The sequence below is a fragment of the Coenobita brevimanus genome, chromosome 60 (assembly GCF_032717465.1).
Source record: "Coenobita brevimanus isolate Jiangsu-jjx chromosome 60, ASM3271746v2, whole genome shotgun sequence".
Classification (NCBI taxonomy): Eukaryota; Metazoa; Arthropoda; class Malacostraca; order Decapoda; family Coenobitidae; genus Coenobita; species Coenobita brevimanus.
Genome location: NC_137013.1, coordinates 2,496,022 through 2,568,110, shown reverse-complemented (window position 1 = coordinate 2,568,110; position 72,089 = coordinate 2,496,022). Strand labels below are relative to the sequence as shown.

At 43.2% G+C, this 72,089-nt stretch overlaps 2 protein-coding genes across 2 annotated transcripts in view; both read right to left on the bottom strand.

The window, feature by feature from the left end:
* The window catches only part of LOC145403094 (pro-resilin-like), an 8,032-nt gene extending 7,584 nt beyond the window's left edge, over positions 1-448 (bottom strand). Inside the window, exon 1 of the mRNA XM_080274925.1 lies at positions 437-448. Coding sequence (XP_080131051.1) covers positions 437-448 — 12 coding nt within the window. The remainder of the gene's footprint in view (positions 1-436) is intronic.
* Positions 449-33,803: 33,355 nt separating this feature from the next.
* On the bottom strand, positions 33,804-60,917 carry LOC145403092 (uncharacterized). Its single transcript, XM_080274924.1, has 3 exons — positions 60,864-60,917; positions 35,549-35,626; positions 33,804-34,253 (listed from the first exon to the last, which is right to left on the bottom strand). Exons 1-3 carry the CDS (start codon positions 60,915-60,917, stop codon positions 33,804-33,806), a joined length of 582 nt encoding a protein of 193 aa, XP_080131050.1.
* Positions 60,918-72,089: the final 11,172 nt, after the last annotated feature.

The following is a 72,089-nucleotide window of genomic DNA, read 5'->3' as shown; positions in this document are numbered from 1 at the left end:
CCAGACAGTAATGGGGATACGTTCATTGAAAATATATAAATCTTACATTCGCAACCAACTGGTGAGTTTGTTTGCCTTAGGAAATATTTCAGCGTGGAAGAGTTCAGTGAATCGAGTTTTAAAAGCTAATCATATCTTACGCAAAGTGGACAACTATGCTAAACGATGCCCTAAACCATGAACCTCAGAGGGACCTTCACTAGTAACAGAACGTTGAACGAGGTTTGTTTAATAAAAGTAACTCTAGGATTCTTTCATGTTTTATATCCTACTTTTATCTCCTAGCATCATTAATTACTGTACTAAACCCTTTCTTCTAAACATGATTTTTTATTTAATCTATATTGTGCCAATTACCATTAATCCTCTACTGAGGATTCTGTACCTAAGTTATTTTGCCTCAGTGTATCTTCAGGAACAGTGTTTGTGTGCTCACCTTAGCGTTCATTGTTGGGTGTGTGGTGTGTGAGATGTGAGTGTCTGTGGCCCGGCCTGGCCTCGTATATATACCCAGGCCGACCCCTCCGCCACCAGAGGCACGGGAAACAACTTATTATGTCAGCGGGATATAGAAAAACCTGAACCTCACACCCCCTTACCACACACTCCCACCCCCTGAACCTTACCACCTCCCCTGTCGATCACTTCCCCTTCCCCTGCACCTCATACCCCTTCCCCCTCCTCTCATCCACGCTTCAGTTGCTCGTCTCTCTACTTTCCTTTCAACAGGTTCAAGGGCGGCTCTGTTTTCTTCTGGTCTTTGGCGTTTCTGCTTTGCCTGATGTGGGTTAATTAGACACGAAGTCCATTTAAGGATGGAATGATGCTTGAATCTCTCTCTCTCTCTCTCTCTCTCTCTCTCTCTCTCTCTCTGTTTTTACAGTACGGTGAACAGAAATAAACACAGGGCTCAGGTGTGGGTATGTGGGAAACTCAAACATTGTATGATATTAATTATTTGTGAATATAGACTAGAAACATGAATGCAACACCCACGCCCACCAACTCCTTAGTAGAGCAATGGTTTCCAACCTGTGGGACGCGCCCCCCTAGGAGGGCACGAAGGGCTGCCTGGGGAAGCGAAGGCTTGATAAAGAGGGTAATTATATTTAAAAACTATGAATTATGATGGAATTCAGTAATTTCTAAATATGGAAAAAATATTTCAGATATGAATAAGAAATCTAGTTATCTGAATATATAAACAATTTCAAAGATTTAAGAATCTATGATATTTATTGACATGTGCCAACTATGCCAGTAAAATACCGTATTTGAGGAAGGGGGGCGCAGGGAACGTGTCATTCAGTGAGGGGGGGGGGAGAATTGGAAAAGGTTGGAAACCACTGCTTTAGAGCGTCGTTGCCTTGTTACCTTCACCTCAGCTGACTACTCTCAAAATCGAATAACCTCATTCTTGCCTAACCTTCAGCACTGCCTCCACCTTCGGTTCAAATCACATCAGAAGTGTTTTCAGCAGGTCATCATTTGGGTGATCTCAGCTCGTCTGCCATATTTGATGCGCAGTGGATAAAAAATGAGTATTTTATTTACACACTGACACACGTGTCGAACTTTGACCTTGCCGCGTGACCCTGATCTTAGACTGATTGTTTTCAAAACTGAATCCCTTCGTTCTTATCTAAGCCTTAGCCCTTCCACCAGTTTTGGTCCAAATCAGATCAAAATTGAGTTGACCTTGACTTTACCTTTCCCAGTTATATTGACTTTTGACTGATTGTTCTCAAAATCAGATCCATTTATTCTTGCGTTAGCCTCACTCCTTCCACATAATTTGCTCTCGTCGATAAAAGACGGCTTTATGCCACACCCACATTGGCCACATCCATTTCTATCATGACTGTTTGATGGAGCGGGATCCCTCCACTTCCTGTGAGGTTTGTTTTATCCCTCTAGCTGTTCTGCACGTGCTGGTGTAGTGTCCCAGGCCAGGGGATTTGCGTCGTCGGTACCCCTCCACGGACCAGACAAGTGATGGTTTGTACCGTCTTCCCTCGGTGTTTGGAGAGGATGCCAGCTTTATGGGAAGGGAAACCCTCTCTTTTGTAGAGGGAACTGGACTCCTTTGTAAGATTTAGTGTTTTATTTTATAGTTATATTTATGTATAATTTACTTTCTTTCACTTTCTGTCAAGTTTGATCTACTGACCATCGGTGTTTGTGGCTTACGACCCTGGTAGGCGCGTCCCCTGCAGTATTTTCAATCAATCAACCACAAAGTTCGGCATTGTGGTTATACGGATTGCCGGGTTTAGATTTCACTGAATCAGTTTTTCGAAATGTCATATAGGGAAGGCATTGTGTTTTGAAGTATAGATTCACCAGCAAGTTCATTTCCAGTATAGTATCTTTGAAGAACCTAACCTAACCTAACCTAACCTAACCTTACTTAACCTTACCTAACCTAACCTTACCTAGCCTCACCTCACCTCACCTCACTCACCTCACCTTACCTTACCTTACCTTACCTTACGTAACCTAACCTAACCTAACCTTACCTAACCTTACCTCACCTCACCTCACCTCACCTAACTTTACCTTACCTAACCTTACCTCACCTCACCTCACCTCACCTCACCTAACTTTACCTTACCTAACCTAACCTAACCTAAACACACTCATCTCCGAACCTACTATGCCGAAAATGCGCTTCCGGATGACTCTATACTTCAAAACACAATGCCTCGACTATATAACATTTCGAAAAATTGAATCCTGAACTCCAAACCTGCAATCCGTAAAATCACAATGCCACACAAAGTTTGGTTTGAATCGGATAAAACCTAATTAAGTAGACCCTACCCTCTCACCCTGATCTTCGGCCTATCAGTCTAAAAGAAAACAAAAATAGGTTTGCTCCTTGACTGACTCTGGACTGTTCCACTAAGTCTGGTTAAAGTCGGATTAAAAACTGAGTTATTTTGTACACGCACACGAGCATGACCTGACCAAAATATGTATAACTTCTACTCTCGCTTCACGACGCGGGCTTAACAACCTGACAAAATATACAACTAAGAAATAATTAATGTAACTAGTTATTGCTTACATTAAGAGGTAAACTGTAATTATTAGACCTACAGCAGTAACACCACCGACTGAGTTAATGATTCGTACTCGTCTGCTCGAATCTCCGAAACAATGAGGTTCGAAACTGAGAGGGACGCAGACAAATCAGTGTTCAGCATACGTTCGCGTTGTGACAAGTTCCCGGGATTCACTGAACATCGTGGTTGACGTTACGTGTTATTAAAATCACAGCACATTCGGTAAGCCTGTTAATTATCTGCATCCGAATATTGATTACTAATAGGCGGTTATAAAGTCAGCCGCTGTAACAGTTAATACAGCCGCTTTGTTTACTTGTGTTTCCAGTGGGTGAGTTGGACTTCTCAGGAGTAAGAGCAAATCTATTCCATCGAGTATCGTTAGTTTAGTAAAATTCACGCGTTTTTACATTTTCATATAATTTCTCAGGCTATGTATATATATATGAGGGAAAATGTTGCATGATTCTCATAGATTATACTACTATTTTCCATATTTATTAGTCATGGCAACAAGCACAGCAAAAGGGTCAGAGAGAGAGAGAGGACACAACGAAACCTACATACAGCAAGCGCAGATTATAAAAGCTGCATCTTCAAAGTAATTTCTGTAACACTAGCATAGTTAGTCCTAAAACTGTTTTCTGTAACGCTTCTAGATCCTAAGAAACGTTTATTCATGTAATCTTACGAGGTTTTGATGAGATTGATTAGAACGTTTAACTATTTTCTCTAATAATGATTTCCAAGAACTTTCAAATAACAAATGTACGAGTAATCAGGCGGCGTTTATACCAAGTTGTGATTTATTACCCTCTCTGAAAGCATGAACTCGCTAAACTTAGCATTGTAAGGCACAGTATCTTGGCGAGAGAGGGTGTTGTATATTATGTTGTTTGCGTGTGTTGTGGGGGGGTGGGTGGAAATCAGTCTGTGTCTATTATATCACTCAGAGTTTATCGGATTTTAACCAAACTTGGTGGAAGGGTTAAGGTTCAGCCCGGGGGAACCCTGCTTTCTTTTTATAACAGTTGTTTAAAAATCAAATTCACAGGGCCAGGGCAAACACTGACCTAGCAATATCAACTTAATTTTTTTTTTCTCGATTTAGACTAAATAAAGCAAGTACAATGTATAGTACTATTATTGGAGAGTGGAAAACAAAATACTGGTATGTTTTCTGTCACAAAAAGACTGAAAGGGTGAGTGTGGAGAACTGGAACTCTCTCTCTTTGTACTGGCTTAAGGATATAGTGATTCTGTCTCCCAGCTATTGTGCTGCAAACCAAGCCATTTCATTCCTCTGACGAAAGAGGAAGGGTGAGGGTGTAGCACTCTTGAGGCTCTCTTATTTGCCTTGCTTTTGATCCCTTGCATGTCTTGTTCTCGATTCTTCATACTGGCCTTGCTCCTGATCTCCTCACCCCGTGTCAATATAGGGAACTCTGGTACGACGATCAGATTGGTATTAATCCCAGTTGGCCTCCCTGGCAGACATGGCCATCATCTCAGTGTCCACGGGGTATGTTATGATGCAGAAGTCAATCCTTTGGACGCCTGGTGGTTTCAGTGGCCAAGGCGCTCCAACCGTATTTGGCTCAGAAGAGTTTCGAACCAAAGATGTTCTCTTGTTTGGTAATCAAATAATGCCTCTCAGTGACGAAAGGCTGCTCACTCATGCCTTAAATGTCTGGCCTAAGCTGTCTAACCCCGGACCCATACATATTTTTTTTTTTCCCAAGAGATCACTTGCTTGGTCACGGTACAGTAGGTTGCAGATTTACAAAGTATCAATGGTAAAGTTAGGGAAAAATCGAATTTGTGGCCTCACTTAGGGAAACGGTGCATTGAACAAAGTTGCAGATGTTTGGGACAAATAATACTAAGGCTAGGCTCAGATTCACACACTTATAACTAATGTCCTCTCGTAACTTACATTTGTTTTTGCAGGAAAGACAAAGATAAAGTAGAGTTTTCCCATGTCCTGTACGAGTATTTTCTCCAAGACAAAGATTAGTTACAGGAGGGAAATTGGTCTTTTTTATTTTTTTCAAGAAAGACTAGGGAGGAAAGATTGAGAAACTCCCATGTCTTTTTAATGTGAATAAAAATCTTAAGTTACAAGAGGGAGTTGGTCGTGTCCTTATTTGTTTTTCGGCCCAAGCATTGTTAGTAGCATCGCCAGACACTGTATTAAAAGCACCAGCCTCGTTGAAAACAGGAATAAAAACAACCCATATGCCACTCTGGTCAGATGCCTTCACAACACCATGTTTAGTAGTTTGTGATTGGTTTTTGTGCAACAGGAAAATCATCTTTTAAAGTAAACCACGTGCTTGTGTGTAAATTAACTGCATCATCACCAGATTTCTTCTGGCCTACATTTTTTTTTTGCCTCCCGAAACACTCAAGTCATGGTTTCATCCTTTCTTCTCTCACGTCTCGGTCAGCAGCATCTTATCGTGCTAGTTTCGAATGATGTATATCTGCTGGTACTATTATCTGGTGTTTGATCTACTCTTTAATTAGCAAAGCTGTTCAGGCCATAACTTTCTACTAATCATCACTCGTGCGTGTGATCAGCAGGAGTCAATACTGCCAACGTAGCCTCGTGCACACCATCGCCACCAACATTGCCATCAACAGCTTACCAACACAGGCTTTGCGGAAAACCCATATATGGAGGCTGGGGTTTGCCAGTATTGCCACCAACAGTCTTATCGCATATGGAATATTCACATTTTTGGAGCTGAAAATGTTGCCGTCATACCAAACACTTGGGTCTACGTATTCACAGCATTGGGTCGTTTTCTCATTTGCGCGGGATATTTCGTAGCACTTCTTCGTGATTTGTATATTTTGCCGGACATTTTAACATCTGTGTGCAAGGGCTGGATTCAACCTGTGTCGAGGACATGATATCAACGATTTAGGCAAAATAAATATATCTATCTATCTATCTATCGCCAGACGCCATAATCCCGTAAGGGGTGGCCATTTGAATTTGAGTTATTTGTTTTACGAGGATGGGCACTAACCCTCCACCAACCCACTTGCTGACACGTAGGGAGCACGGATGGTTTGGTTATATGGTTACCACCCAGCGATGTAAATGGTTTCTTGGCTTACAGGAAACCATTTGGCTTGTCACTCAATGTAAAGCCACCTGTAAAGGAAAGAAAATCATTAAGAAGCACTACGGGAAAAGAGATACGAAGTCTCCTGTGCCAGCAAGAATATAGCCCACTCTTGTTCTACCCTTCAACCCAATGACGTATTTTATCATTTATTCTTGCAAAGCTGTGGACGATTATATTCAGCTTTAGGGAGAGGGCGTTCGAACTGAAAAAGAAGAGGTCTGTCCTAACGTCGACTGATAGCAAGAATAAACGTAATCAAAACATCACCGGACTGAAAGGGTTAACAGGGTGTCCACAGAATGTTCTAGGCAAGCGGGGCGGCATCCTTACTTAATCTAGGCCTCATTCTGCATATTCAAGTGGCAGTTAATTGTACTACAGTATACTCTGAAAAGTTACCAAATGCTCTTGCTGTGGAATAAGATGGTAAGCAATACATTGCCACATACAACTCTGCTGACAAGAATTTATCTCTGCTTTCTGTTGTATAAATCGTCATCATCATCATCATCATCATCATCATCGTCATCATCATCGTCATCATCATCATCATCATCATCAGCAGCAGCAGCATCTTCGTCATCAGCATCAGCATCTTCATCTTCATCTTCATCTTTATCGTCATCATCATCGTCATCATCATCCTGACCTCTTTACCCACTGGAGCCCTAGCAATGAAGAAACCTATTTGAAACTGAAACTAACACAGAACAGCCTACATTACATATTCAGTCGAAATCATTTGATGAGGTATGCGTGGAGAATGACAAACTTTGGCACCCCATTTTAATTTGGAGAATGAAGACTGATTAATTCCTCAAGTGCATGTAAATATTATCTGATAGGACAATGTAAAAATAAATACTTGAAGATGCTTTTTGTCTGGGAGATGAAGCCAAGATTTCGAGGTCTTTGATGATGGTAATGTGCCTCGTTTTACTTGGCAGGTTTCGGTATTTATAGTTTTGTGTGTGTGTGTGTGTGTGTGTGTGTGTGTGTGTGTGTGTGTGTGTGTGTGTGTGTGTGTGTGTGTGTGTGTGTGTGTGTGTGTGTGTTCTGAATCACGTCTCATCTCATTTTAGGTTTAAAGGGAGGAAAAGGAGGAGGAGAAGGAGGGGAAAGGAGGAGGAGGAGGAGGAGGAAGAGGAAGAGGAGGTGGATGAGGACAATGAATACGACGACGACGACGACGATGATGATGAAGCATACCTAGGGAACTACTCAGTACGTGACCTATAGATAGTGTTGCTATTGCCAAACTCGAGAGAAGAACGAATAGGAAAACAGCAACAGAATAATGCCAACTATGAAGGTCAGAGGGACGCCCAATCAAAGGTTATAGGTATACGTGGTAGTGACATAATTTTCACGGACTGTAATCAACGCAAGAGGAAGAAATCGGCATGCGAGAGGAAGAAATCGGCATGCAAGAGGAAGAAATCGGCATGAACTTCCTAATGACGTGACTGCCATCTTTTCATCGACTGCCAGATTAAGGATGAAGGAGAGACTGCTGAACAGGCCCGTATTTTGAGACGCTCTGGAGATTTCAAACCACCTCTTCCTCAGCGATTCATTTGGCACATCATGCCTTGATGAGTGGTAGGTGGTGGCGACCATCATCCACTCACTTGATGTAATACTGCCTGTTTCTCCCTTCGCCTGTATCATTTTTTTTCCGTGCCTGCCCTCCTCTCGTCCTATTTCTCCCATCTTTCCTGTCACTTTTTATTACTGTTCATTCCTTTTCAGGTGGCCTTACACTGAGTGGCAGTCCTAGCGGTTTCCTGTAAGCCAGGTTTTTATTTACATCGATGGGTGGTAACCGTATAACCAACCGTGATATTCCCTAACTGTCAACAAGTGGATTGGCGGAGGGTTAGTGCCCCTCACCATAAAACAATCTCAAAGTCAAACGGCCGCCCCCTACGGGATTATGACGTCTGGCTATAGAGTGACAGATAGACGTCTTGATTATCTTCTGGTATGTTACTAAAACAGTCAATATTAAAATGATATAAATAGCATACAGTACAACAGAATGTTAATGTTTAATATGTAAAACGAATCACTAAAACAGATGCGCTACGAAGATTTCTATGCCACTTTTAAAAATATGGTCATGTGTCAGAAATTTTCTTAAAAAAAGAAAAAAAAAATCTCCGCACGTACAGTCGCGGACAATACGATCTCCACACCTTTTAGCCAAGCAATCTCAGAACTCGGACATAATGTCCTGGAAGTTTGCTGTGCCTTTTAGATCGTCTCACTGGATTACAAAAGGCATCACTTACTCCCTCTTTATACATCTTAAGTGATGTTGATGTGCATATACTGGAAAGATGAGAAGTACCCTGAGATGAATCGACCACGTGCAGAGAATGATGAATGAGAAATTGATTGGGCAGTACCGTATATGTAAATGAGGAACCCCCCAAAAAAAAATTTCTCTCAGCCCCTCATAGTTTCCACCACTAATTCTGAAGCAAATTGATGTTCCTTTCGGAGTTCGGGTCACCTCAGCCCTCCCTCCCTTGCTCCCAGGAAGCCCCCTTAAGGCCACTCTACTGAGGAAAAAAAAAAAAAGCCCTGGAGCAGCTACTTGGAGTACGGAGACCATGGAAGAGGTGGGGAAATGGGATGAGAGGTGTATGAATGAGGATGGTGAGAGTCGGAGGGAGTGTAGTCTGATGGAGACGAACAAGGTGATATGGAGGCTATTTGTTTATGGTCACCACGTGCAGGATTAAAGTTACCGGTTTTGGACCGATAAATACTGAAACTCAATGGATCATTATTACTAACATGACTAAAATTAGTTTTTATCCTAATTTTTTGGTAAGTAGCTGACTGCAATCGACATGGGAAGTACAACCTTAGTAATAGTAGTAGTAACAGTAGTAGCAGTAGTAATAGTAGTAGTAGTTGTTGTTGTTGCTGTTGTTGTTGTTGTTGACTATCAAGATGCACAGGAAAACTTGATGACAGGGGTTGATAATGACTTCGACAGCCATTTAGCGGCGGTACCTGGAAATGAGGAATTCAAGGATAAGTGTGTGTGTGTGTGTGTGTGTGTGTGTGTGTGTGTGTGTGTGTGTGTGTGTGTGTGTGTGTGTGTGTGTGTGTGTGTGTGTTCTTACCTAATTGTTCTTACCTAATTGTATCTTTACAGGAATGAGTCAAGCTCGTACTGTCCCGTGTCTTAAACCATATTTATCGTACATATCCTTAAATTTGTGAATTGTTTTGGCACACACTATTTCATTTGGTAGTGCATTCCATTGATCAATTGCTCTGTTTGGAAAACTGAATTTCCTTACGTCTTTATCACCTCTCTTCTTATGCAGTTTTTTGCAGTGTCCTCATGCTGATGCTTCTCCATGTGTTAAGTAATCATTTATGTCTATTTTCTCCTTTCCTGATATGCACTTATATAGCATTATCATGTCACCTCTTTTCCTTTGCTCCTGTAGTGTTGGTAGATTCAGTTTATTTAGTCTTTCTTCGTGTGTGTGTGTGTGTGTGTGTGTGTGTGTGTGTGTGTGTGTGTGCGTGTGTGTGTGTGTGTGTGTGTGTGTGTGTGTGTGTGTGTGTGTGCGTGTGTGCGCGCGCGCGCGCGCAGAAACTAGCTAATCATCCTGTTGGTGGAGCTTGGCGGAGAGGTAGGTGGTCAGATGGGTGGAATAGGTTGGTTGGTGGGTGGGTGGGCAGGATGGATGGGCGGGAATGTGGCTCGTTGGATGGGCAGGGTGGTTGAGTGGGTGGGTGGGTGTTTGGGTGGCTGGATATGATGTGAGGCTTCCTGTATGACAAAGCAGGAGACGGTCTTATGTTGCTAGAAGTGGTCAAAACATAGGAGGATAAAACATTGCATTGTTTTGTTGCCCAGGTTCATCTGAATTTAAACCCAGCGAACCGTATGCTGTAACTGCCCTCTTCTGCGGTTCACCCTCCTCCTTTCAAAGAATAAGAGGCCTTTATAAAACTGTACAGCAATGTCATCTAGCTACATCAGAGCCATCATGAAAGGCTGTCACTCACTATAGTCGTGGCGTCCAGTTTCGTGTATGAGACGCATGTGTTTCGTGTATAATATGTTCGTGTATAATATGTTCGTGTACTGTATAATAATGTGGTTCGTGTATACTATGATACAAAATCGGACGCACTTTTGAATGGTAGCTTGCCAGGGTACGATAATGAAAACCTCAGAGTCGTGCGCCGCGAGTATAGAGCCATTATATACATACACAGTGCAAAAATACCTAGTTGACTGTGTGTACCTGCGTAGTTCTGGAAAAGCTGTAAATAGGACACAGGGACGAGGGACAGCACTAGGCAGTTAGTTGTACTGGAATAGCCTGCAAGCCAAAGCGTGTCATTTTTAAGTGCTTCACTGGTAAATATTTATCGGTTTCCCCTTAGATACTGCAGAGGAGGGTGCGGCTATTATTGGTGTCGTTTGTCTTATTATTTCAACTTATAAATATACACAAATTTATCTTCGGTGCTTTAATGAAAATGTTTGATTATGAAAGCGAGTTCTGGTTTGTTGTAAAGTCAATTTTCCGTCGCTGATTGAGAGTTTAGGTTCATGTGCAACTACAGAATAGCAGACAAATGAGAGGAGACTGGAAAACAGGTTAAGACCCTAAATTCGTCTTCATTTCAACCTTCGTCAATCAAGGGTCTGTTTTTATTCATACCAGAATATACTAATACTAAAGATGTTGGCAAAGGGAGATTAGCTATTTGAGGGAATGTCAGGTTAGTGGGGATCCCCAGGTCATAGTTCAGGCGCAGGAAGCACGTGGGGACGTCCGTCAGGTGTCTGTGAGGGGGGAGGTGGTAGATAGGAATGTAGTCCAGGTGACGGAAATTAACTCAGCTCCAGTACCAAACAGACGTTCGACCAGTGAGAAGTATAACGAGTTAATAAATATAATATACGGAGGCCAAGATAGATATATTCCTTCAAAACCGTTTAGAACTAACAATTCAGAACCAAGATGGTTAAACAACAGATTAAAATCTCTCATAGGCCAAAGGAAAGGAATATATAGAAAAATAAAACGTGGAGAGGAACACTTACGTAACCGGTACACAATTTTAAATAGAGAAGTAAAGAGGGAGATAAGAAAAGCAAAGAGAAGTTATGAAATTAAGGTTGCAAGTGAATCAAAAGTAAACCCCAAGGGTTTTTATCAAATGTACCGAACGAAAAATAAAGATAGGATAGGACCACTCAGAACAGAATCAGGTGACATTACCAGTGAAGATAAAGAAATGTGCTCCATCCTAAATAATTATTTCATATCAGTATTCACCAAGGAAAATCTAAGCCTGGTCCTCAAGCAGCAAATATTTACCATGAGAATACGGAAAATATTCTTAGTAAAATAACCATTAATAAGGAGGACGTATTGAAAGAAATTAACAAGTTAAAACCTCAAAAATCGCCAGGTCCGGACGATATATATGCAAAAATTATAAAAGAAACCAAAGAAGAATTATGTCAGCCACTTTTAACGTTATTTAATGACTCTTTAAGTTCAGGAGAAGTTCCAGAGGCGTGGAAAACCGCAAACGTAGTGCCCATCTTTAAAAAGGGTGATAAATCAGCTGCGTCGAATTATCGTCCGATAAGTCTAACGTCAATAGTAGGAAAAATGTTAGAGTCAATTTTGGCAAATAAGATTAGAGAACACTTAGAAAGATTTAATCTTATAAACGAAAGTCAGCACGGATTCAGGCAAGGACGATCCTGCCTCACAAATTTGTTGTCATTCTACTCGGAGGTCTATGAGGCAGTAGATAGCGATAAAGCTTACGATGTTATTTATCTGGACTTTAGTAAAGCTTTTGATAGAGTCCCACACGAAAGGTTAGTTAGAAAGGTTCGAGCACACGGTATAGACGGCGATATCTTAAAATGGATAGAATCCTGGCTGAAAGGACGAAAGCAGAGAGTATTAATAAATGGAACTAAGTCGGACTGGGGATTAGTAACTAGCGGTGTACCACAGGGTTCAGTACTCGGTCCCTTATTATTTATCATATATATAAATGATCTAGACTTAGGAGTCAATAGCAGCATCAGCAAATTTGCCGACGATACAAAAATAGGGCGTATCATTAACTCGACTGACGATTGCCATTACTTACAAAAAGACCTCGATACATTGTCCAAATGGTCTAAAACTTGGCAAATGGAATTTAACGTTGAAAAATGTAAAGTACTTAACGTAGGCAAGACCATTGGAGATACTAAATACAGCTTAGATAACAAAGAAATTAGCAAATCGGAATGCGAGAGAGATCTAGGAGTTATGATTAGTAACGACCTTAAACCTAGGCAACAGTGCATTAATGCGAGAAATAAAGCAAATAGGGTCCTAGGATTTATTTCGAGAAGCGTGAGCAATAGATCATCTAAAGTAATACTGAAACTTTATCTAGCATTAGTAAGGCCACATTTAGACTACGCAGTACAATTTTGGTGTCCTTACTATAGAATGGATATTAATTCGTTAGAAAATGTACAGAGAAGAATGACTAAAATGATACATGACGTCCGGAACCTGTCATATGAAGACAGACTGAAAAGACTAAGTCTGCATTCGCTAGAGAGGCGTAGAGTAAGGGGAGACTTAATTGAGGTTTTTAAGTGGATGAATGGTATAAATAAGGGAGATATTAGCAAGGTACTTAAAGTGAGCATACAGGATAGAACTAGAAATAATGGTTTCAAACTAGAAAAATTCCGTTTCAGAAAGGAAATCGGTAGAAATTGGTTTGGTAATAGAGTAGTAGACGAATGGAATAAGCTACCTAGTAAAGTAGTTGCTGCCTCTTCCATTGAGAGTTTCAAGCATAGGCTAGATAAGCATATGACAAATAAGGGGTGGATATAGAATAAAGAAAATATTATAACCAATACTAACTAAAAAATAAATTTTCTTTTCAGGTTAAACTATGATAGTCTCTATTCTCCTTTCACACTTTCCTGTAAAATGTCCACGCCAGTTTTTCTATACGGCGTGGTGTTCTTTCTGACTTTTTCCTGCCGGCTTCGGCTGGAGGGTTTGGAGGGCGGGGGAGAGCCTTCTTCTTTGCTATCCTTATCTCATTCTAGTAGTTCAGTTACTCTTCTAGGAGCTGCCTAGCATGGGCCAACCGGCCTACTGCAGTTATCCTCTCTTCTTATGTTCTTATGTTCTTATGTTCAATGTCCTTACTAAACTGAAGAATATCGAATGGAGGTCCATCTATCTATCTATTGCCAGACGCCATAATCCCGTAAGGGGTGGCCATTTGACTTTGAGTTATTGTTTTACGGGGAGGGGCACTAACCCTCCACCAACCCACTTGTTGACACGTAGGGAGCAAGTATGGTTTGGTTATATGGTTACCGCCCAGCGTTGTAAATGGTTTCTTGGCTTACAGGAAACCATTTGGTTTGTCACTCAATGTAAAGCCACCTGTAAAGGAAAGAAAAGCAATAAGAAGTGACAGGAAAGATGGGAGAAATAGGAAGAGAGGAGGGCAGGCACAGAAAAAGAATGATGAAGGCTAAGAAGTAGGCAGCACTACATCAAGTGAGTGGATGATGGTCGCCACCACCTGCCACAAATGGAAGTAAGAATAACAAATAAAAGAGGTCGCAGTACTGAAGTAGTTAATAAAAGTGACACACACACACACACACACACACACACACACACACACACAGAGTTTAGTAGACAGTCACGTACAAAGGCAGGAGATTGTGCTTCTGAGGCTGAAAGTAAAGGGAAAAAGCACGTGCCCAATTAGGCTAGAGAAAGTTGTAGAGAAGTTAAATCATGACTTTTGCACATGACGGTATGCGGGAAAAAATGAGAGTGTGATTAAGTAGCTTAGTGGAGCAGATGAAAGGAGGAATGAATATCAGTGGGATTGAGAGAGAGAGAGAGAGAGAGAGAGAGAGAGAGAGAGTGTGTGTGCCAAAATAACTGACTTCATTTCTATGTATATATTTCTGGACACACACACACACACACACACACACACACACACACACACACACACACACACACACACACACACACACACACACACACATGCAAATATACATACATATACACGCACTTTTACATATATGTACACAAACTGCGCACACAAATGCTCATACTCATGCACAACACACACACACACACACACACACACACACACACACACACACACACACACACACACACACACACACACACACACACACACACACACACACACACACACATAAAAACAAGCTTCTACAAACACAAAGCACACAAAGACGTTCATCCACTAGTTCAATGAAAATTAAGCGAAACCCTTGACCGTCTCTTAACTTAGCATCATCATCATCATCATCATCATCACCTCTTTTCTACTTACAGCCTGTCAGATTTCGTAACAGAAAGCGTTAAATATTATCAGTTTTTAATTATGTCAGAGAACATTGACTCGGCCTAGAAAACAGGAATGTGGGAGAAGAGAAGGCACGTCAATTAACTGGACTGCAAAAGGGAGACCTGAGGGAGGGGAAATAATCGGTTAAAAATTGCGTGAAACAAAAATTTAACTGAGGAAATGAGAACGAGGAGATGAAAGTGTAAGAGATATTTGGGACAACGTAACACTTTCAACTAGATGACCTCTATCTGTTGTTTGTTCTTGCTACCTCCAAACCATTCTGTTCAATTTTAGAGAGGAGTGCGGGGAGAGAAATAGGTTCGAGTGAGCGTGAAACGCAAAGAGTGCAGGGAAAATGAGTCAGTAAAAGAGTCTAGGGATGTCATTGTGAATAAAACTCTGACCTTTTTTCGTGTGTGCTATGTGCTTATTTCTGCTGACGATTCTGCTCATTTCAAAATATATTGCTCTTGTGTTACTGAAGTTAATCCTGTGAATTTTTTACACTTTGGCTTCGGTATTTGGGTCATTCTGTAACTAAATATATCTGTGCAGTTTTCTTGTCTCTTAATTCTGCCGACTGTACAGAAATCTTTAATTATCTTACTATTAAGATGGAACACATTCTATTTCTCCCTTCTCTAAAATCTCCATTTCCTTATTCACCTTTGCCTTTCCTCTCCATTCACTGATCCACCTGGTGAACTAGGCTACATCTTTCCTATCTTTAATTACCTAGAACAGCCTGTACAGCACCCTACCCGTATCACTGGCCGCCTTGGAGAGAGTTCCAACATTCTTTACCTCTTTCTTACAACTAATCTTTCTGCTTCCTATCAATCTTTCCTCTCCATTATGCTCCGTCAGTCACAGTCTTAGCACCTTATATTGTCCTATCGTTCCAGTAAAGCCTGTAGACCCCCAAAGAAGTGGGGTCTGTGGTATTTAAGAGGGGCAAATTGACACGCCCTCGGCCAGTACTTCTTTGGTTTTTCCAGGATTAATTATTGCTTCCATGGCCAAGAGCCATGTGAGTGTACTTCGCACATTAAAGAGGTTATTCTCTCGACTGTGAAAGCATACAATACCTTTCTTTCCCATATCCTCTGACTAATGCAAAAAAGCCATGGTTTAATCAGGTGTGTTCTAATGCTGCCCACAACAAAGAGAAAGCCTACAAAAGGTGCTGGTGCCACCTCACCCCTGACTCTCTTCTGCTTTATGTGTCTTCAGGGGCGTACCTAGAGATTTGGGGGCCCGGGAGGCTAGGTTCTTTGCGGGGCCCCCCTCAGATGGGGGCCCCGCAAAGAACCTAGCCCCCATCATTCTCGAAACTTATCTAATATCTGTCGGGATTGTCGGGATGATAAATATATATATTTTTAAATATTAATAAAAAACCTTACAAATTTTTAAGGCTTCTGGGGACCCCCCTCAACTGGGGGCCCGGGGGGCAGTTTCAAACAGTCCCCCCCCCGCCCCCCCCCCTTCAGGTACGCCACTGTGTGTCTTCCCGAAATCGTGCTAAGTCTGGTCTTCGCCGTATTAAGAATAAGTTCATTCATACTCGGTGCTCTGAACTGTCCAACTCATATTTTCTCACGCCTTCTGGCACATTGCCAGAAGCCTTTCTAATAACTTTGCCTTCTCCTCCTCCTCCTTCTTCCCTCCTCGTTTCCGGTCTGATAGTTATGTAGCTGTTTCTTGAACACACACAAAAAAAGGACACAGCTCTTCTCCCAGACTTCTCCTGTTCCAGTTTTTACGATTTCGGTGTTCTCCTTTCATCAAGAGAAATTTTTTGAAGCACCTCTCCTATCATAACTTTTATGACCGTCGGTATGGGTTCCGCTCCACCGTCGATCTTCTTACCTTCCTTTCCCACTGTTGGTCATCCTGCTTTCGGGACTTTGGGTATAACCTTGCAACTGCACCTGACATTTCAAGAGCTTTCGACAGGGTCTGGCATCTTTAATTTCTAAACTATCCTCTTACGGTTTGTATCCTCTTATCTGTGCCTTCATCTCTGGCTTCCTCTCTAGTTGTTCTACACCTGCTCTTGTAGACGACCACTGTCCTGCTCGAACTATCAGTTGTGGGGATTCTGTTCTGTTACCAACTCTTCTTCTTTTCATCAGTGATCTGTGCTGTACCTATGTTGACCAGACATCTAGAATGGACATGAACAACTCAAATAGAACCGAGTGGCTAGAATGGACCTTATTATAACTGAGTTCCCATAAATTGGTGTGAAATGGCCTAAGTAGATCGATGTGTATGTGATTGGCGCGAACGAATCTGATGGAGCATTGATGAACCTAAAAATGCTTAATTACCAGTAGTTCTAATTATGACTCGTTCTGTGCATCTGTGAAATTATACGATGAAGTCACTTAGTTTTGCGGGACCTGAAAAAATACTAAATAGATGAACACTAGATTGAACTGACATAATGGACCTTGAATGCTTTGTCTAGGTGTGTGAAAATCAGCAATACCTGCACTGGCCATGGTATTATTTGTTTCTAAGTCATGCGAGAAAATTATCAGTTATCTCTACCACTCTTCTAATGGTTATACCAGCTGACGACTATACCCATATGACGCAGGTAAGCGGTCAAAAAACGCGCTTGCATGACAGCTGTATTCAAGTGAAGGTAAACAGAAAATGGAGTGCCAGTCAAGGATACAGTACCCCCTTTGAATCTCGACGTAGGGAAGTAGAAAATGGATGGGGTGGGAGGGATCGGGTGTGCGGGAAAGGCTGGGATGGTGGTGGGATTAAGGAGTTTGTTCTGCCGTATCCTGGCGAAAATCCCTAACCCCTTTCAGTTCAGTTGATAGCCAAGTGCTGTCAGATTGGAGACTGATATGACTAGTAACCAAGGACACTCTGTAAGCAAGTTGTTGAAATAGTACGGTCGCGTCAGATGTAAACAAAGTATAATGAGGCATCAAGGGAAACATCGTGTGAAGATGGTGGCTGTAAACTGGCTGACATTAACTAGACGATTCTACTCTTTCATTCAAGCAGCAAAAACAAGAAGAATGTACTCCAGACCTGAACTCACGTGCCTGGCGTCTCAAAAGCAGAAAAAAATAGTGATGATGCCCACAGACAAAAGATGACTGGTTTACCTTTGATATAAATAAAAATCTCTCTCTCTCTCTCTCTCTCTCTCTCTCTCTCACACACACACACACACACACACACACACACACACACACACACACACACACACACACACACACACACACACACACACACACACACACACACACATACATATACAGGGTTTATTTGTGCGGTCTGTCTCTGTCTGTCTGTCTGCCTGTGTGACTGTGTTCATGTGTTCTTGCGTGAATCCAGAGGAGGTCAGACAATCCATTTTTTACAACTTAGGAATGTATAAGCTAACCACTATATATGGAAAGAAAATTCAGTCCAATATAACCTCAATTTTCACTACAGTTCAGCTGCTGTTTTCATCCTTCATTTTATAATCCTCTTCATTCATATTTTTTTTCTATAGTGACATATTAAAGATGATGAGGGCATTTTTTTTTTTTTTTTTGCAAGAAAGAAGGAACCAAAGGCCAGGAGCGGCGAGAAACTGTATTGTGATGATATTGTGATGATTGTGATATTTTGTGATGACCTGTGATGTATGATGAGTTCTGATCCCATTTCTCGTTGTTCAGTGAAGCTTCCTAACACCTCTTTCTTAGCTATGTATTCCTGGATACGGCCAGTTAATATATTTTTGAGTTATTTATGAGGTGTGTGGTAATGTTAGAATGATTTAAGTATTGCGCAAGAGGACAGCAAGGTTTAATAAGCAAAATAAATCGCCTAGGGTTAGGTGTTAGGGACCTTCCTTAACCGAGGAGAATACTGTCTATGGTGTGTTGTGATGCGATGCGATGTGATGTGATTGTGTGTGTGTGTGAGTGTGTGTGTTGTGGTGAGTTATGGCTTGTTGTGATGCGCTTTAGTGTTATTGGTTTTTATTTGACGTGTGTGGTGAGTAGCTGTGATGTTTTGTGGTAAGATTAACTGTGATGTGCAGTGATGTTATGCCCACTGATGTGTGTTGATGTCTCGTGTTTTGATGTAATGTGATGCGTTAATGACTAATGCTGAGAGGAACTGTGATGTAATGTGGTAGAGGGGCATCAAAACACAGTCGTCTGGGGCCGCAGTAGATGAGTTCTGGATTTAGGCAACAGGCAGGAGAAGCACAGAACACGGAGGAAAATATATACACAATCGAATAGAAACCATTCATTGGTGTGGCGGCAGATCACGTTGTCATTCACGGCCCTTGTAATGTCACCAGCCAGAAGAAAAGTAATTGCAGGTTGCGGTAATTGGCAGCGTGGAGAGCAGAACAGCGGAGGTAGGTCACGGCGGGGGCAGGTCACTGATTGAAGAACATCCAGTTCATGCCGCAGGTAGGGCAGAGTAAGCGCAGGTGTGACCAGAGCAGGTGAGATCAGAAGTAGGTGAGATTGGAGACATGAAATTGGATGCGGGTGAGATTAAAAGGGCTGTGATTTGAGGCAGGTGAGATAACAGGCGAGTGAGATTAGGTGAGATCAGGAACAGATAAGATGCAGATCAGATCAGATCAGATTGAGAGCAGATCAGATTAGAAGATCAGATCAGGAGCAAGTCAGATTAGGGACAAATGAGATGAAGTCATCCCAGATTAGTAATTCACTTTTGGAGATTCGTTTATTTTGGTCAAGTTTTGCAATCATACAAAGAGATTCCCAACGACATAATTCCCAAATGAGCGATTCCAGATTCGACGATTGGAGCAAATAGCCGTCCAGGTTATGTGTGCAGATGATCCCTTGTGTTAAGTGATGACGAGTGGGAGTTGCAAGGCTTGGTGATAGGGTCTGGATGACTGTGTAAGAAGTTGAATATGAAAGTGACTCTACCAGCAAAGAAAAGTAAATTCGAGAGGAAGTAAGTTAAGGAGTGCACAGTGAGGCTGAATGGTCAAGAAATGGAGAACATGAGAGCCTTCCAAAATATAGGCAGTGTGATAAGCAACGATGGGAGTTTTGAGGTTGAAATGCAAGAAAGGGTAAAGTAGGGAAGGAGAGCTGCTGCTGAACGCAGAAAGGTGACAGGAAGAGGGAAATGAGCATGGCAGTGAAGAAGTATCATGATCCCACCTTGCTGTGTGGAAATGAAGGGACTCAAATCAGACATGAGAGCAGTGAAAATGCATTATCTGAGAGAAGCGAGTGAAGTTACGTGGAGAGAGGCAGACAAATAAGGAAGTTCTGGAGCGTTGTGGTGTTGATGCGGATGTACTGAAAAGTGTTATGGTTTGGAAATGAAGAAGGAATGGAAAGTAAGAGATTTATTAGGAGAGTGTATGTGAGTGAGATAGGGGAACAGAGGGAGGTAGAAAGACCGAGGATGAGATGAGACGAAATGTAGTTTTATGAGAGTGGTGTGAGATGGAGAAAGGGCACGCTGATGGCCGAGGACAGGGCGACGTGAAAGTATTATTTTCGTAGTTATCCCCTCAGGAATTAAGGCTGAGGATAAATACAGCGGACAGACTTTATTAATTTTATCCACGTGCGCAGCTAATTTACTCTGTCAATTGGATAAGTTGAGTGAGAGGGATGTACAAAATAAAACATGATTTCCTTAATTTCTCTAATGTTTGCGGCAACAGAGAATCATGAGTTCTGTGTAGTCCGGAATGTTAAAGTAAAGAATTCAAGCTCTAACCTTTATATCCCTCCCACTCAACCCGTATACCTGTCTCACTGCTCATTAACGACCCCTCTTCCCGCGACACACCACCCTCCCTCTACCCACTTGACTTTCCACCTTATTCTCAGTCTTCCTCTTCTTTCACCCTCACTCCCACTTTCCTCATATTGTTAATTATTCCACACGCTCTATCTGGTCAAGAGGCCTCAAAGAATTTCTCATCATCATCATCACGAATTCTTTCAGTTATCCGTCTGTCCCTATATGTCTCCCCACATAGACAGATAGATAGGTAAGAGAGAGAGAGAGAGAATCACAGTACGCGAATAACGGCTGCAGGATGAATAGTTCTTGATAAATTCCTAGCAATTAACCTTTCTAAGCTTGATAAATTAGTCTGGCAGCCGCGAGAGTGAAACATTAGCCATTATAATAAAAGAATTGACGCCTTGACTACGAGATTCTTCATATGCTCAGCAAAAACGTACGTAGATAAAATGTAAAATAATTGTGTTTTATAGACAGCTAGAGAATTTTTCAAAGCCGTATGAAATAGTTTGCCAGCAGAGAGGAGAACAATACCGTAAAGTAATCGCCAGCACAGTCTCGATCTTGAGAGGTTTTGAATGTGCCTTGTGGTGTAATATAGTAATGAATATATTTACTATCTAGCACAAACACTACATCAAATATCAACTCCAATTTAAGAATAAAGAACCAATAAAAATAACTAACTCCGTGTTGCCTCACCCGTAGTATTTTTATATAGCCAACGAAGGGCGATTATATTTATCTTATGTGGAATCAGAGGAGTGTTAAATCAAGCACCGTTAAGAAATAAGAGTTTTGAATTATTACATACAGCGGCAATGATCATGTAGTGACAGAAACAACATGACAAAAGAATCGTTCTAGAAATCATCTTTGTGGGGAGACTTTCAGTAATTTGAGAATCATCGAAGTAGAATGCAGAGTAATATGTCACATCAAAGGAAGTCAACCCGGGAACAGATCGGCATGTAGGTCAACTTGCAACTGTGTCAAATCGGGGTCAGGTTTAGAAGTAGGTCAGTTGTGGAGCAGGTCAACTGAAAGCCAGGTCACCGTAGAGTGGTAGTGATGTTAACTGGTGGATATAAACAGTGTCCATATCTTGCAACACATCACCTCACACTGCCTCATATCATCACACTCCAGTTCATACCACCACACTTCATACTACCACACACCACTTCATACCACCACACACCACTTCATACCACCACACACCACTTCATACCACCACACACCACTTCATACCACCACACACCACTTCATACCACCACACTTCATACCACACACCACTTCATACCACCACACACTACTTCATACCACCACACACTACTTCATACCACCACACACTACTTCATACCACCACACACTACTTCATACCACCACACACTACTTCAGACCACCACACACTACTTCATACTACCACACACTACTTCATACCACCACACACCACTTCATACCACCACACAACACTTCATACCACCACACATCACTTCATACCACCACACACCACTTCATACCACCACACACCACTTCATACCACCACACTTCATACCACCACACTCCACACCATCACACACCACTTCATACCACCACACACCACTTCATACCACCACACACCATACCACCACACACCATACCACCAAACACCACTTCATACCACCTCACACCAATTCATACCACCACACTTCATACCACCACACTCCACACCACCACACTCCACACCACCACACACCATACCACAATACACCACTTCATACCACCACACACTACTTCATACCACCACACACCATACCACCACAAATCACTTCATACCACCACACATCACTTCATACCACCACACACCACTTCATAGCACCACACACCACTTCATAGCACCACACACTTCATACCACCACACACCACTTCATACTACCACACACCACCTCATTCTACCACACACAGCTTCATACCACCATTTACTCACACTATACACCACAACATACCATCTCATACCTCACACACCGCATACCTCAACAGCGCCTTTCATACTTCACATCGCACACACACACACACACACACACACACACACACACACACACACACACACACACACACACACACACACACACACACACACACACACACACACACACACACACACACACACACACACACACACACACACACACACACACACACACACACACACACACACACACACACACACACACACACACACACACCACTTCAAACCACCACACACACACACACACACACACACACACACCACTTCAAACCACCACACCCCACACACACACACACACACACACACCACTTCAAACCACCACACCCCACCACACACCACCACACTCCACCACACCCACCATCAGACATCATCACGCACGACCTTACACCCTCTACCACCTTAAACTTATATTATCACACCACTCTTTATAATATACCAAAGTTGTCTGCTAGGATTGGTGGATGAAAGAGAAAGGAATGCTAGGAAAGACTGTGTTTGTTCAGAAGGATAGAGGAAAGGGGGACAGAACAGAAAAAGACGAGGGAGGAACGGGAAAGAAAATGGGACAAGTAAAACTGAATGAAGCTGTAAGGAAATATAAGAGACAGGATGTAATTTAAATGAGTGGAGAGGAAACAGGGACAGAGAAGAAACATAATCAGCAGACAGACAGACAGAAAGAAGAGTAAAAGCAAAGAATTAGGAGGAAGACAACTAGCAGAGGCACAGAGAGGTATAGAAGAAGGAAGCAGAGACTGATGTATGGAGGAAGGAGACAAAGGAAAGACAGAGAATCAAAAGAAACACAGAAGATGCTGTGACAGAAACAATAGACAAACAAAAGCACGAAATAAAAACAGGAGAGAGAGAGAGAGAGAGAGAGAGAAACGGAAGGAAAAAATGGAAAGACATGAACGAAAGGAAACAAAAAGGGAGAGACAAAAAAAAATAGGAGAGAAAAAAATAGAAAATACGAAAAAAAAAGGCGAGACAAGAAGGAGCACTGAAAGTCGAAAAAGATAAATAAAATAATCATATCAGACGTACAGTAAAATGAGCAGAAAAAAAAATGAGAGGCAGTGAGAGAGACGAAGTTATAACAGAGACAGAGGAACAAAGGAGGGGGAGAAGGTGATGAAGAGGCAGGCAAAAAGCGAGGAAAGAGACACAGAAGAAAGACATAGACAGACACGGAAGAGGGACATAAGGAAACGAGACCAACGGGGAAGTAACCATGATACAGACAGAGGGACTAAAAGACACAGAAACAGGAAAGTAGGTGAAAGACAGAGGAGAGAGACAGACAGAGAGCAAAGACAGAGAAACAGACGAAAAACAGAAACAAAAGAGTAAAAGACATGCAGAGAAACAAACGGCAGGCACAGAGAAATAAGACAGACAAAGAAACAGAAGACAGACAGACAGAGAAGCGAAAGACAGACAGACAGAGAAAAAAAAAAGGTAGACAGAGAAACAGGAGAAAGACAGGGGAACAGAACAAATACACACAAATAAACAGAAGAAAGGCAGACAGGGAACGAAAGACAGAGAAACGGACAAGAGACAAGCAGAAAGAAGCACAGACAGACAGAATGAAAGAAAAACTGGAGAATGGCAGACAGACAGACAAAAGATAGAAGCTGATACAGAGAAACGAAGACAGCAACTAAGAGCCAGAAGGAAGGGAGCGTAATGTAAGACTGGAGTGCATGTGGAATGCGGGGATCGAGGAAGGGTGAGGGAAAGGGAGGGGAGGGAAATAATAGGCAGGGAGGGGAGGGGAGAATGAACACTTTGGTTGCAGAATGGAAGGGGGCAGGAGGGAGAAAGGGAGGGAAGGGAATAAGGGAAAAGGAAGAGGGGAGGGGAGAGAGGAGGGGAGAAATTTAGAGGACGAGAGGAGGGGAAAGGGGCACAAGAGGGAGGCTGGAGGTAATACAGAAAGACTGAGGGAAAGACAGAAATGCAGGATGAATATGGTGGATAAAAAATAATCGGTTGTGTAAGGAAATACATGGATGCTCAGTAGAGTACAAGAAGACAGACAAACAGGCAAACAGACATGGAGAAGAAGAAAGTGACTGAAAGGGAGGAATGGGAATCAGATGATTAGAAAACAGAGGACAATGTAGTGATTATTTTATCTTGCAGAGATAATTATAAGTATGACCCTTTCACAAAAACATTATACTATCACTACGTTTGCTTCAGAAAAGTATTCCTCGTTCGCAGATGAGGATATAATTCACTATGAAATAACCTTAAGTCAAACTAGCTATATATGTTGTTTTTAAATAATATGACATCACTGTCCTAACGGATCTTTCTCATGTGAACTGACGTGCTTTGCTCGCTAGAAACTGCATGAACACATTGTTTGATCACAGGTCTGGCAAACCTCAATCCCTTACAGGTGCATATATACGTCTACTGGATACAGACAAAATGAAGTAACAAAACTACGGGTCTCTCACATACACAGCATGGCACAACAGGAGCACATTTTTTCAACCACCAGGCCCATTTTTCCTTACATGTAATTATCATATCAGCCGACGTACAACATCCACATTCACAGGGTTTACTCCTCCTCTGTGGCCCACCGGCCGTCACCATACTAAAGGCCCTATCACACGGTACCTCGTACCAGGAACGGCCGAGGAAGATTTAAGTGGAACAAAACTTGGACGCTATCACACATGTTCCTCGTATCCTCGGCAAAGGACATGCTTCTCACACTGTTGCCAGAGCCCCGTCTCGCGACTGTGGACAGTGATCGCTGTCGCTGACTCGGTAAAGAATAAGGAGAAGCAACTTTTGTTTACAAACTGGTACACACGCGGAACTGCCTCAGTTTCTCTATAAGGACGAATTCAGCTGCCCTTGTCCAGGAAATCGATGATAAAGCCATCAGTACGTTGTTGTTGTGGTGGTGTTTTCAGGTGGCGACTGGTTCGTCTACTCTACCTGCAGTGGAGTCCTCAGTTGTAAACACGTGATATTTTATCGACATCACAGTTTCCTCGGTGTAGGAAATATTAACTCTTTATAAGGCCTTCAAAACGATTGATATTTATTATAAAATATTAATAAGTATTCAGTGTTAGGCTAAATGTTTAATAATATAGTATGATATATTCTATGTCGAGTAGCCTGGGTTTTGGTCACCCTGTTTTGCCCGTCGTATCCTCGGCAGGAATCCATCCAGATGGGTTCCAAATGCCCGTGGTATCGTCGGCAATTTTACCACGTTACCGTTCCGATTTATCATCGTATCCTCGGCAAACCTCGTATGAGGTGCCGTGTGATAGCCTCTTAAGTCATCCCGCTCAGTCTTCTCCGCCCACCCCATCTAATCCTTAAAAACCTGCAGAGCCGACTGAAACCATTGTACCTAAAGGGATTATTTTTGGCACACGCATACATATGCATGACTCGAAACAATTTATACCGTCCTTAATCATTCGCGTGAACCTATACTGATGTAAGTGAGTCTGGAAGGCACTGACTGTCATATCTCAAAAGACATCGCACCGACAGATTTGATATTTGGCTTAAGCCTTCATAGCAATGATCTGAAACGATTTGTAATGACCTAAATCTACCCGATGGGCCTAAGTAAAATAAAAGGGCCTATCCCCAGTAGGGGAAAGAATACTCCCCCAGTATCCCTGCTTGTCGTAAGAGGCGACTAAAATGGAGTTTCTTTTTTCCAATTTTTCTCTCCTTATTGTCCTTCTTTACTTCTGCCCCTCTGCCCCTCTGCCCCACTGCCCCACTGCCCCTCTGCCCCACTGCCCCACTGCCCCTCTGCCCCACTGCCCCACTGCCCCTCTGCCCCACTGCCCCTCTGCCCCACTGCCCCTCTGCCCCACTGCCCCTCTGCCCCACTGCCCCTCTGCCCCACTGCCCCACTGCCCCACTGCCCCACTGCCCCACTGCCCCTCTGCCCCACTGCCCCTCTGCCCCACTGCCCCACTGCCCCTCTGCCCCACTGCCCCTCTGCCCCACAGCCCCTCTGTCCCACTGCCCCACTGCCCCTCTGCCCCACTGCCCCTCTGCCCCACTGCCCCACTGCCCCTCTGCCCCACTGCCCCTCTGCCCCACTGCCCCTCTGCCCCTCTGCCCCACTGCCCCTCTGCCCCACTGCCCCTCTGCCCCTCTGCCCCCTCTGCCCCACTGCCCCTCTGCCCCTCTGCCCCCTCTGCCCCACTGCCCCACTGCCCCTCTGCCCCTCTGCCTCTCTCAGTATTTCCGTGTTTCTTTTTACCTTTCCTTCCTTCCCGCGTCAAGCTAAATAAAGTCAAGCCATTTCAACGCCAAGACCACTTCAACGCCAAAACCATTTCAACGCCAAAACCATTTCAACACCAAGACTACTTCAACACCAAGACCACTTCAACGCCAAGACCACTTCAATGCCAAAGCCACTTCAACACCAAGATCACTTCAATGTCAAAACCACTTCAATGCCAAGACCACATCAATGCTAAGACCACATCAATGCCAAAACCACTTCAACACCAAGACCACTTCAACGCCAAGTCAACTTCAACGCCAAGACCACTTCAACATAAGACCAGTTCAACGCCAAGACCACTTCAACACCAAGACTACTTCAACACCAAGACTACTTCAACACAAGACCACTTCAACGCCAAGATCACTTCAACATAAGACCAATTCAACGCCAAGACCACTTCAACACCAAAACTACTTCAACACCAAGACTACTTCAACGCCAAGACCACTTTTGCATCTCCTTTCCCATTTCTGTTCCATTGCTAGTCACATATCTTTGCCTTGCATTAGTACCATACGGTCTTTGACACCTGGCCCTAGGAAGCCATTATTTAGTCCAGCTCAATCCAGTGAGAGACTGACGAGGAGAGTGTTTGTGAGTGAGGTGAAGGGGGGCAGAGGGAGCGGGAGGCCAAGGATGAGATGGAGGGATGGAGTGGAGAGGTATATGAGAGAGGGGGATGTGAGCTGGGAGCAGGGCAGTGAAATGGCGGGGGACAGGGCGACATGGAGGCGATTTGTTTGTAGTTAACCCTTTCGGGATTAAGGCGTCTGGCAATAGATAGATAGATAGAACTGATACATGAAAAGAACTGATCCAAGCTTTCTTGAAGAGATGTTACCGGATCTGAATTAATCTGACTGGTCCCGACTGGATGTGAAGGCCGTGAATGGATCTGGCTGCATTTCATTGTGTAATTTTGTCTACCATGGTCCTCCCTTGTATACAAAAACAGACGCTGGGAAACAACACATGCTCGACTTCGTACGGGTCAGACTCAACATAATTTCATTTTTATCTTTGCTAGCGAGACTATTTTATTCAACCTAGACTTTTTCCCAGTAGAGGTGAGATATAAACCTTCCCTGGCCCGTTCACCAGTAAGGATCCTCTCTAACTCCATACATCAGTAGGAGGTAACTTGAGTAAAACCAAAATTTACATCATCTTATTCAACGAGATCATTTTTCCCGCGCACTTTAACCTTCGTCTCGAATTTCAGCCTCTTCTAATTTCACTTGTCCTTCCCTTTCACCTGCCTTGCCCTCCTCAGCGACCCTTGATGTGGTCTAGATTATGGCACAAGGGGCAGCCTGAGTGGGAAAAACTTGAGCCAGTTTTTCTTTGAATTCTGTGCCAACGAGAGATACGAGGGAAAAGAGAGAGGTACGAATGGGGCGGTGGGGTGTGGGAAGAAAGGAGAAGACAAGAGGAAATTAGGAGTAGGGGAGAGAAAACAGGAGAAAAGTAGGGAAAGAAGGGGGGGAAAAAGACAAAAGAGAAATAAGGGAGGAAGGGGAAAAAATAGGGGAGATGAAGGGGCGGGGGATAGGGGAGAAAATAGGAGAGGAGATAGGAAAGAAAAATGAGACAGGAATATCGGTAACCCCTTCAGTCATAAAAGCCACTCTAAAGTGAAGAAAAAATACTTTGACGGTAAAAACACTCAACTGAAACCTCCCCCCCAAAAAAAAAGTCATCCTATGAAGACAATAACAGGCAATTATTACTAAAGGGGCACTCAGTGGAGCGCATCCTTCTGACAAGGGCAACGTAAATTCCCCACCACTCTTCATAATGGGTTAGATTTCTCATCATTGATTAGGATTTCTCAGTGATTTCCGGATCCAGAATCTGTAATTCAATCCGGATCGGTCCCAAAAGTTAATCGATTGTTCCCTGGGACATGGGCTATCTACTCACCAAATTTGGTCCAAATCTCTCTTTTAGTTTTTGAGTAATCCTGCTAACAGACAAACTAACAGATAAACAAACAGGGTGAAAGTTGGGAAGAGAAGATACAAAGTACCGTGCAACTTGAATATCTATAAAAAAACAAAATCGGAAAGATCCAGTGGAGAAAATTATAATTTGCAGTATGCTTCTTTATAGCAAGGCATTAAACACTCCATTTTCTCACCCTGTAAAGGTATGGTAAAAGATTGTTTAACCAATTCGTCGCATTCGGCCATCTGAGGGATATCGTCTGGATTACGCCACACGATTATGATCAACGAAGGACTGCCCCACGCTTCAAACGAATTAACCATCACTTGCTCTACTACTGTCCATAAGAACGTGCTCTCAAAGGACAACACTGGCCACCCTACCGCTGTATCACGTGCACTTCATTATTCTGTCCGGAATACTGCAAAATCTGCTCTTCCTTTTCCCACGTATAATACATTCTTCGACCGCCTGTTTGAGTCGGCTTGAAACCGTCAAAAGAACAGTTTTCACCAAACCCCTATTCGACACATTGAACTAAATATTAATAAATTTGTATGAATGGTCATCATTTGTGAACGATTATTTTGTAGCTGATCCATTATCATCAGTTTAGATTCAGTTAGAACAGTTCAGATGCAACCATGTCCCTTTACAGTCATTCAGGTCCAATCAGGTGAATGGCTACATCACTTCAGGTTCATGTAGGCCTCTCCTATCCATCGAAACACTGTCAGCTTAAAATAAGTTCAGTCAGGTCAGTTTGTCCTCTTCAGACCCATTTAAAGTCATTCAAGTTCATTTTCATTGGGGTGAACCTGCATCCATTCAGGCAAGTTTATATCCAGTGGCGTCAGTTCAGGTTTATTTGGCTCCTTTCAGACACATTCCAGCCCAGTCAAATCAGAATATTAGCGAGAAATAGGATGATGATGATGATGATGATGATAATGATGATGACTTGCACCTAGAAAGATCATTAAAAAATAGTCACACATAACAGCTTGTGGTTCTTCACTCAGGGAGCCCCACCCTCTCACAGATCCTCTTTAGCTCACGTGATGACTGGAACAATACAATTTATTTGCCTTTGGAGACGAGGTAAGGCCTCCCCCTAGACGTCTGTACAGCTGTTCAAAATAAGTATCGTTACAATTTTGTGCGAAACAACATGACAAACGATGATGGCTCTTGAAATACAGTACCAACCTTTAGGAGATAGCAACCATTGTCGTGTTCGTTTTCGTTTCTGTCAGACCCCTGAGTAACGATACTTTCTGGTATAACTGTGCATTACCTAGTATCCAAGCACAGACTATACATTATTGAAGGGATATTCGTTAGATATATTTTGGTTGCAGGTGCTAGTAAACTTCTTTCATATGTATTGCTTTTACTGAGTACTGTCATATAACTCGGATTTGTTTTTTAGTCAGTGAAAAAATGTTGGATTATTAGTGCTAAGGCCGTTTGTCGCTTGATACCCCGCAGACGACGAAAAGCCTAAGCAACAAATATTCACTGAAGGTAATATTATTCTCTCGTACTCTATGCCACCCCATCCCAGCCTTTTTCAGTGCATTGTTTAAGTAAAAGGAAAGAAGACTGAACATTATGTAGGAGACGATGAAGATGGAAGGTGATGAGAGAAGGAAGAGACGGTAGAAGATCGAAAGGAAACAGCTGATAGACAATATAGGCTTCTTTTGGTTGCCTATCACACACACACACACACACACACACACACACACACACACACACACACACACACACACACACACACACACACACACACACACTATCCATCCTACAGAAATACATGCCTATCTGCTAACCCACATGCCAGTCCATCAGTCTACCAGTTACCAACCCATCCTACCCACATACATACCTATCCATCTACCCACCTCGCTTCCTATCTGTTTACTCACCTATCTACCCACCTACCCACTTGCCTACCCATTGACCTGCCCACCTACCCACCCTACCCACGTCCGTAGCTACCCACCCACTTCTCCACGTACGTACCTATCCATCCACATCTCCACGTACATACCTACCTATCCACTTCACGTACATACCTACCCATCCACCTCACGTATATACCTACCCATCCACCAATCCAAATGCCTGCCCATCCACTTATCCACACCCAGTTTGTCTGCTCATCTACCTACCCACTAACCTTCCCATCCACCCACTCAAGCATCTATCCATCCACCCACTCTCCCACCCACTCTCTACCCATTCATCTTCCACCCACACCAACCCACCACCCACCTACCCACCACCCACCTACCCACCACCCACCTACCCACCACCCACCTACCCACCCACCTACCTACATACCTACCTACCCGCCCACCTACACACACCCCCACCCACTCACTCACCCACTCACCCCCAACCTACCTACTTTCCTACCTACCCACCTACCAACCCACCTGCTCACCTCTCTACCTACCTACTAACCAATCCATTTTCTTGCCTACCTATCCACACACTTACCTACTCATTTACCCACCTACCTCCCCACCTAGCCACTAACCCACCTCCCCATCTCACCACGTACCTTCCTACCTATCCGCCAGCTTATCCGTAACCACTTCTAACCCTCTCATGAAAGGGACAACTCTAGTATTCTATTTCAGCTTATGCTAATCTGAATGCAGTTGAGAATACGGCAGTCTGAGGTGTTTAGAGCCGTATATTCATGAGCTTAGAGCCGTATTTTCATGAGCTTAGAGCCGTATTTTCGTGAGCTCAGATAGATCAGTATTCTCATGAGCTGAAATAGAGCCGTATTATCATGAGTTTAGGGCCTTATTATCGTGAGCTTAGAACCTTATTTTCATGAGCTTAGATAGATCCGTATTTTCATGAGCTTAAATCGATCCGTATTCTCATGAGCTTAGATAGATCCGTATCTTCATGAGCTTTGAATCAGCACTCCTTCTTTAGCGTTATATTATTTCCCTTTAATATTCTCCGTATGCCTGTTATACCACATTAATATTGATTTAGTTGGTTTATCATAACAATCCTGACGTGTAATATGTTGAAAAAAAAAAAAAAAAACTGGTGAGAGAGAGGTAGTGAAAAGCCTCCTGAATCCAGTGAATCGTCTGTCTGTCTGTATGTCTACCAACCTAACTACTTACCTATCTATCACGTCCAAATAAGTCCAGTTAGGTCCAAGTATCCCCAGTTAGGCCCACTCATGCCAGGTCCATTCATTTCGTTAGCATCTATTCAATCTGTCAGGTAAGTTTAGGCTCATTTTGGTTCATCCAGGCCCGAATCAGGTCCAGTCCAGTCCATGTAGGTCATTTTGATTTCCTTATGCTAGATCTAGTTACTTCGCGTTCCTTCAGATCCATTCAGGTTGCTCTTATCCATTCAGTTTGTCAAATCAGGACAGGTTTGTTCAGGGCCATTCATGCCGTTCCTATAATTTCGGGCTCAGTCAGGCCATTTATGGGAGATGCAGCGCCAATCGTGTCCATTTAGGCTTTTTCCGGCCTTCTCAATGGGTCGAATCAGATCCATTTAGTCACATCCACTCAGGTCGGAAGAGATCCATTTTAGTTACCGTTCTGGCAGAGATTGATGAACAGATGATTTTTTCGAGCACTATAGTTCCTTTCAGATCCATCAAATCAATAAATTTTTATTCCGAACATACTTATAAATGGGTATGCCAAAAATCAGTCTAGATGATGCAGTGGTTTTTGATATGTCATTTTAGTTCTTTCAGGGGTGGGTGGGGAAAGCAGAAATGTGTGGAGTGGATGAAGAGGTGTGGGAGGGATGGGCTGGGTTGGTGGTAGGTGGTGTCATGTCAAGAGAAGTGTACCCTATGCAACTGAATTTTGTGTGTAAGACGACAAGGTGTAAGTCAAAAGCAGTGCAGCAAGAAATGGATGAGTTGTGTCTAGTAATGAATGGAATAGACTAAAATGATGGGCATGATGGTTTAAGTATGCCCTCTGAATGTGGACGCTGTATATCTGTTGGTAATCAAAGCGGTTATTTTGTTGATACTTAACTCGTCAGAACAGAAATGGGTGAAGTGTGTGGAGAGCAGAGGAAGGGGTGAGCTGCGAAGGTGGTGGGTAGTGAAACTTGCTGGGTGGAGTTTATGTTGTTGTGAGTTAGTATGTTACAAGGCAAAGGTAAGGGAGGAAGTAATGGATTAGGTGGGCGGGAAGAAGTGGGAGAGATGAGATAAGATGGTGGTGAGGCAGTACAGAACAAGAACATCCGGTAAAAATATATATGGCGTGACAGAGAAGATAAGAAAAATATTTTTCTTAAAATTCCAAGTTGGAGAGGATAGAAAATGGGCGGGGTGTATGTAAGCGGGTGAGTGGATTTGAAAGGCAAAGTAATGCATGATGCAGTAAGACGAGAGTAAGACACCCTGTGAAGATAACTATCCCTGTAGACAGACCAGTTTGTGCATGGCAAAGATTTATTTTAAAGATTTCTCCTAGCAACAAAAATAACGAGACAAAAGTAAGCGTGCGGCCGTGCGTTGCTCTGTTACCTGACTTCTCACGATATAGGTAAACATTGTGCCCTTCGGCTGACGGCGTCATGTATCTAATCCACAATACGCCATATGTATTAGTCATATGCCATCCGTACCTGCATGACTTTTATTATCAATAAATATATATATACAATACATACATGTATATAATTTTTTTTTCTTTTTGGTTCTCTGTTGCGTATAAAAATAGTGATATTAGAAGTGGACACAGATTCAAGCGGCTCTGTGCCTGCCTCCGACACCCAGACAATTTTTTCTTATTAAGAAGATTAATACAGACTCCTTAAAAGTTTGGGTGAAAATTTGAAAGAAGTGAGAAAGTAATTTCACAAGGAGATACCGAGAGAAAAATAATTCATGGATATTAGGAAGCTGGGGAAAAACAGGAAAGCAGTAGCAATGATGAAATGGAAAGGGGATATGGGTAAAAAAAAAAAAAAAAGCGAAAAGATAGCAAGCAGTGAAGATAGCAGAGGATTCACATAAGAGAGTAGGCAATAAGTGAAGGTCTATGTCGTGTGGTCTCGTACAGTGCCAAGCTTAGACTGTTCTACTTTCTGTTGGGGAAGCCATAGGTGCGCCTCGGAGGAGCGTATGTGGGGCGAGGCGGTGGGGCATAGACGGGAGCCTCTTCAGACTCCTCGGATTGTGGTGCAGAGTAGGTGGGACGGGGTGGGGCATAGCGGGGCTCCTCACGGGACTCCTCAGACTGTGGTGCAGAGTATGTGGGGCGGGGTGGGGCATAGCGGGGTGCCTCACGGGACTCGTAGGAGTCAGGGTACTGCGCCTCACCCTCGTAACTCACTTCAGCCACGTAGCCTGAGTCGCCATCCACGTAGTAAGACACTTTCTGCAGGCGACCGTCGGGCAACTGCACGTAGTACGACCCCTGGGTGTTGTCACCGTCACGGGCCTCCTGGTGGCCGAAGTCGTTGCCAGAATACTCATCCCTCACCGCCCAGTTGAAGTCATACTTGGCCTCAGTTGATTCCTCCGATTCCTGGAAAGGAAAGCAACTGCATGACAGGAGTCCCATCCAGAAGAGAACATCGTTTATTTAGCCTTTTTGCTGCGTTTTGTCCACTTGGGTAATTTACACTGTCCAGCATCAGAGTTTTTTTTTTTTTTTTTTTACAAAGAAACCAAGCAGTCGAAGACTTCAAAATTCCCTAATGCTGGTGCACCTAGGAATTTTACTTGGGCTAACGCAAGACGACGATGTTCAGTCGAAAACAAATCTGACAGTCAAAGGGTTAATCTTCGGCGATAGTGCTACCATAATCATGACTGCTACTCACAATGTGCCTATATGGTATGAGAATAAATCTTGCCAAGCCCTATTCATCGGCACAGGGTCATTAAGAAATGAAACAATTCTAATTACCTTAGCCAAGCATTTGCTTAGCACTTGCAGAACGAGAGACCACCCGTAAGTTGTGCGTAATCGTCTGGTGTCGACTGGTATTTAGAAGACAAAACTGTTACCTCTAAAGGGTTGAAACTTACCGCTGCACGAGATATTGCTTGCTATACATAAAACCTCGTATGAGAAACAGCAATTAATGAAAGTGTAAGACAACCATCTTACATTTTGAAAGATCCTTTAATCATAAATATAAGATTGTCACATCGGACTATTTTCCTCAGTGTAGGAGACACATCTGTTAGTGAAGAGATCAAACAAAATCCATTTATCCTTTTTACTAATACATGTTTCCTATGAGATAAATAATGTAGTCTGGTGGGAAGAAAATTAAAGTTACGCTTTCAGTCTGATGGTCTTAAAGACATGGCAAGGTGGTCAGCAAGAATGGTGTATCGCCCTTCGGTTGTGAATAGTCTACTTTGCTTGATATTTTGATTAAATTTGACGACTTTACGTTGGTCAAGAGTAAACCTGAGCACGCACACAAAAAGTTATAACAATCTGACAGAGAATAAAGAATTTCATTTATCATTCTAGTTTATGACGCAATTTTCAAAAGTGGTACATAGTCTGAAAGGATGAGTGTTCGAGCCCAGGCAGGAGATAGTATATGAATTTCGTTAAAATAGACGACACAGACTTTTTACACAAACACCACCGCCCATACCAAATCATACCAGTCCTGAACACGACAGCCCTAGCATGAAGTCAACACAGAAGGTTGATATTAGCGCCAAAATGATGACACATGAAGGGATGGCACAAACTGGGGGCTACTGGGCTTCAGGCAGAGGGCTATTAAAGTTTTTCCCAAGACTGGAACGCATGGCAAACTAATTAAAGGAATAATACCAATGATAAGGGCTTACCTCTGGGGCTGAGTAGGAATATGGGGGTCGATCAGCACCAGCCACCGCCACACTAACACCCACCAGCAGAAGCACAACCTGGGGAAAGGTAGTGTGTGTTAGGGTCGTGTGCTTCAGCCTGAAATCGCAAAGTGGATGCAGACACCCAGTTTTTTATTATTTTTGAAGTACGTGGTGATGATGGAATGCATGTGGCGTTCTTATATGGTTGCTAACTCCATTCTATAACATGGAGTGCAGGCTAACCCTACTTAATAACTACAGGATTCCACAAATGCCTTTCAGTAATTAGTTTTGCATTCCTATTTCCGATTTAAGGTTCACGCATACGATCTTTAGTCATATTCTTCAAAAGTAAACAGAGAAAGAACGTGAGGAGAGACCACGAGCGCCAGGGTCAAATTATGGAAGAGTACTGGCGTCACCTATCATGGAACCCTCCCTAACCTGAGATATAAATACCATGGCGGGAAAATTAGTCTTTCAAAATCGATACACGGATAGAGCAGGTCCGTTATGGCCGTTAGATAGAGACACGTATGCAGTTTTGCGCAGGAGAGTTCGTCGCACCGTTTCCTTGGTGATTTGAGTATTATACCTTAACATTCTCCTCTAGTCTGTTTATATCTTTTTAATATCAACGTGGTTTGCATCAGAAACTTGCAGGAGGATATTCAGATGTAGTGTGCGGGATGAATCGTTAAGGAAGAAGCGTTACGAAATCTCCAATGCCATTTACAATACGCCCCTGAGTCCGAGTGGCTGATCTGGTGGCTTTGGAGGTTTCGTAGCACCTCCTCCTAGGCTATTTATTTTACATATTACACCTCCATATTGGCTTGTACGTTATTTATATCGTCTTAATACTGACGGAGTTTGAATCAGTGGCATAGAAAGAGATACTGAGGTGTAATGTGCAAAATAAATCTCTAGTGGAGAGGCATTACGAAATCTCCCATGCCACTTGGAGTATGACCCTATGTCCCAGGCATATTCTCTTGGGCTTGGGAGGCTCGTGACACCTCCTGCTCACCGCTTTATTTCTGCACATGACTCCTTATTGCACTCCTGAATTTTATTTACCAAAAGAATGTCCATGTTAAAAAACTACAAATAATATACAAGGGAATATAATCGTCTGTCCTTTTTTAAGGATTTGGGCGACTGCCATAGATGAGCTGTGGTATGGGGCACGAATGAGTCTCCTTGGTTACTAGCTAAATACGCCTTCCGGTCTGACTACACTTGGCCATCAACTAAGCTGAGAGGGGTTAGAGATCTTGGTCAAATTAGGTATAAAATGCAGAATCTCTCGTTAAAGGACGCGTGTTAGAATGCGTAGGTGCACGAGACGCCTAACACAAAATCATGTTCCTCAGACGCAAATAATGCAATAATCGTCTCATCACACCCATTCTGCTGACCGAAAGATAAATCCAGTGACTTCGCTTAATTTGCCAAAGATCATTTTGCGCTTGAAGGCTCTCTCAAGCTGAATACGACTGTCTGGAGGTGGGCATGTCTAAAGAAGTCAGTGGGGATAGTTTTTAATCCATTTGCAACGAGAGGTTTCCCCTGAGTTAAAAAAAAAAAAAAAAATCGTCTGACTTTAGGTTTAACAAAATAAGACGCTATGGCACTCAAGAGGTGAAGGGAAAGAGAGTAATGGAATATATTGACCTATATGGGCGAACTATCATCATCATCATCATTATCGCCATCATCACCATCAGAAACCTTCCCCCCTACAAGTGTCTGGGGTAAAGAGGATCCAGAATAGGACCATCCCAAACCTGAAGAACTATCACACCAAGTGCCTAGTTAATGAGCCACACATCCATGCACTCATCATTCAAGCCTCCAAAATGCTGAAATCCACCACAGAGGCCAATCCATCACAAAACTGAGCCTAATAATGTCTGCGCGATAGAGAGCATGACGCTGACAGTCAACTTAAAACTGCTGCAGCCCTTTTCATGTATATCTCCAGACGTTCTTCTTCCTACGCAAACAGTACTGTGTGGAAAACAAGGATAAAGTCTGGTTTGTTGTTAAAATCAGGTATAAAAATCAAAATTGAATTGCTCTTTTCTTACTAGGTTATCTGCAGCGACCTTATACCACCGGTTCATCCCCCTCTCCTCTCTTCTAGAACTGAAACCTAGATTGTAAAGTGAAGGTTGAGTGTGGGGAAAATTTGAATGCTCTCCTTGTCAGTGACGCTGCTTTCTTACTAGCGCTTACTGTACTCATCCGTCCCATAGGTGTCCACTCAACTCTTACAGCTGCTACAGTAAGTGAAATGAACCCTTTGGTGACGATTTTGTTCTTGCTAAAACTAGTTGACGTTATAACCTGACGACAATAATGTTAACTCTTTTATTTTAGTTATCGCCCGATTACTTTTATTCAACTTAAGAGTGGCCTGTCGCCGTATAATGGTTAAGTATCTTTGCATCTCTGCCATACTTAGTGTCTTCATATTAATATTTCCAGGCTTATACGACTTTACCAGCAGAATAAAATCGTCTGGTATTAGCTGAAATGGAATACCAGACTTATTTCTACCTGTATTTTGACGGTTGTACTTTAATGTCGTGTAGTATGTTACTGACACAAACTTTACTGATATTAAAGCTATAAATAACATAGTGGAGATTATTATGAAGTACTAAGCAAACATATTGAGGTGGTTTTGCCATGTGGAGAGGATGGAGAGGGAGAGACTGACGAGGAGAGTGTATGTGAGTGAGGTGGAGGGGGGGAGAGGGAGGGGGAGGCCAAGGATGAGCTGGAGGGATGGAGTGGGAGGTATATGAGAGAGAGGGATGTGAGCTGGGAGCAGGGCAGTGAAATGGCGGGGAACAGGGCGACATGGAGGCGATTTGTTTATGGCCACCCTTTACGGGATTAAGGTGTCAGGCAAAAGACAGATAGATAGATGTTGCTGATACAAACTTTACTGATATTAAAGCTATAAATAACATTGGGGAGATTACTATGAAGTACCAAGCAAACAAAATGAATCACTATGGACGAGATGCTACGAATCCTTTTATGCCAGCTAGAATTTTTTTTGTTTTAATATCAGAACAGAGGAAAGAAAAACAAATGAACAAAAAAAAAAAAACAATCACTGGCGTCCTCCATTCATAAAATATCTGTAACTTGAACAGCTGTAGGTTGAAGTTTGGGGGGAACACAGCTTAGATTCTAAAACAAATTCTCCGACTGTAAATTGAGTAATGAAGACTAGACACACGACACCACGTTTGACTGTACCCCGTTCTGTGCAAGCTGTCAGACCCGATGCTAGTGATAGTGAAAAATGAAATATCCAGAACATGGCGTAGTGAACTCCTTTTCTTTCTTTTTTTTTAATCCAATTTTCTTTCACTGCACAGAGGATTGGAGATTTGAGACAGAAAAGAAGTTTATCCATGCCACATTTTGAACAGGTTCCTTATTCAGCAGAGAAACACTATACCGTCAAAGGGTTGGTATATTATGTTCCCTCAGCCATACCCATTCCCTCCACTACCATTGTAATCGTTATTCTAATTCCCATTTCCATTCCCATCCTCCATACCGCCATTCCCATCCTCAGTCTCATTCCTATTACTATCCTCAGTACTACCATTCCCAGCCCTCTCCGCTGCTCCCATCCTCATCCCTACTTCCATTATTATCATCTCTTCACTCTGCTATGCCCACATTCTTGTCGATCCATACTCTAGCCAGTTCACATTAGCTACGCCTACTGTCTCAGCTATTCAATGCCTACTATCTCAACTATTCAGTGTCCATTATCTCAACTATTCAGTGTCCACTATCAACTATTTATTGTCCACTATCTCAGCTATTCAGTGTCCTCTGTCTTATCTACAGTATGCTATGGCCACCTCACCTTAGCGGACATGTTTACTGTAGGAGCACCTGAGTTGGACTGTGGCTACCCAAACTCACCCACCCCTTTTTATACCCCGCCCTCTCCACCCCACTGGATGGACTTCAACTGCTCTGAATTTTAAGGTGGTGTGGAAAAAACTATGGTGCCACGCCTTCCAGCCTTCCTTGCTTTCCTCCTTCCTTCCTTTCCTCCTTCCTTTCCTCCTTCCCTCCTTTCCACCTTCCCTCCTTTCCACCTTCCCTTCCTCCTTCCTTTCTTTGACTCACCAAACACCTACATCGACCTTCCTTCCCTCTCTCTTTCACTTATTCGTGTTGTCTCACTCACTGTCTGACTGTAGTGCCACACCCACCATCCTTCCTTCATTCCTTCTTTCCTTCCTTCCTTCCTTCCTACTTTCCGTCCTTCCTTCCTTCCTACTTTCCGTCCTTCCTTCCGTCCTTCCACTTACTGACCCATCGTTCATCTACATCAACCCATTCTCTTCGGCCCTCCGTTTTCTTTCGCTTTTCTCTTTCTCTCTCTCTCTCTCTCTCTCTCTCTCTCTCTCTCTCTCTCTCTCTCTCTCTCTCTCTCTCTCTCTCTCTCTCTCTCTCTCTCTCTCTCTCTCTCTCTCTCTCTCTCTCTCTCACAAATCAGTATTCACCATGCCCCACTAAACCACCCGACCTTAGCCTCTTTCGCTACTCCCACAGCGTCAAAATCTGCATCTAAACACACAGTACTCGGACGCACACACACACACACACACACACACACACACACACACACACACACACACACACACACACAGACGCATATGGAAGTACACAGGCTCTACATGACGCCACCTCGTAACTAGGTCAACACTTTTAGTCACCTCTTTCTCTCAGCTGAATAAATATCCTTTATTTTTAGTTGCAATGGATTATAAGAGTCCCCCATTAACCCCTTCAGTTCGATTATGCACTATTGATGTTCTTGCTGATACTAACTGATTTTCTTTATTTTGAGAGCATCCTATTTCTGGCGGGGTTGATGGAGGTTATATCTAATGCAATCAGTTCTATCAGTGTTGCCTCAGCTTGATATTATCGTTCACTTGCACCATCATCATCATCTCGACCTTTATTTCCCGCTCAAGGATGAGGTGAGATGAGGTGAGGGGAGGAAGGTGAGAGATAAACACGATAGAGGGAGACCTAATCAACCCTCTGGAACGGCCACATACTCATTCTCTCACCATTCAAGCCCACGGAACCCTAACCTCACCTCACAGGCATAGCCATTCGCCCTTTTTTTTTTTTTACAGGTGCGATTAACATTGTTTATCTGATAGCTGATCCGACGACTATGAACTTAAAAATGAAAGAGGTAATAAACACCTGTCATGTGCTCCTCTTAACATATATCATCCAATCAACTCTATCCCCTCTCATTTCCCTAATCCCATCACACTCCTGTCCTCGTTTTCTCATGCTCTCCTTTGCCATAATTCATCTATCTCCTTTCTTGGTCTACCTTTCCTTCTTCCATTCTCAAGCTTACTATTTACATACCCTTTTCACGGCTCTATTTACATCCATTCTCTCTATATGACCGTATCTATACACACACTTTTCAGTCCTGTTGTAAACAGACTTCCTTACTCCACATTTTTCACAAATCACATTATTTCTATTCAGTCCACCCTTCGCACTCTACACATATTCCCAAATAATCCCACTGCCACTGCTCTTACTCTTGACTTTTCATATTCATGACGTACTAGTCTCACACCCAAACCCTAATGTGGCCAATGAAACTCCTTCATCCAGTTTTCTTACAGCCTCCATACCAAGACCTCTGTTTAGTATCAAGACCACCATAGCACCAGACACTTTCCTTCTCCGAGATTTCTTTCTCTTTCCTTCGACCACTTACCTTTTTTCTAATACTGAAGCTAAGTACTTAAAAATTAATAGGTGTCCACACTAAGGTGTGGAACGTGCTCATGCCGAGTAGCTCTTGATGATGATATGCACAGATGTTATTTAAATCCACCACGCCGCACCGCAGTGTTACCTTTTGCTAAAGTTGACTTAATTTTCGTTTACAGTTTGCTTTCCGCAAATATCAAATAAGCATGTCGCGTACTGGCGTCAAAGCTCTAACGTAATTCTCTTGCTTTGTGTATGGTACAGCGGCACCAGACATCACCAGAATCGGTCCCACATGATCTCATAAAATCGTTATTTATGAAGTATTCTTTTTTTTTGGGGGGGGGGGGGGGGGCAAATTTTGTGCCTTTAATGATCATACACAAATGGAGTACTTTTTTTTTTTAATCATAGCTGCTATTATTTCAGCGCTATGACAGTTTTAAAAAATATTTCTGGTTTGATCAAAATTTTTGTGAATTTTGAAAGTCTGTTGCAGCTGGTCATATTAATTTCTCACGATGATATCAGAAAGGTATAATTCATACCTGTATGTTCAGTGCTTCCACAAAATTGCATGATTAGAGGCTGCCCTAGCTTACACTCTCATCAACAGGCCTGGGGAGCAAACTCGCTCGCCTGAACATGTATTAGTGGATAATAAAGGACTGCATTATCGAAGATTATGTGAATATAGATAGAAGTCTCGTCCAGCAGTGGATTACCAATGATGATGATGATGATGATGATGATGAGGAGGAGGAGGAGGGGGAGGTGGGTGTACTGTACAGATCACAAAATACAATCGTATACGTGTTTTTTACTGGCTTTTAGGGCAAACTCTAAGCAATGTATACTTTCGACTGCCTTTCCAACACTGCTATGAACCGAATGATATAATTCGTAACTAAGTGGCCAGCATAAAACCTCATCTTGCCTGACGCACCATGAAGTTCTTGATATGTGGGGGAACTTGGCTTGAGTACACATATTGAATGTTTGATTTAGCTAGACACACTAAACTTCACAGTATTGTCGCGAACAGATTAGACAGAAGGACAAACAAACAGACAGACAAACAGAGAACAAAAGAAAACAGATAAACATTTTCTGTCAATATTCAAGGGGTGTGAGAAACATAAAGGTGAAAAGTATCGCAAATTATTTTAAAGCCTGTTCAAGCAGGTAGGAGTTGGGAATATTGTGACGCTAACTGTCGGATCGTGTACAAGTGGGTCGGTATGAAAAATGAGAGAACGCCTTGTTTCACTGTGCCAGGTTTTGGACAAGCGGTTTATCACAAACAAAGATGCAGTAACGTGAGTCCAATGAGAAACATGTAGCTAATGAAACAAGGTGTTCTTCCAATTTTTATTCCGACCTACTCGATCAGACACCAAACAGTATCTGGCGCGTTAACCAGCCCCACACTAGTGTCATTCTAGCACAATCGTCAGTTGACCTAACCATCAAAAGAACGGTAGTAGAAATGCCTGTGATTTTCTACGTAAGCTAATTAGGTACAAACTAGTTCAGTATTCATTTTAGGCCACGTCAGATACCGTTGCAGCATTTACTATTGAACACGTCAGCTCGGTTGTAATCCAGCCAGCCATGAAAGCCTGTTTGAGTCAGTTCACGTCCGGTCATAATAGTTTTGGTCATCAAGGTCATTCAGGTCGAATTAGGTCACCTGTTCAGGCCATTTACTGTTCATCCAAATCCTTAACATCTTGTGCACCTCAGTCAGATCAGTAATGTTGTTGCTTAATTTTTTTAATAACTCCACTGCTTATAAAGAATCTGATACCCATAAACATTGACACTAGAACACGTCTGTTTCATCACGTATACCTCTCATTAAATACATCTTTTCCTCAGTCGTGCTTCGCTAGCATGGGGAAGGGTCTTTCTGGCTACAACTCATCTTCCAAGGAGAAGATCCAGTCCTGCCGCGGACTGATACAGTTACATCAGATTTTAAGTCGTGTCAATCAAACGCAAATACGCAAGTTGTTGTATGCCAGATAAATGTAATGTATGTGTAGACTTGGTATGTTTATTACAGGTGTACAGACGAACGAAAGTTCATCTACAGTTCCACCACTTCCCCTTCACCTTTAGGACATATCCATCATCTTACTCCCTGACACATCGTATCAAAGTGAATCATCGGCAGCAAAGAATAATGCCAAACCTCCTTAAGTTTAGTATTACTAGTCAACGGAAGAAGGTGAGAAGTAGACGAGATGAAGTATGTGGCGAACTTTTGCCCCTGACTGTATTGGTACAGCTGTGGTCAGGAATATCTCTATATTTAAGTCCAACAATTATGAAGCTCAGTAATCTTCATGGCTCTCTCTACTGAGTTCCAAAAGTCCGTGCTCACTGTTTCAGTATTGTTCTTGGTGAAAGTATAATAGGTTACAGCAACTCCACATATTTACTTGGGGAGGCGGTGGCTGAATCGGTAGAGAGGCGGCCTGCAGTCCTAGTGGACCCAGGATCGAATCCCGGCTGAGGCAGGGAACAGTTTAATGATTTGAATTTCCTAAAAAAGCAGACTTTCCTGATCTACCAGATGACCCGCCGACATGTCGTAAAAGTACCCCCGCTAATACCAGTACGCCAGTCCTGTATGAGACAGCTCTAGCATGTATTCAATATGGACGGTGGGTGTTAGCGCCGAAGTGGTGACATGTGGAGATGTTGGAGGACTACTGGGCCTTGGGATAGGCCACTGCCCCCAAGAAATAGACCCTGAGCCTTTGCCCAGAGTCGGACTCGTAAAAAAAAAAAAAAAAAAAAAAATATGTGCGGTGACCTCTAGCCTGTCTTGAAACGGAGGACGCTGGAAAGATCTGAAAGTAGAGCTTTCCTCTCGTGAGACAGATTGTGTGTCGTATTTGGCAGGTGAGTGGCCCATTCGTAAACTAATGGGGTGACGAACATGGCTGTTTGAGTTACGGTTCACAACGCTCTCATTCCAACCTGTCATTTTTTTTTTTTTTTACTCTAGGTACGTTCGCTAAACCCCAGCAATCCTCCTACGCCCCACACAACTACACAAGTCACCACTTTTCCACTAACCCTCACCGTCTATAATGAATGCATGCTAGAGTTATCACATTCAAGACATGCAATGGAGATATCGTGGGTATTTTTATGATATCTATGTGTGTCTTGTGGAGGATCAGTACGGACTATCTGAACGAAATTCAAATCATCATATCGTCACCCTCATAAAGAAACCGCCCAAGTCATTTTTCTACTTTTTCGGGAAATCGAAGAAAAACTCTCATTTTCTTACTTTTCAATGACCTAGGCAGAAATTTGAGGCGCATTTTAGACCACTCACACCAAGACCTGGCAAAGGCAGCTATACCAATAGGTGCGCCACTTGATGAAGAATTGATTTCGGCAAAAATTAAGAAATGTTCTCTGTCCCAGTTAAGGATCGAACTGTATCCTTTCAGATAACAGATAACTTCTTAACCATCCGTCCACCACCTTGCCATAGTTGTGCTCTCTTCGTCGCCTTACAGAGAAGAAAGTGAGACAAAAAAGAAGGGAAAAAAAATATTGAACTGAATATAATCGTTTGGGAATAGAAACAGCAGCGCAGAAATGTCCTGAACAGTTCTTGATAAAACATTCATGATCTCAGCTCCTTCCGTATGAGCACGTCCTTTCATATTCTACATCGACTACTATCAAACGACTTTATTAAAGTTATGAGAGTGCCCTGATAGAGAAGGGATTAGGCTGTACCGTATGCAACCCTTCCATCTCAAAATCTCTCCTAATCTAGTCAATCGCATGTTAATTGTAAATTTAAATAATGCAGTACGTCTTTGGGTTGAAAGACTTAATCTTTTCTGTTATTCTTTATGGTCGTACTTAAAACCTCAAGCACAACGATGTTCTCTCTTAGTCTGTTCTCTGCTAGGGTAGGGTACAGGGGAAACAGAAGATTACCCTCGTATTCCCTGCGTGTCGTTAGGGGCGAGAGGCAACGAAAAGGGAGGGGGATGGTGGGGGATGGGAATCCCACTGCTTTTCGATAGGGTCTCCAGCATACTTTGATTCTGTCAACGCCGAATCTATCAATGTTTACTCAATCAACGCCACATCCATCAATGCCGACTCTATCAGCGTCGACTGTCAACGCCGACTCTATCAACGCCGTTCCTACTGGGTACAGGGGAAGTAGAATACAACCCTCGTATTCCCTGCTTGTAGGAAGAGGTAACGAAAAGGGAAGGGGTGGTGGGAAGGGGGAATTCCACTGCCCTCTAGATAACGTCTCCCACATACCTTGAATCTGTCAACGCTGACTCTGCTACCTTCCACCTAGTGTCATATAGCCATTTTCTGGCTTGTTGCTAGTTATTTATTATTCAGTCATTCCTTCTTATTTTGTTTCCGCTGTATCCAGATTTTGTTCAACCAGGAGACTTTAGGAATGAGTGAAGTATAGCCCTATTAACCCTTCGCTTCTAAGGTCCTTTCCTAAGCTAAATAAACTCATCTGTTAGCATCAAGATAAGCTAGAAAGGACGTCCTTGTGTTAAAGAGCTTATTAATACTGTCCATCTTTCTATCTATTGCCAGACGCTTTAATCCCGTAAGGGGTGGCCACAAACAAATCGCCTCCACGTCGCCCTGTCCCCCGCATTTTCACTGCCCTGCTCCCAGCTCACACACCCCTCTCTCATATATCTCTCCACTCCATCCCTCCATCTCATCCTTGGCCTCCCCCTCCCTCTCCCCCTCTCCACTTCACTCACATACATTCTCCTCGTTAGTGTCTCACTCTCTATCCTCTCAACATGGCCAAACAATACGTCACAAAATATTCTTATCCACCAATACTTATGGGTAGGCTTGCTTTAGTGACAGGTTTCATAGATGTCCCCGTGGTCATTAACATTTTTTTTCCAAGTGGATATTTTATTTAGGCTAACACCAGACGATTTTATTCGGCTGAGAGATATCGTACCAGTCAAAAACTTTTAAAATTATGTCTAGTAGTAGTAGTAATAGCAGTAATAGTAGTAGTAGCAGTAGTAGTAGTAGTAGTAGTAGTTGTTGTTGTTGTTGTTGTTGTTGTTCTTGTAGGAAGGAAGGAATAATGAAGAATTAGCACCAAGCCATAAAATAGCTACATGACACTGTAGAAGTAGAGGGAAAATAAAGGCCGAAAGAAACATGGATATATCAAGAAGAGAGACAGGACAGAAGAGCAGAGGAGGACGGTAAGGGGGAAACGACTGGAGACCAAAAGGCCCCGTTTAGCCGCCTCTTACGACAAGCAGGGATACTGGTGATGTATTCTTTCCCTTCTTCCCCGGTCGGGGTAGTAGTGGCAGTAGGAATAAGAGTAGTTGGAGTAGTTTTGTTGTTGCTGTTGTTCCTGCTGTTGTTGTTGTTGTTCTTGTTGTTCTTGTTCTTGTTGTTGTCCCAGGCTCATCCGGACGCAAACCCGGTGGACTGCAGACTGAAGTTACTCTTTTTCTGCAGTCCGCGATCTTCCCTTCAGGAGACAGGGAAGAGACTGAAGGGCGTTTGCGTAACCGGACAGGGGAGTTGCCCTGCCATATCAGTGCCACCGCGTTAAGGCACCGAAAAGTATATCTAGTAACCATGTACAGTACACCTAGGGATCTTGATTGGACCCACACCTGGTGATTTTCAGCCAGAGCGAAATGCCACCAGTCACAGGATTCAAACTCAGGAATATAACAATCTCAAGCTACTATCACTCCCACAGCTGAATACAATAGAGTGGCTTTAGCTGGAACAGAATAGAGTTGTTGCGACCATGAGAGGGTTAATGGTGGCAGCATTTACACCACAGGCTCCCAGGACTCACTATCAACGCAATAAAGTCGTGTGGCCTTAACTGGACTGAAGTACTAGAGTTCTCCCGACCATGAGAGGGTTAAACACTCAGCTCCCATTACTTACTTTTAGCTGCTTAAAATCGTTTCGCGTTACCTCAAACAGACTACTTTTGTTGTCCCAGTTATGAAAATGTTAAGAGGTTGTATACGTATCTCTTTATTCACTACGGGTTTATCAGCTGCTCCTGTGTCCACTCACTGTATTGTCTCTCAACGTCATTCAGAATTGGTTCACAGACACATGTGCGTATAAGAAGCCTGTGTTTTTGACTACGTGTGTGTGTGTGTGTGTGTGTGTGTGTGTGTGCGCGCTTATGTCTTCTATATATGTGCGCTTCTTCTGATGTGTAGGAGGTATTGTGTGGGCATGGGTGGCTGCGTGTTTGTTTTTGGATATAGATGTATGTGTCATTGTCTGTGGGTGTAGCTGTGTGTGTGTGTGTGTGTGTGTGTGTGTGTGTGTGTGTGTGTGTGTGTGTGTACAAGTGGGTAGCTGCTGGAGTGTGGGTGAGTGTGTTTGTTTGTTTTAGTGCTGCATACATATACTCCAACTGCATATTCTATTTCCCAACCCTACCCACACTCGCTTTCCCTTCCCTTCTCTGACCTTCGCTGTCCACTTCCCCCTCACACCTTTATCTCCACTGCTCTACTTTTCACCTCCTCCCTTCCCTCCCGTCCCCTAGAAGTTAAGCAGTGAACTCATCATCATCATCCATCATCATCATCATCATCATCCATCATCATTATCATCATCATTATTTTGACTCTCAGCTGAAGATGGGGTAGCTCCACAAACCATCTAGAGCATGCCCTGCGAAATGACCCACTCAGAAATCTACATGTCTCACAGACCTAACCATCTGTGCATTTTTCTCTTTCTTTCTCCTTTTTATGCTCTTCATATTCATGTGCCAGATATGAGTTAAAAATCAAATTAAAAGGGGAGGGGGATAAACCCTTGTCAAGTGTTTCGTTGTATATGTACCTCATCCAACCAACTTGATCCCATGTGAGTTTCCTGGCCTTATCAACTTCCATATTCCTCTGATCCTCACATATTCATTTTCTATACCCATCCACCCTCTTTTCAGCCTCCCACGTCTCCTTCAACCATCAAACTCCTCACGTATGCCCTTTTCTCCATCCTTTCTTCATCCATTCTATCCATATGACCATACCATTCAAGCACACTGTTGCCTACCTTGCCATCAAAAGAGTTCTTACTCCACATTATTCGAGACTCACACTGTTTCTTATCCTATACAAAGTACGCATTCTGCACACATTCTTCAGCAGTACTATTCCCACTGCTCTTACTCCTCGCTGACATCACTGAAGCCATACCCAAGTCTCACACCGATAAGTTAACGCGGACGCCAACACGCCTTTATGCTATCTTTCTGCAGCCTTCATACTCAGATCTCGGTTTCGTATAAAGTCCTCCACAGCATCGTCTGTTTTCTTCCGTGGGTCACTTTGCCCTCCTCCCCTTGTGTACATTTACCTCTTTTTTTATCTTAATACGCCACGGAACTTAAACTCATTCTGCAAACCCAAAGAGTACTTGATGCATTCCAAGCTGAGATAGGGAACAAATAGAGGAATTGAATTTCGCTATAGTACTGATCTTCCACAAGACCCACGGACTTGTTATAAAAACATCCTTGATAATACCGTCACTTGGTCGTGAATGAAACAGTTATAAAACGTGTGGGTATTCAGCATGAACGGTGGGTGTCAGGACCAAAGTTGTGACATGCTGCGTGAGGGAGGAATGCTGGATCTCAAGAAAGGAACTGCCCAATCTATGACCCCAGCCTGTGTGTACTTAAAACTGATTCAGGGGGATTAAATGTTCAGTCGCACACAATAATATCGGTAATCTTTTTAGTCCAACAGTTGTGAAATTCTCATGTAATATTCTGAAAAGTTTGCTGGGATCCGAATAACAGAGTCTTTTGTTTCAAAAACAATTGTTCACTGCCTCGTTCTTTATCGTACGGATGTTAAACGTGACTACTAACTGCGACTGTACATTACACAAACGTGTAGTGTGAGGGAATGGTTGGGTGCTTTATTTGTCAGTCAGCTCTTTTTATCCCAGGATTATTGTTCTTATCCATTTCCATGGTGTTCGCCTTGCCTTTCTCCCGCCCATATAGTTGCTCGCCAAGGGTATATGGGAGGGGGAGAGGGGAATCTGGATAACCACCTTCATCCTCTTCACTGGGCATAACAAACAAATGATACTACAGTATATACTTACTGACGGATCATTACCAGCCACGATAGCAGAGCTGCTATTGTTTCACTGTGTGTGTGTGTGTGTGTGTGTGTGTGTGTGTGTGTGTGTGTGTGTGTGTGTGTGTGTGTGTTAACACGATAACTTTGCAACCGCTCAAGATATCATCACAAAATTTTACAGGTGTGTAGTATGGATGAAAATCTCCTACGAGTATTTTCAGTCTGTCTGAGAAGAAAGATATTTATAAGTATACATGGGTGAGACAGGAGGGTGGAAGGGTTGTTGATAGAGCTTTGATGGACTATGTGGTTGTGTCTAGGAATGTAATAGGAAGATTGTTGGATGTGAGAGTTCTAAGAGGGGAGGGTGGAGGTATGTCTGACCACTACCTGGTGGAGGGAAAGTTAAGAGTAGGTAAGAGATGGGTGAGAGCTAGGAGGGTTAGGTGTGGCAGGGAGGTTTTGAAAGTGAGTCAGTTGGATAAAAGAGAGAAAAAGATAGAGTATCAGGAGAAATTGAAAGATGAGTGGAGCGCAGTGAAAGATCGGGAAAATGGCAGCGTGGAGGAGGAATGGCAGTTGTTTAAGAGTGCTGTGGTGGGGCATGCAGAAGAGGTGTGTGGTGTGAGACGTGTGGGTGGTGGTGTAAGAAAAGGAAGTGAATGGTGGTGCGAGGAAGTAAGTATGGCTGTGGCCGAGAAGAGACGTGCATATGAAGTGTGGCTGCAGAGGAAGGATGAGATGTCATATGAAAGGTATAAGGAAAAAGAGGAATAGAGCGAGAAGGGCTGTGCGTGATGCTAAAGTGACAGCAGATGAGAGGTGGGGTAGGCGGCTGACAGAGAATTTTCAACAGAATAAGAAAATGTTTTGGAAGGAGGTGAAAAGGGTGCGAAAGGGAGAGTCTGGGAAGGAAGAACGAGTAAAAGCAGAGGATGGAAGGATGTTAATTGAGATGGATGCAGTAAGGAAGAGATGGACAGAGTATTTTGAAAGATTATTAAATGTAGAGGAGGAAAGGGTGGCTGAGATTGTGGCGGATGGAAGGGTGCAAGGAATAAATGTGTTGGGAGAGTTGAATGATTCTTTGATCACGAAGGAGGAAGTGGAGAAGGCAGTAAAGGAGATGAAAACAGGGAAAGCTGCAGGTATGGATGGGTGTGCTGTGGAATGCCTGAAGGGTGGTGGAGTGACTATTGTTGACTGGTTAGTAAGATTGTTGAATGTGTGCTTTGAGAAAGGTATGGTGCCAATTGACTGGGCAAGTGCTTGTGTGGTCCCGTTGTATAAAGGCAAGGGGTGATAAGTATATGAATGTACTAGCTTTAGGGGTATAAGTCTGTTGAGTGTTGTAGGTAAGGTGTATGGTAGAGTGTTAATTATGAGAGTTAGAGAGGGTACAGAGGGAGTGATTAGTGATGAGCAGTGTGGCTTTAGGGAGCGGGAGGGGATGTGTTGATCAGGTGTTTGCTGTGAGACAAGTGTGTGAAAAGTATTTAGCGAAAGGCAAGGATGTGTTTTGGGCATTTATGGATTTAGAGAAAGCGTATGATAGAATTGATAGGGAGGCTTTGTGGACTGTTTTAAGATTGTATGGACTTGATGGTAGGTTACTAAAAGGGGTGAAAAGTTTTTATGTAAATAGTAGAGCATGTGTAAGAGTGGGAAATGCTGTGAGTGATTGGTTTCCGTGAGAGTGGGGCTGCGACAGGGATGTGTGATGTCACCTTGGTTGTTTAATATTTACATGGATGGTGTTGTAAGGGAGGTGAATGCAAGAGTTTTAGGTGGTCTGAGTCTGGTAAATGTTGATGGTGGAGATTGGAATCTGAAGCAGCTGCTGTTTGCAGATGATACTGCACTGGTGACTGATTCAGAGGAGAGATTGAGACAGTTGGTAGAGGAGTTTGGAAGGGTGTGTGAAAGGAGGAATTTGAAAGTAAATGAGAATAAGAGTAAAGTGATGAAGTGTACGAGGTTGATAGATGGTAGGGGGATGAATATAGTTTTGAATGGTGAGTTGCTTGAGGAGGTAGATTGTTTTAAATATCTAGGGTCACATGTTGCTGTGGATGGAAGAATAGATGCAGAAGTGAAGTCTAGAATAAATGAAGTAGGAAAGGTGCTGGGAGGAATGAAAAAAGTGTTTAAATGTCGTTCGCTTAGAATGGATGTAAAGAGAAGGCTGTATGAGGGTGTTGTGGTACCGACTGCATTATATGGGGCTGAAACATGGAATATGGGTGTAGCAGAGAGGAAAAGTTTGAATGTAATGGAGATGAGGTGTCTGAGGAGTATGTGTGGAGTGATGCGTATGGATCGGGTGCGAAATGATGAAGTGCGAAGGAGAACTGGAGTTGTTCAGGAGATGGCTGGTAGAGTTGAGCAGAGGGTGTTGCGATGGTTTGGGCATATGGAGAGAATGGATAATGAGCGATTGGTGAAAAAGATAACTAGATCTGATGTGAGAGGTGTAAGGCTGAGAGGAAGACCACGAATAGGATGGATGGATAGTGTGAAGAGAGCGCTGGATGCGAGAGGGATGTCTGTCGAGCAAGGAAGAGTGGCTGTGCGTGACAGAAATAAATGGAGAGAAATTGTGAATAAATAAGTGATGACGCAGCCCTGAGGGGATATTCTCCCGCATTTGGTCTGATCAGCTAGTCAGGTCAGGTGCGGGTAAGGGGATGGGTATGTTATGATGTGGCAGGGGTAAACCAGCTCTGCTGTCGGGCCCTGCTGCGGATGTCACTGATTGCATTGCGCAGTTGACCCTTGTGCGGTGTGGTGCGGTGAGGATCTGTCCGTTCTCCCCTTTGGGGCTAAGATGTGAATGAATGTGTTTAAATGGATGAGTAAATGGAGAGTGTGTCGTCCTGTCTCGGCTACCTCCCTTTCCTTGGGGGAAGCAGCCTAGGTATATAGATAGATAGATAGTCTGTGTGTATGTCTGTGTGTCTGTTAGCACGATAACTTCGCAACCGCTCAAGATATCATCACAAGATTTTACTGGTGTGTAGTAGGGATGAAAATCTCCTCCGAGTTCGAAATTGGTGAAAGTAGGTCAAGGTCAAGCTCATATTCCGAGCCGCGCTAGATATGTATCGGGTTGCGGCTGGTGTGATTCCCCTCTTTGGGGGCCTTTAGTTTATAATAATATTTACGTTTTTAGAGATCCCTGCAAAGTCATTATTTGACTCTCTCTCTCTCTCTCTCTCTCTCTCTCTCTCTCTCTCTCTCTCTGTATATATGTATGTATGTATGTATGTACATATATATATATAATATCGTCATCATCATCATCATCCGAACCTCTTTTCCCACCCTAGGGCAGGGTGAGGAGTAGCAATGTCTAGACAGCCCAGATTTGCTCTGTCCAATGGGCCACTCTTCAATTCACTCACCATTCAAGTCCCTGGAATCCTGGCTTTATCGGATACATCCAAAACTTTCACCACGTTCTTTAGCTTCACATAAACGTATCCGATAGAGTCTCTCTCTCTCTCTCTCTCTCTCTCTCTCTCTCTATATATATATATATATATATATATATATATATATATATATATATATATATATACAATTTTCCTCTACGCTTGTAAACATCGTAGGTCAAGGATACAACCAAGTCAACATAATCCTTCCCTCAGTTCTGGATTTTCTTTTTTTTTTTTTTTCCTTCAATCCCGTGGCGCAGTTTTATCAGTTTAATCTTGTGTACAGGAGATTTTGTTCACCCTTAGGGAAGCTTTTCGATCTGGCGAGGTAAGATATAGCTTTAGGTAATCACTTCACAACTGCACTTGAATAAAAGCATTGAGTAAAATCGTCCGGTCGTGGCTAGATTAAAATGAAAATACTATATTGAGCTGAATGGGTTAATAGGGTGGTTAGTAGGAAGGGAACAGATTCGGCCAGAAAGATGGAAAGGTGAAACGTTAAAGTCTGACTGTGTACATATATTTGGTGTGGATTATATGATGTTATTAATGTTGCGATGGATTGTCGGTTAGTCGCCCTGCTCTGTATGCCCATTATGCAGTGTGTGTGTGTGTGTGTGTGTGTGTGTGTGTGTGTGTGTGTGTGTGTGTGTGTGTGATGGTTCTCTCAGAATCTTAGGCTCCAAGGGAATCATGTGCACTCCTTCATTGTAGCTTTGTATAGGTGTGTGGCATTATCAAGTGGATTAGTTTCGCACTGGCCTACACCATCCGATATGAACAGAGACAGTATATACAGAACATGTGTATTGATGTTTTGGTAGCAGGAGAGGGGAGGTAGGGAGGGTAGGTAAGAAGGGAGGAAGTGAAGGGAAGAATCGAGTATTAGGTGTAGGTAGGGAAGGATGAAGAGTTAGGGAGGGAATGGGGAAGTAGCGGTATTAGGTGTACAATCCCCACGCCCTAGCTTCGTCGCTGCGATAATGGCCTCGTGTTTGGGGGACGCTCTTGACATGCTTTTGAGCCTCGATTTTTACCATTCCTTTCTACTTTTAATCCTTCAAAGTCTAGATTAAGTTAGGCCAAACTTACTCTGACGATCACTAAGTTTATTGGGTTGACGCTCACAAGTTAACGCCTATTCTCAGCCCCCAGCATAATCAGACCTACGCCATACTACTGTCACTGTCTTGTGTTTCACCGTCTGAGCCTTGTATCTGCCCTACCTTGTATCTGCCCTAACCCCCTATGATTTTACCCTCTTCCCACTTCTCACAGTGTCTCCTCACCTTCCCCCACCCCTCCCCAGAACACCCCCAGCCAGCCGTCAGCCTCTCACTGGCAGATTAATCGCCCTATATCTAGTTATGTATTCATACGTTCTGCCTTACCGAACGCCCTACATTCAGATATATAGCTATACTTTCACTCTATAGGATTACAGTACATATATACCTTATGTGAATGTAGTACACATATACAGTCGGCAACAAAAGTTTCGCCTTTCACGACCCACTTTCCTCTAATGGCTGATATTTCTAGGGTACGAGAGGCTTGGTATGCTTCGCTGCCGACTGATGATTCTCCTTTATCTGAACCGTCAGAGAGGGGAAAAACGAACATGCCTTAGGTGTGAAGTAGACACAGTAGAAGAGTAGGCCAACTTTTGCCCCTGAGTGTATGATACACAGGCCTACATGTATAGGCCTAATTTATTGTTTGGAAATAACCTGTTAGTTTGTGGTGTATCTTTACAGATGTGCTTTGTTGTCTTTTTACTGCTGTGGTTTTATGCCATTTACCTTTAACTCCCTCACCACTACCACGGGCTGCTCATTTTGTTCTTTATATCTTCAGATAATTCTGTTCAGATTTGGAGAAACTTTTCTAACTAGAGGGTATAAAAATAACCTTTCATTAACTCCTTTACTAGAGGAGTCTCAAAAAACAAAAAAAGTGAAGGAGTATGGTAGAAGCAAGAAGAAACTAGAAAGCACTCACAGAGCGCATACCTCCTCCAATGCCATTGCCATTAAAAAGGATCAGGATCCGTGGAGATTTGTGTGGAATACACTGGATCCGGATCCGCCCCAAAGTTTAATCAATTGTCCCTTGACGCATGGCAAACGCTTCCACAAAATTTTATTGAAATTGAGAACTTTTGGAGATATTGTACAGGATACATGGATCCGGATCAGCCCCATAATTTAATCAATTCTTTCTTGGCCTACAGCATGGCCCACCTTTCAACAAAATTTCATTGAAATTAACTGAAAACTTTTGGAGATATCGTGTGGACAAACAAACAAACATAAGTGAATACATAACCTCCTCCAACTTCGTTGGCGGAGGTAAACATAAAATGTGTCATGTGATTCCAGGGGTTACTGTCATGAGTTGTTATTTTTGTTTCTGGTGTTTTCCGTGTTTTAGTGCAGTATATATGTGTTTTAGGTAAATTCTTGCTTGTTCCTCTTCATTTTCTGTCGCCGCTAATCACTTTAGCAATTAATGAACAGATAATTCAGATAATTCCCATTAACCCCTTCAGTCTGATGACGCATTTTTTTTCAGTTTTGCAACATTCATATGATTTCATTCAGCTTAGAGAACTCGGGATGTGAAAGGGTTAACGGAGACATTCTAAGCTGTCACTACGTATTGTCTCTCCAAAGCAAAATGTTGTATGGAGGCAGCCAGAATAAGACACACATGAAGAACTAGCCTGGAGGGGTTAATCAAATTAGTGTGGGCAAGTAATAATATTTTCACAGTAATCAACCAACACACCCTGCCAAGAAAAAGGTCTAGGGACTATAATTGGATTCAGAACTGGCTCTCTGTTCGAAAGTAAGCGAGTTCTATCCCAAGGGTAGGGAAGAATTTGACAATTTTGCATGTCGTTAAAACAAACTTAACTGATCTTCTACAAGCCCCACTGACATGTCACAACAGCACCAGCGCTAATACCATTCAACATGGTCGGTGGGTATGATTGCCGAAGTAGTGACGTAGATTATGGCAGTAGGATGATTATTGTGCCTTTGGGAACAGGCTATCAAGTCTGTACCCACAGTCTGACACACACACACACACACACACACACACACACACACACACACACACACACACACACACACACACACACACACACACACACACACACACACACACACACACACACACACACACACACACACACACACACACACACACACACACACACACACACACACACACACACACACACACACACACACACACACACACACACGCAAATATATGTACTGCTTCATTACATGTTTATAGTTCTTCTAGCAGGAGTTAATCTGAGCTACGAGTGGGAACTGAACCTAAATACCAGTATGTGCAGGATGAACAAGAGATATGACAAGACTGTGCTCTCCTTTCTTAGTTTTCCTGCAAATGCAAATCTAGAGTTACGGCATTAAACAAAAGGCAACATATATTTTCCCAACAGCAGCATAGGGCCCCGGACAAAGCTACTCGGTCCAAACATTTTAATAAATCTGACCACTCGCTAACCTCTGGGTGGCATTACGTGAACAAAAAACCCCAACTATTCCTCGGATTTTAGCCTTCTGTGGGGTTACATCCAGCTGGAGCGCCCATAGCCCACTAGACCAACAAGAATCTAAGGCCAGAAAATACATGAGAAGTGAAAAAAGCGATGCACGGAAAACAAGCACACACTTTCATGATATTATTGGAAGAAAATCCTGATGATCTTTGATGTACTTTATGATTATGCTGGATGATCCATTTTTACCCGACTTTTACCTCTTCTCTGTTGCGCGGACGGCTCAGTAAGTGGTACCGTGTCCACCGTGCATCAGTTTGTACTTCCCTTAACTCCTCTCGTGCTTTTAGTGTGTGTGTGTGTGTGTGTGTGTGTGTGTGTGTGTGTGTGTGTGTGTGTGTGTGTGTGTGTCTAGTGATTTCATGGTTGTGTACCAATTTTACGAAGCAGGTAAAAATGTCTGCGCTCCTGACACACGCAGACTTAGTAGCCCCCGCAACACACACACGCATCGTACATCACTCTCTACATACAGAACTGACCCTGTCCGAAAAGAGAGGAAAAGAAAAACATAAAATGCCCGTTCGAAGGATCACACATTTAAGCTTCATAGTCCCATCTTAGCACACACAGGCTCTTAATACTCACTCTCATCTCAGTAAAATCTAGCTGGAACTCGAATCATCCTAGCCAAGAGGAGGTTAACTATGACAGTATTGACAGTTTAAGCTTGTAGGACTCATTTTCAATTGAATAAAATCGTCTACCGTTAGCTGGAAGAAAAAACTAGACTTGTTATTAGTTTTTCGTTGTCATCACCATTATCATCATTCAAAACCACGGAGTGTGTAGGAACCACAAATAGGCACAGGATGGCGGCACAAAAGTATGAGACCATCTATTGTCTAGTGAAAAGGGCCACGCTAACGTCCACTCCTTATTCAGGCATTCTAAATTTTCGGCTCCACCTCACAGGCGGTCATTACTGCTGTCATTATTATTATTACTGCTGCCGTTGCTGCTGCTATAAATGTTGTCGTTGTTCTGATGTTGCTATTATGGCACCGTGCAACAAAAGGTCGCCCTATGTTTTCAAAGTGAAAGACTCATGAGGTGTGATAATTCATTGAGCCCTTGTTGAGGTAGGAATGGGAGTCTACTGTTATTAGTGAAATCAACTCTCCAGTCTAACCACACCTGGCCATCAAGTGAGCTGAATGGGGTTAGGGCTCGTCAAGTTTGAAAAACGCGCAATGAGAATGAGTGTTAACAGTACCATTAACCCTCTCATGGTCTGAACAACCCTGGTAAAAAAAAAATATATATATATTCTGCTGAGAATGAGTATAGTATCCTGAGTGTCACTGTTACCAATACCTCTCTCACGGTCGGAACAGCTCTAGTCTATGCCCAGAGTCAGACACAAAATACATAATGAGATGAGAGAACACGTGGAAGGCCACTAAGACAGCTTGATATGGTAGGCTATGTGAATGTGGGAGAAAGCGAGGTGTAGACGACCAGGAAGAGACGTGGCTGGATAAAGTATGTATGGCGATGCATATGACAAGACTTGCGTTCCATTTTTAACTGGCAGTCGACGAAGTGCCTTACCCCACATGTGCTGGGAAAGTGACATAATCAGGTGAATCGCATAAGCGTGGATTGTTTTGTCTCTCAAGTTTGCCTTTCTATTCATTATGTGGCGCCAAATTGTGTAAGGGGTATTCCTGACTTAAAAAAAAAAAAAAAAAAAAGTCAGCTTAGTCCGCGGTCAGGCCTCTCAGTCCTACTATATTATTCCAGCTGACTCCAAAATGTATTATTCATCTGGGAGCGAGGCATAAGAACCTGAGTATCTAATACTGGCACAATTAACCTTTTGTATGTCAGGATATCTCTGGTACTCCGCTCCAACCAACAGCAAACTATTATATTCAGCAGAGTGTGAGTCTGAAATAGTTAACATTCCGTCTTCCCACGATGCACCATTCCCCCCACATATAATCTCCTGCCCTATCCTTGCACCCTGTCGCTGGTCCTCCTTTCCATGTCCTTCCAGCCATCCCATTCTCCATTCTCTCCATGTGGCTGGATCATCTGGAAGTACAAGTCGGTTCATATACTTCTTCTTCGTATCGTGTGTTGCAGGGACGGCTCTTTCTGTTGCTGTGGGAAGCATTGACGTTTTGGTTGCATCATAAGATTAGTAATCCTCCATGTAGTCAAAAAAAGAGCACACAAAAAAAAGACACTGTAAAGCATGAAAAGTGTTCAGGGAAGTAAAAAGAAAAAAAAGACACGAGATTGACATTAATAACCCTGCCTGTACCGTCCCCATAACATACATATTCAATGTCTCTCTCTCTCTCTCTCTCTCTCTCTCATGTACAATATATATATATATATATATATATATATATATATATATATATATATATATATATAGGCTGGTCCTGCAGTGGACACTCAAACGGTTGATGATGATGATGAAATATATATATATATATATATATATATATATATATATATATATATATATATATATATATGAGAAAGAGAGAAAGAGATGTATATTACATCAGCCTCCACGCCACATTCTTTGCTGTTCCATTCATTTGTCCTTCTTTCACTCCCATGTTGCTCCAAAACCACGTTTGAGCTAAATTACGGGCAGCCAGTATCATCAGTCAGAGATGTGTTTTAAATATTACAAGTTTTCCTTGCAAATGGCACTAATATGAGGCAACTGGCAGTTCACCTGTACACATGGCACTGGAATTTATTAAGGTATTTGTACTCTCGTATATTTTTGATGTAACAGAGTTGACAAAATAAGTGTAAAACGGGCAACATGTACAGTCGGGGTTCAAAAGTTCGCCTAATTTCTCCTCTTCTTCCTCTCAGTTTCCTCAAATGGTTAATATTCCTAAGCTCAGACAGGCCTGGTATGTTTCTCTGCCCACAGATATTTCTTTTTCATATGATGCATCAGGAGGGAAAGAAACGGACATACCTCGAGTGTGAAGTAGATTCAGTGGAATAGTAGGCAATATTTGGTCCCTTACTTCACCAGGGACTTCGAGTGTCGATAGTTCTTTCTCTTATTTCAGTGTCTCTCCAACAGCACTCACGCATCACTGCAGAACCTCAGGGATGAACCTATTAAACTATCTTTTACTTTCAAGTTTACTGTAAAATTTCGTTATTAGAGTGGCATTTAGCGTTGTAAAGAGTTACAGACAAACGAGGAAGTGAAGGAACAAATGAGGAAGTGTGGTTTCGATGTAGAAATGTTAAAATTTTAGTATAAGGAGAAATGCTTTTGAAATATTTGCCCATGTGGAGAGGGTAGAAATAAGAGACTGACTAGGAGAGTGTATGTAAATAATGTGGAGGGAGATATGGCGAGGGGGAGACCTGGGATGGGATGAAGGGGTGGGATGGAGAGGTATATTACGGGATTTAGGTGTCTGGTGATAGATAGGTGGATACAAAGAACTTTTATTCCACCTCTAAATAAATGTTGTGCGGACATCTTTCCAAGTCTCCCATCTAAACAGACGTATCATCACCGCTCCACTTTCACTAGTTCAAATGGAATAAGTTTAAACACAGCGAACTGAATCTGGCATCTACATTTGTGCCCCTGAGGATGCATTTATTAGCACATTTTTTCTCTTATTTTCCTCCTCCATAACTAAACCACACACAGACTCAGTGAGAATATATTCGGCCCATTTACATTCAGCTTTTCTTGCCCTTGGCCTCTTCTTTTTTTGTGCTACACTTACCTGACCCCAAACTCGTCTGGTTCTGATGAGTGCGGTGGCGGGCAGTGACAGTAAGACATATACATCCCATTACTCTAAACTTGAATCACTGCGTCAGGTGTACACGAAACTCTCTTCTCAGGTCATCTCCCTGCCAAATATGGCGCTCCGTTTACAACTTTGAGATTCCACGTTAGATATGCAGGTCGAGCGAGTTAGCTGGGCAGGTTAAATGTAACACTGCATTTTTTACTCTACTTCACCAAACAGAATGGGGTCACAATGGTATTTGATTTAATTATACTGTTTTCTTTTGTTTTCCGTTTTGTTTTTACATGTTTTTCGTGTTTTTACCTGGGTCGCTGTATCCCAAGTAAACGAGAGCTTTTGTACTTCCATCATTGTTGTTCTTGCTGCTTTTCTTGTTATGGGATAAGGTTTTGAAATAAACGATCACCATGCCCAGACTAACTTACCCACAATGCCTATCTTCACAAAGCTTTTTACCCTGCCCAGTCCTCCCATCACCGCCCATCATTCTCCACGCATCCCACACTTTCTCTACCCCCACGTCGAACTCAAAGTGGATATTGTTCCCACCTCCGATGCCGCCCTTCTCACAATGTCCATATTCTCAGGGTGTAGTCGATCCATTCTGCCCCACATCCTACCACCACTTTAACTTATCCCACCCTCACACCCACGCTTCTCTGTCCATCCCACCCGTTTTTTGCTCCTTTCACATGCACCTTACCAGCCTCCTTACAACACTCCACAACATATATTTCCCCCAGTAAGCCCCACCACTCACTGCCATTCTGTAATGTACACTCAGTTTTCCAGTGCCGCTTAACTCTCTTCTGCTCAAATGACTTGCCTTCAACTGCTTGTAACTCGTCTTGTGTCAGCGGGAGAGAATGCTAGTGTTTCTCCGACCATGAGAGGGTTGATGGTGATAGTATTTACATTCAGACTCCCTTGACTCACCCTCAGCTGATCAGAATCGTGAATTATTAGCTAGAAATGAATGTTTGATTTGTCGCCATTAGATTGCTGGTGGTGGTGTTAACTCTCTCTCTCTCTCTCTCGTTTTCTTTTTCTTCTTTCATTTTCTTATTCTTTTATTTTTCTTTTCTTCTTCTTCTTCTTTTTCTTCTTCTGCTTCTTCATCTGCTTCTGCTTCTTTTTTTTCTTCTTTTCCTCCTCCTCCTCCTCCTCCTATTCTTCTTCCTCTTCACTTTCATCTTCTTTCTCATCTTCCTTTTCTTTTTCTTTTTCTTCCACACCACTCCCACATCTTCCCTTCCCCGCCTTGCAACATACGTACATTCTCCGAGTCATGAGAGAAGAAGAAATGGAATGTAAAAGTGTAAAAGGAAATGAGAAGGAGGAGGACTGAAGGACTCTGAGAAGGTAAGAGGAAGAGGAAAGGGTGGTGAAGGAAGTGAAGGTAGGATGGAGGGAAGAAAAATTGGAGGAAGGTAAGATGATGCAATGAGGAAATGGGAAAGGAGAAAGGAAGGGGAGAAATAGTTGACTGAGAACAAAATGATGGAATGAGGGAAAGAAGACAATAACAGAGAAAGGAAGGTGAGTGGGAAGGAAGGAAGAAAGGTAGGAAGGAATGAAGGACGAAATGAAGGAAGCTGGGAGGGAAAGGAGGAGGAAGGGAGAGATGAAGGGAGAGAAGGGAAGAGGAAGGGAGGGACGGAGGGAAAGAAGAAAGAATGGTAGGGAAAGATGGAAGGTTGTGAAGAGAAGAAGTAGAGGAAGTTGAGATGTTAAAAAGGGAGAGACAAGGAAATAAGGAAACAAAATTAAACGTAGGAAATTGTGAGGCAAGAGAGAGAGAGAGGGGGGGGAGGGAGGAAGGGAGGGGGGAAAGGAAAGAATATAGGAAGACACGCAGCGAGATTCGGGTCAGTGTGAGTTTACTGCCGCTATCAATGACACGACTTTGGCCACACACACACACACACACACACACACACACACACACACACACACACACACACACACACACACACACACACACACACACACACACACACACACACACACACACACACACACACACACACACACACACACACACACACACACACACACACACACACACACACACAAAGTAAAAATAATCTCGCAGCGGAACCAAAGTCCTTCCTATTAAGACCATTCACCTCGAGAGGAAATAGTTTAGTCAGGGCGTCAACCTTGCAGGGCGATATAACAGGGTCAGAACTCAAGGGTAGGTTGTTGTGGTGTGAATAGTCTGGCCTGACACTCCTAGCACGGTGAGAGAATTCTATCTATCTGCTAATTGCCAGACGCCTTCACGTAGTGGGTGGTCATAAGCAAATCGCCTCCATGTCGCCCTGTCCGCCGCTATTTCACTGTCCTGCTCCCAGCTCACACCCCTCTCTCTCATATACCTCTCCACGCCATGCCTCCATCTCATCCTTGGCCTCCCCCTCTCTCTTCCCCCTCCACCTCATTCATATACACTCTCCTCGTCAGTCTCTCCATCCTCTCCACATGGCCAAACCACCTCAGCGTGTTTCTCCTAATGCTTCCTATCACATCCACATCCACACCACAACGCTCCTTAATCCTATGGCGTATTATTAATCTTATTGCTGCTATCCCCAGACACGTTCATTCGGCTTCTGAGAGGCATTTGAATCTGGATAGGGTAGGGATACTATAGCCCTCTTTCACCTTTCACTCGTGCTGAAGTGAGGTGCCTCTCTGTGGTGTCACAGATATACCTGGGCAATTGAACTATCCGGTAGTAAATGCCCCTCCCTCCCTATCCCCGAAAGGAGATTGGTGGGCTGCGGGGAAAGAGTATTTGTAACCTAAGCTCAACCTAGGCCGGGTTCAAGTCCAAATAAACCTGGAACTACAACCACTACTACTACTAGCAACTCATTACTACAAGAGCCTCCCGAAAGCTAAATTAAATCGTCTGGAGGCTGCAAGGATAAATTAATAAAAGACATCATAGCAGTGAACGTCTTAGTATTCCCAAAATTTGGTGACCATATCGAAGAAAAGTAAAACCGTCCAAACATTGGTCCACTTAGCGTCTTGAATCCACTTCTTTTTTTTTTGGGGGGGGGGAGGTTGGGGTATTCGCACTACTTTCAGACGGTTCTGTTGAGCTTAGGAAAGGCCTCTCGTATGGAAGGGGTTAATTAGGGCTATATATTACCATTCCAGTTCTAATAGCCTTCCTTAAGGTGAGTACCGAAAGTATATTTTACGTATGAAAGTCCATTCCAAAGTAAAGCGTTGAACTCCTTTAATCTAGTGACGTATTAATCATTCTTGTTATTTTCAAACAAGTACAATTCATTACTAGAACAGACTTTTCGATATGGTGAGATTATATACAACGATTTTTAACCCTTGCAGTACGAAAGACCACTAAATTCAACAAATTATCTGAAAGTAAGAAGAATAAATGTATGAATTAATGTCCCCTAATGGAAGAGGTATAGACCAAGTAATATTCGCTACAGAATTTTTCAATAATGTGCTGACAGAAATGAGATGGTAGTTGAATGCCTGGCTGTACCTGTGAGACGGACACACCATAGCCAATGTCCTCGTCGTAAGGAAGCTTTCAACCCGTTCTTCGTCAGCGATTACTTGTGCATTGTAAGCCATATTTTTGTTATGACGTTATACACATGTGCGATAGCTACACGTATTTTTTTCACATGTTTCGTTCGATGTTTCTTACTACTACGTCCGCTATGGTGGTTCATACTTTTTGCCGTATCCCAAAGGGCAGCCAAATCCAGTGTATGTCCCTTGCCGTGTCACGCACTCACCCAACGAGGCCCTGTACTTTTTGGAAGGGAGGGGGGGTCCAGGCCTTATGAGAGGAGTGTAGAGGGGTCTAGGGAGGGGGGTATTGGTGGTGTGTCTGGTGTGCATATAGGGCGTGTCTAGGGTGTGTCTTAGATGCGTGTAGTGTGCATCTTGTCGACCGCGTACCTGGGTAGTGTCAAACAGCCGTAAATATGACACAGACGGGCAAGACCAAGCACTGGGCAGTTAGTTGTACTGGGACGGCTATGAGCCAGAAAAGTGTCACTTAAGTGATTAATTAGTAACTAATTATTTCCTTCATCTTAAAATACTGAAGAGGTGGATGTGGCTAGCACAGGAGTCCTTTGTCTTGTCTGAGTGACTGTACAGATGAAAGTAATAATTGGTATATTTCTGCTGACAGCACCATAGACCAGTGATGTGTAGTACCTTCCACTACTTTCTCCACCATCACTCGTCCAACTCACAACTGAAAGAACCCGAATTCAATTTTCGGGCAGGTCAGACTCTTGTTCCCCCATGTCCCGTTTCACCCGGCAGTACAATGGGGAACCTGGATATATATCAGTACAGTGATGGACCTAGTCAATTGCGAGCTAATTTTTACGATAAGATTCAGACTTAGCAAAACTGACTGACTTATTGTACAAAGAAACTCCAAGTGCAGAAAGGGTCCCAGTTTATTCGACATTTCGCTAATGTTGGCGTCTTCAGGTTATTCCTGAAGAAGCCAGTTTTGGCGAAACGTCGAATAAACTAGGCCCCTGTTGTGCACATGGCCTATCTCTATACCAACTGTCACAGCCAACGCTGGATTCACGTGATCCTGATGCTTATCCAGATAATTATTCGTCTTAAGCATTCACCTTCATCTTCAGTGCTTGTCTTGCTCCAGCTTCTGGTCAGTGAAATCATCATGCTGCTCATGTTCTGGGTAGGCCTGCAACAATACAACTTATTCTAAGTAAACCGGCACAGCTGGAGCGAAGGTAATCTGGCTCAATGGCAATAAAAGGGTCATTGTTACTTCCTCAAAAAAATACAGAATAATATATGTTTTCTACACGAAAGTCATTTAAGCAGATATTCCCTTCTTGCTACGTTCCAATCTTTCGCCAGACGATGAAACGCAAACGTCACTTTACAAATCCTGATCCCTATTTCAGTTCTAGATGTGGGCAGACTGAGGTAAAAGTAGTACTGCTCAGAAATCTCGAGGTCTGGGAACATAACTCGTGGCCTTTTGGATGCGGGTCGAGTGTGTTATCGCTTACACCACCGCCATCCCTGTTCTTATGCATGCCTTATCTTTTCATTCATCCGCTTCATTCCCTCTCATTTTCCATTCTCTTAATGCCACCATATCACAGCCTCCCTTTTGTGAATATCACCTTTTTTTCTACATTTTATTCACACCTTCAACATTCCAGACGAACATACCTCGCCCTACAAGGCACGGGACCCAGATCCGAGGATTTTATTACACGATTAGGGCAGCTGTTAAGATAGCAGTGAGAATCGTGACCCCCACATCCTTCCCTTTTCGTCGCCTCCACAACAAGCTGAGATTACGGAGTAGAGCTCTTTTCCCCTTATCCCAGAATAAGCCTTGAGGGTCCCCAAGCGAGGTCCATCTCCTCCAAAATTAACTAGTTTCTCTGATTGCAGCAGGAAAATAATCGTTAATAGATTTTGCTGTATGCTTAAAACAACTGGCGGAAGGGAAAACTAGTGTCTCATCGTTACAATAATTACTGAAACTCATGACGAAATAGAGCGTACCTGGCCTCGTTGTTGACTGCACTCTGTAGTGTGACATACAAGCTGATCAGATCTATTAAAAAAAAATAAAAGTGGGCGTTGTCCAAAAGTTAGAGATTTGCTTTCCCTTTTGCAGTTCAGATTTTAAGAATAAGACCAGTTATTTCAAAACCCTTTACAACGAAAGATCTCTCCTAGGCGTGATAAACAAGTAGATTATGCCAGGAAAGAAAGAAATACAGACAGTATCGTAAGGACGTGGGTTAATAGTTGAAAATCCGTTCGTAGATCAAGGTTCCCCCATACTTTTCCATCTACCAGGGAACTAGTATATTCTGTCTTAAATTCACTCATTACATTAAGGTCCCCGTGTGATGTTACTAATTAAGTTCCCTGGAATTTCGTTCACATCTTATCACAATGTCACTCCTAGTTTTCCAGTTCTTGGCATAGGTCTCCATACCTTATTATTTCTCTTCAGTTCTCGTCATAGGTCCCCTTCTAAGCCTCCACACAGGTCCCCCTCCAAGTCCCCACACAGGTCCCCCTCCAAGTCCCCACACAGGTCCCCCTTCATGTCCCCACACAGGTCCCCCCTCCAAGTCCCCACACAGGTCCCCCTCCAAGTCCCTTCACAGGTCCACCTCCAAGTCCCCCACAGGTCCCCTTCCAAGTCCCCACACAAGTTCCCCCTCCAAGTCCCCACACAAGTTCCCCCTCCAAGTCTCCACACAAGTTCCCCCTCCAAGTCCCCCACAGGTTCCCCTCCAAGTTCCCACACAGGTCCCCCTCCAAGTCCCCACACAGGTCCCCCTCCAAGTTCCCACACGGGTTCCCCTCCAAGTCCCCACACAGGTCCCTCTCCAAGTCCCCCACACAGGTCCCCCTCCAATTCCCCACAGAGGTCCCCCTTCCAAGTCCCCCTCCAAGTCCCCACAGAGGTCCCCCTTCCAAGTCCCCCTCCAAGTCCCCACAGAGGTCCCCCTTCCAAGTCCCCACAGAGGTCCCCCTTCCAAGTCCCCCTCCAAGTCCCCACATAGGTCCCCCTCCAAGTCCCCACATAGGTCCCCCTCCAAGTCCCCACATAGGTCCCCCTCCAAGTCCCCACACAAGTCCCCCTCCAAGTCCTCCCATTTACTTTGATAAATGATTTGTCTGCTGCCTTACTAGTACAATGAACATCCCACATTCTGGTCACGCTTCACCCCACAAACACACACACACACACACACACACACACACACACACACACACACACACACACACACACACACACACACACACACGCACTGCTTTCCCCTCTCACTCTGTCTCTCTCACTTTTTGCCCGTCCTTTTAACACCACAGTCTAACTTACACACCCTGCTTTACCCCACATATCCATATCACACTCCAACATTACATTGAGCACCCACGCAAATCTCCCTTTCACTACCCCCCTTCCCCTACCGAATGTTCTCTCTCTCACTGACCTACCTGGCCGCCCTATACCCCTGCATACCTCTCTCCTACTCTCCCTGCCTGTCATCCTCATTCCCCTGCCTACCTACCTCCCTACACACCTCTCCCCCTACTTACCTTCCACTTAACACATCTCTTTCCATGCCTACCTACCTCCATACAGTCTCTCTCTCTCTCTCTCTCTCTCTCTCTCTCTCTCTCTCTCTATCTATCTATCTATCTGTCTATCTGTCTATCTAACTATCTATCTATTTATCTATATCTAACTTCCAAACACTTGCCTTTTTCCTCTACTAATCCTTTCATATTGTCTTTGGATTTTTTTCAGTACCTCCTTGATTCTCACTCAATCTCCCTGTCTTTGCTTTTCTAATCCCACCTCCACTCCCTGCCACGCCGCGCTCACTCCCTCACCCTCCCTGCCATCCTCTCCCCACACCCTCACCCTTCCTTCCACCCTTTGCCCACTCCCTCACCCTCCCTACCATCCCCTCCCCACACCCTCACCCGCATTACCACACCCTCCTTGTTTTGTAGCTTTTTTCCTTCATAACTACCTTCTTCCCTATTGAGCAAGCACTGGCCATGCTCTCTCGGGTAATAAAAACAAGCAACTCTTCCTTACCAGTGTATTCCAGCATACGGCACGTCAGCATTGCCTTTTATGCTGTGTATGCAATTTATAAGTAATGAGAAGACCTAAAATAACAAGCAAGGGAGTTATTTAGGAGTAATGTGCAAAATAAATCACTGAGACAGATGTGCTCAATAACCTCCTATGGTGAAGAGAATACGGTATGAAGATTTTATCCGGCGAGAAAGAGAGGGGGAAGGGAGGAGTGGGTGAATGTGCGTGAGAGAGAATGATTGAGAGTGAGACTGTGAGGGAATGAGTGAACATGGAAATGAGGGTAAGAGTGAGAGAGAATGAGAGTGAAAGTCAGCGTGAGGAGGAATAAGAAGAATGAGACAGAGAGGATGAAAGCGAGAGTGGAAAGGGAAGGGCGTGGAGATGAGGTCATGGTGGGTGTGGAAGGTGGAGGTAAGGGGTTATTTCTGTGTACTTCGCTTAACGGGGAAATGAAGAACACAAATCCGGTCTTGGTTGGGTGGTTAAGAGGGTACACACACACACACACACACACACACACACACACACACACACACATGGACACACACTTCGCACCTCCTTCCTCCTTTTCACCCTTTCCACTCTCCTTCTTTCCCTTCTTTTTTATCTTAGCGTGATGGTCAGCAGAAGTAGAAGAGGGTTTGATTAGGAAGATCTAAAAGACGAAACAGTAACGACAGAATATAATTGTGTGATGTGGCTGCGTGATGTTATTAATGTTGGAGATGTTTTATTGCCTAACTTCCCTTTTATTTCTGTTCCCCACGTATATTCAGTGTGTGTGTGTGTGTGTGTGTGTGTGTGTGTGTGAGAGAGAGAGAGAGAGAGAGAGAGAGAGTGAGAGATTATTGGTATGCTTAGTAGACATGCTGGTATAAGCTAAAAACGTTACCCATTACGGTAGGCAAGACTGCGCCCTTTCGCTCACTCATCTTCCAGTCTTTCCCATCATCTTCGCCCCTCCCCATAGGCCTTCCTTCACCCTCGCCGTAACTTCTCAATAGCCTTAGCATTTAACTCTTGTATACACAGAAAGAATCAAAAGCTAGAAGTCTGCAACATGGCAATTTCTAATAAAAATAAACAAATCAGTTCATTATTGCCCCATCTGGAGCGTAGGAGCCCGTGACTAGGCTACTTAGGCCAGGCTTTAAGGTTAGAGTGACCAGCTGCTCTTCCCTGAGTAGCATGATGTGAGCACTAAATTCCAACCATCCCTCGGATATAAACACTTATTTACTACATCTAGTTGGAGTGCCTCAACCCACTAGAATATCAGTTGCCCATCTGAATATATGGATACCACCCAATGTAGTAAATAGTTTCTTAGGCTTCAAGAAATCATTCGGCATATCAATCAGTGTAAAGACACCTGAAGGTCGCACTACATCCAGTGACGAGATGATGACCGCCCCCACTTACCCACATGATGCAGCAGATAATTCTCATTCATCATCATCATCCTTCCTCCCACCTTCATCTCTCTCCCCACCTTCATTCTTCTCTCTCCCCACCTTCATTCTTCTCTCTCCTCACCTTTCTTCTCATTCCCTTTTCCCTCATCCGCGTCTCTCCTCATCCCCCTCTATCCTCTTTCTTCTCTCGTCTTTCTCCATTTCACTTTTCCTCATTTTCCTCTCTCCTCATATTCTTCTTCCTTTATCTCCTCTTACCTAATTTTCCTCTCTCCACATTCTCCTCTCCTTCTTTTCACTTCTCATTCCCTTTCCCCAACCCCCATCTCCTCGGGTGACCATCAGTACGTCCAGTTTTTGCTTCACTAACCTAACTGCCCTGCTGTCGAAACACAACCCCTCCCCTCCCCCAGCCCCACTCACATGCCCTTCCCTTGGTATTCCTCACTCTCTCTCTCTCTCTCTCTCTCTCTCTCTCTCTCTCTCTCTCTCTCTCTCTCATTTTCTTTTTATTTTCTTAATCTTTTATTTTTCTTTACGTGTTCTTCTGCTTCTTTTTTTTTTCTTCTTTTCCTCCTCCTCCTCCTCTTCTTCTTCCTCTTCACTTTCATCTTCTTTCTCATCTTTTCTTTTTTCTTTTACTTTTTCTTGCACACCACTCCCACATCTTCCCATCCTCGCCTTGCAACATACGTACTTCTCTTTCTCTTTACGTGCTTCCTGCCAAACTTCATTTTACCACTAAGTGTGCAGTGTCAGGCACAGGCAATAGTAGTTGTTATGGTAGGACCGACCGTTGTTAAATTTTGTATAAGCTTGCATAACTCCATCGAAGTGTGTTATTAATATCCTCTTACTGAGACTTAGAAGGTATAGCCTGTCTGCTGTAATGACCCTTGTTAGTTGACAGGCGGCACTCTAAGCCTTTTTCTTCCTCCTAAGTATGCAGGTTATATTGCGATGTAACGTAAATACAATCATGATGCTTATAAGTGAAGCCTCTGGATCCTGTTGTGGGGCCGTATTATGAACATTTTTTTAGGCAAGGCTGTGGGCAGGTTTCTTCTTTTATTTTCACTCATACAGCCACCAAACACTTCACAATCCAGAGTGAATATTGCAGTGAAAATTACAACCATTTATCTTCATTCTTACAGCTACCAAGCACTTCACAGACAAACTAGAGTTATTTGACCATGAAATACACGACGTAACAAAATAAGTCCTGGTAATAATCATCTGCTGTGGACACTATCGTTGGAATTGGATAAAACCCTTGATGAATACGGCAGATACTGAATAAATACCCGGTGGTGTAATGGTTAGCATATCCAGTCTGCAACTGGAAACACTCCATTTCGATTTCCATGCCGATCAGGTTCTTAGACAGATTTTTATCCCCCTGTGTCCCCGTTCACCCTGTAGTATAAGGACATCAGCTATTGTGGGTCATATTCTAGGTGAAGACTGGGACATGGGAAGACTGTATTAATGGCCCCGTGCAGTCGGTAGGCATAAAATCTGAGCCTTCTCTTGCTTCACTGGTTCATGGAGGAGGGGTTTTTGGTTGTATGGAAATTCCCCTCAAATCGATTAACTAAAAATATTGATGATATAGCCTTTTTCCACCGTCTGTTTTCATTTTAAAGATTTAGTTCCTACTGTCTTCTTGTATTCATCTAAATCATTTTTCAAGCTGTTTTTCACTCTGATTTTCCGGTTTATTTGCTTTTCATGCCCCTCTCATTCTCACCTTGTATACCACAATCATATAACCAGATAATCCTCAACACCGTCATCTCTCAAATTCCGCATCAGTGACACACCCATGTATCTTTGTCACCAAGCACATTATCATCTGGGATTCTATCAACATTCACTGAAGTCTTTGTCATGTGATACGAAGGCATTTCTTTGTGCTTATTTAACAACATGTGTTCAACTATGTCCGCTGACGCATTTCCTGGCGCACGAAAACTATTCATTATATTGTTTATGTCCAGTACGAACTCTCCAGTTCACATCATTCATCACAGATATATTAAAACTCCTACGCATGCTTTCTATCACCCTGCACACTTTTTCGCTAGTCTTGTCATTACACGGTGCACATACAACAATTATAATTATACTCTGCAAAGCTTTATTAATGAATTGCAGTGGTAAACATTTTCAGGGTAGCCGTCCAACCTAAGACTTTACCCGGACTGCAAGCGCCTCAGACCACAACCGTCATTAGATTTATGGCTGTGGCTATGACACTATGCTCTGTTCACCTTAATTAGGCATAAAACTACTGTCTCTCCATCTTGAACGCTGAGCTATGGCAAGAGCTTAACACTTCGGTATGGTGCTGGTCAGGAAAAAGTGCTATGGAGAAGATGTAGAGCCATGGTACTGTCTTATTTTGCTGTCGAGCTACAGAAGATAAGCTGGAAAAGGGCAAAGTTTTCGCCAAGTTAAGGTGAATGAAGTATAGATTAAAGTATACAATCTTGAGTATTCTTTGCTCTGTAGCACTACCGTATCACATCTGCAGCCAGCGCAAATGTCCGGAAAATTCTCTGCGCAGTTTATTGGTACGTCCTAATGCTCAGTCACCCTCCCAGCTGCCCATCCATAGCACCTTCATCCCTCACCTTCCCGAAGATGCACCTGTACCCTTGACACTGACATTTACAGGACAGCAACCCACGGCACCAGGTTAGGGAGGCAGGC

Bases quoted from the DNA above. Each gene is read 5' to 3' on its own strand.
- LOC145403092 (XM_080274924.1), bottom strand. From the start codon at position 60,917: ATGGATCGACTACACCCTGAGAATATGGACATTGTGAGAAGGGCGGCA. The intron at 35,627-60,863 runs GTGGGAACAATA...ACCTTTCCCCAG, and splicing joins TGAGAAGGGCGGCATCGGAG to GTTGTGCTTCTGCTGGTGGG. The intron at 34,254-35,548 runs GTAAGCCCTTAT...TTTCCTTTCCAG, and splicing joins ATTCCTACTCAGCCCCAGAG to GAATCGGAGGAATCAACTGA.